The sequence below is a fragment of the Pygocentrus nattereri genome, chromosome 10, assembly GCF_015220715.1.
Source record: "Pygocentrus nattereri isolate fPygNat1 chromosome 10, fPygNat1.pri, whole genome shotgun sequence".
Taxonomy (NCBI): domain Eukaryota; kingdom Metazoa; phylum Chordata; class Actinopteri; order Characiformes; family Serrasalmidae; genus Pygocentrus; species Pygocentrus nattereri.
Window position 1 is genome coordinate 25,405,506 of NC_051220.1, and position 70,814 is coordinate 25,476,319.

Genomic DNA, 70,814 nt, shown 5'->3' on the forward strand with positions numbered 1-70,814 from the left:
GATAAAGGGAAAAAAATCAGACTCCACTCTTGCTTTAGTTTTTAAAAGATCCACTTGTTTTTTGTCCATCCTTCCACTGTGAAAATACATCTCAATGCTATGAGTCTGAAAGGATGAGGAGCTCTCAAGAAACCATTACTGAGACAAAGAAATCAAAATAAATTTGTAAATAAATCTGCTGGTGTTCTCAGAACTGACTGAACTGACTGGACTGACCACTCCAGAGTCCAGATCTCTAAATCACTGAATGTGTTTGGATCATGAAAAGCAGAAAATGGAGTCAACTTCTGAGACTGAACTTTAGAGGTGTGGAAAAATCCCTGCAGATTTCTTTGAAAAACTGAAGATTTTGTAAAGGGTGGGCACAATATATATGGAAAAATTATAGTTAAATACAATTTTATTATTTTGAGTTTTTTTTGCCTCCTTATTTTCTGGTAAATATAAGATTTAGGTTTACAGCACTATACATAAGTTTACACTTGTAATTTAAATGCACATAGGATAAAAACAAACAATATACACCTTTCACTCCTTGTCAGTCTTCAAAGTTGTGGTGCTTTTGTTTGTCAACTGAAACTTTAATCCAGGGGTGTCCAATCTTATCCACAAAGGGCCACTGTGGCTGCAGGTTTTCACTCAAAACAAGATGGATCTCATCTGATTTCAGGTGACCTGACCGGCCCTTTGTGAATAAGATTGGACACCCCTGCTTTAATCTAAAATATATGGCACTGTCATTTCAACATGTAACTTCAACTGCCCAATAGAAAGGTTACAAATTACTTGGATACATTAACTTATATTAAAACTTAAAAGTGATTTTCCTTGTCCTTTATCATTTACATTTTAGCAACACAAAGTTTTGTTATGACAGTGACAATACATAGCCTCTTTCAGATTTTAGAAGTTTTTTTAACTACTACGAAACCAATTATGGGAAAAATATTTGAAGTAAAACAACCTAAAGAATTAAGAATAAAAATAAAAATGCATGGTGTGTGTTCTGAGCAGGACTAGGTTAGATGATGTGTATGATTTCCTGATTTTTCCCTGCTCTTCTTAACTTAAAATAGTTAATAGTTTAGTAATGAAATAGTTGTCAAAAAAGTAACAGTCGTTCCTTATACATTCTGTATGTTGCTCTTTGATCTTTGGCTTTTCAGTGGAGTTTATTTAAAGACATACCAATTCTACTGTGGTTTTACAGAATTTTCTTTTAGATCAAAAATGCTTATTTCTGTGCTCCTTAAGACGGTCATAAAATTTTGACATTTTACAACAGCATATTTTAGTCTCAAAGGATCATGTTTCTCAAAAAAAATTAATGGGTATTCTTGCCTGTCTATATATAGTTACTCCTTTTTAGCTTTGTGTTGATATGACATAAAACTATGTTGCTCTGTACTAATTATGTTACCACATGCCAAATCAGGATTAACATTTGAAGAACACTCATATGGCATGCAGACTGGGTTCCTGTATATGTGGCAAAGAGGTGCTGTTGCCTTCTCACACAACATGATCAACACAACTTGGCAGCTTCATTGTTGTGTTGTGAGCTGTAGTAAAGATTTATTCTTTTCAGATTCAGCTCAGGTTGAACCAGCAGCAACACCCAAGACATTTTCATCTTTTTTGGGAGAGCGTTCTTTCAGCTTTTTGCTGTTGGCTTGATTCTTGTTGGGACTTTTTTGCTTAGGTTTAAGAGTCATAGATTTCTTTAGTGTCTCTTTTGTCTTTCGGGACCAAGTAGCTACCTTGCTGGGTCCTGTTACCTTGGGTTTTGAAGTCACAGGTTTCATCATCTTTTTAGTCTTCTGTGGCCTGACAGCTGATTTGTTGGTTGCTGTTTTTGTTGGTTTTATCGCTTTTGCTTGTTTTGTCGGTTTCATTTTTTGGCCTTTAGTTGAGGCTTTTGAAGAAACGTTGTGGGTTCCTGCATCCTTTTCAACATAGTTCTTGGTTTGTGATACGGTCTTCTGATGAGGAGTGGTTTTCTTTGGTGCTTCTTTGCTGCCATTTTTACTCTTTGGCTTCATTTTATACAACAATGTCATCTTTTTCTTTGTTTGTGATGCTTTTGTTGTAAATGTTCCATTCAAGGACTTTTGTTTTGTCCTAGCTGTGGTAGCCACTGTAGGTGGACTGGTGAGTGGTGGTTTGGTGGGACGTATGACCACTTTAAATGGTGGTCTTGTTGGTATTTCACTGGTGTCCAGGACGGTCACTAAAAATAAAAGCAACATTTTTTTTCACATTTCAAATACATATTTGACACATATTTCCCCTCAGTGCCCCAGTAACCTCCACTCTGCTTAAGCACATGTACAGTACATCAGCCTCAGGGCACACTATAATCCAGAACAAAATACAGTATTGATCCACTGTTTTTACAGGCACCTTAGTTTGGGTGCACAGCATGCTGCTTTTCTTAATAAGCACAAATGCTTATTCATTTAATCCTGTAAAGATAATGGTGTTTATGAAGATAGTGGTTAATCTATGACAACACAAATATTTCCTATAACCTCAAAATACTTCAGAAAAAACTAAACTTTCTTATTATAAAATTAATAAATAATAACTTTGCAGCCCAAAATATAACACCACGACCCTGTTTCAATTCTTTTTTTTTTTTTTTAATGTGCCCAATTTGAATAGCTCTTACCCTTGTCAAGTTAGCCTTTTCAATGCACAGTTTTTTGTTTTTTTTGATAAACTTTAGCATAATATACATAACATTTCTGAGTAATTGCTTTGTCTGGCTGTTTCACAGCGTGTTGTTTCACCATAGTGTAGGGACTCTCTTTTTGTTGTTGTTAGTGGGTAATCTTTACATTGCTAACTAGCCAGCTAGCTGAGTAAAGTGATGAAATCATACCATGCATGATATAGCTAAACTTGTGCAATTTAAAGGTGCAGTATGTAAGACTTAGTGTCATCTAGTGGTGATGTTGCAAATTGCCTTCCCTTTACAAGCATGTGGTAGAACCATTTTTTGCTTATAGTGCCCCATAAATCTTGTACACTGCACCTTTAAAACTCAGCAAATTGAATGGTATGGTTTTGAAGTGCTAAGCATTTAAAAGTAAAATATTTTCAGGTCTGAAAAAAGGCAAATATGTCAGGTTTCAATGCTTTCTGGGCAAGTTCTGCTGCCAAAGTTGACATTATTGTTTTTGACATTGGTCACCCCTCTGAAGGCGCATCTAACAGACTTTACTTCAGCTAATAGAGAAATGAAACAGCCGTTAAGGTGTCAGGGATTCATTCCTCGTTCAGAATAGCATGAAAGAAACTTCTCAATGAAGATGGGCAAAGATGCTCTGGCTTACATTCTTGGGGTATGAATGGCACTTTCTTTCCTTTCACTTTCACAGGAAGTGGCTTGCTTTTGCATTTCCCTGGAGGTGCTCTCCTGTAAGTAGATGACATTTCTTCTTTGCTTTATTTTGTACAGACATTATTTGAAAAGCCCCCAACAACTAGGAACCAATATATTATTACAGCATTTCAAGCACTGGACCACAAATATCTTTCATTTTCTGTCTCTGACATCTCTAAAGCTGACTTTTCTGCTCTATTAGTAGAGGACCTAGATGCCAAAAGGTGTTGCTGTCACACCATCTTCTAGCTCTAAGTAAGTGCCACACTGAATATTCCAGTGAAAGGTGAAGGTAATTCTAAGACGGGTGCTTCTGGACAGTCATGCCTAGGTCATCCCACTTGCTAGGGCTTTGAACTCTATTTTATGTCCAATAACTTTCTGCTGCCTTTAATGGCATCCAGTTCTTGATATTTCCACTGGTCTGTGAAAGTGTGTAAAGAGCTGAAGAGAGTTTTAGAATAAGGAACAGCTGGGACAGAAGTATGGTACAACGATTAGTAAGATTGATTTTGAATGTGCAGATAAGTTTGTGCAGATATTTCATTGGGCTGATAAGGTCAGAATCAACAGGACTACTTTTAGGGACACTTTTGAGGGGACATTAATTAGCAAACAATTTCCATTAACCATTATATTTTTTTAAGTGAATCAATCAGTGTCATATTTAAATCCTGTCTGTACAAGCAGAGTTATTATGTAGCATAGACCAAAATCAGTCTTGGTACTTGATATAATAGCTATTCTGGAACTGATCATGTGATTGATTGTACAATTAATAAGTTAAGATGTTTAAATTGTAAGTAGATCTGTCTACCGATGAGTGCACTCTAGCGCACGCTTTCCAAGAGACTGGAAAAAGGCCATTTGGCTCAAGCATGAGCTAAAGATTCAAGAATTCTGAGGAAAGAATGTGAAAGCACTCTTCCTGTAGTAAATGGTTTGCCTGTTCATGTGACGTCACACCTCAAAGGCAGTTTTAGCTGACAGTATTTATTCTTTCATGTGGATTAAATAGATATCAACAGAATTCATAAACAAGAATCAATTGTAGTGATTCCTAAATGTCTGTAATCAACATTATTTTAAGCATATTAAAGTACCACCTTAACAACAGTTTGTTTAGCTTCTAATTAGAGAATCTAGACATGGGGTGTATTGTCTGTGCTCTGCTGGGACAGAAAATATTAACATAATATATTCTTTTGTATACTAACATTCTTTGCCCTTTCATGTGAAGCATTTGTCCAAATTGTAATATTCAGCATACATTACCTAGATGGATCCACAAATTTATAGACAGTTCCGAAGGGGGATACTGAGCTTGGGTATGAAGTTGCCAGAAAATAAAGTTCACCTTCACGAAAGATGATAGAAAACATATGAATCAGTTTTGCATAAATGCCACTTGCGGCATTAAAGCTGTAATGATCAGTATTTCTTGGGGATTTTAAGTACTCTGGCAGGAACCCACCTGCTTCATCTTCTGCAAATGAGATGATAAACTTGTGATGGTGATTGATAAGGCCAGGAAATGAGCAGGTCTTAGCGTCACCCATGCACACATTCTTCTCCTTCCAGCTCTCGCTATTCCTATCCTCCTCTAGAGCCATCAGTCGTCTGGACGAAGTAAAAAGCAATCATCATTATCTTCTCAATGTTTCTTTGGATAAACTGAAATCCTAAACCATAGGTTTCCACTGAGATTTGAGCACCTATATATATGCACAAAGACCTCGGATTTAAGGTGAAAGACAATGAACAAGAGCTCTGGTTTCAGGCAAATTTCTATAGTGCCTTTTTTTTCTTACCCGCTCATAAAATCTCCAAAGAGGTAAAGACCATTGAGGTTGGGCGACTCGCATCCTCTGTAAATGTAGCCTCCAGTCACTGACTTTCCAATGTGGTGGCCATAGGCATAAATAGGAAGAATATCATCTGTAAAGATATATGTTCAGTTAGACTGTGGTTTATCTCCTTTTCTTTGGTATGCTAAGTGCTGCAGGTAGAACCGGATCATTAAAAGGGATTTAGAAGTTTAGCACGAGGGACATACAGTACTGTGCAAAAATCGCATTTCATGTATTAATTTCCAGTCCAAACGACATTACATATTTTTTTATTTTACAGAGTGAGAAAAAGAGGAAAATTACACATCATGCCCGCCGATTGCCTTTATTACAGTTTTCATTCTTTTTAGGAGACTTGCATTTAGATTTTCAAAGAAATAAGCAGGTATATTTTTCATAGCTGTAGAGTTTAGTCTTAGAAGTGCAATGCTTTTTCCACTATAAATTCATCTCATTAGTTCATAAACACTTTCTCTACATCTCATTTGTCTAGTTTTATTACAAACTTTTTTCAGCAGGTTTAGTGTTGTGTAGACTCCGTGTTGAGTTGTAGGTATTTTTCTACTTGTTGTATTTGTTTTAGGTCTCAATGCATAGATAACTTCAGGTAGCAATTTAGAGCAAAGCTCTTTAAAATTATGTCGACCTTTATTAACATGAGATATTCTGAAGTAATGACAAGCACTTTTGTAAGTCGCTCTGGATAAGAGCGTCTGCTAAATGCCATAAATGTAAATGTAAGTTTCAGTGTTCTAATTCAAAATCTTTTTGTCTCTTTCCTTCTGACAGTAATCCCTTCTCGATAGCTGCTATGAATTTTAGATTCATAGTGTTGAGATGTCTTCTCACAGTGGAAGCATGGACAGAAACACCTGTGGATTTTTTTTTCAAATCTGAAGCAAGCGTGGAGCCTGAGTTCCTCCTCTGTCTCAAAGATGAAAGCTTTAAGTACTGTTTATCTGAGTTTGGCAGTTTTGGTGGTCTACCTTGCATAGTTGTTAGTCCCATTGTCTTTTGATAATATTTTGCAGTCCAGTTTTGGAAAGTCCTGTTTTTTCACTAATTTTCCTTTGACTTTCCCTTTTTTGTATAAGGAGATTGTTTCATATCTGATCTCCTCTTATTTCAGTAAATGAAGGGTGGGCTCTATGAGGGCCATGCAAAGTCGCAAATTACTTAACAACAACCAGTAAGCTGTAATGTGATTGCAAATTGAATGTGTACAGTTTGGAATGTAAAGTAATGTAAGGTATTAACAAACGCTGAAGTCAAACAAATAACTTTGAGGTGTAAGTTTGCATGTGACTTCACCTTTAGACAATGCAGCTTAGCTCACCTAGAGAAGAGTTTTGACATAATTTAATGTCAAAGCACTCAAAGCCCTCCTTAGCCCTCCAGCCATAGTTTCCTCCTTTCACAATGATATCAATTTCTTCATAGCGATTTTGTCCAACATCACCACAGAAAATCCTCCCTCTGCCATAGTGGGTCACTGGGTCACCCCTGTCCACTGAGCAGCGCCACATGTTCCGTACACCGTAAGCATAGACCTCAGGCCTGGCATCTGGTTCATTGATGAAGGGGTTGTCTGGAGGAATCTTATAGGGTTTTCCATTATTACTGCTCCCATCTACATTGATGCGGAGTGCTTTTCCCAATAAAGCTGATCTGAGGTCAGAAAATAGCATACAGTGAACATAAAACATTAAAACCTGGCATAAAAAACAGGGCTTTAAAACCTGCATTAAAGAAGAAGAACGTGTTTAAGGTGCTGACTGGGATGACATTTATTATGGAGGTGCTTTTCCACCTTTAAACAAACAAAAAAAACTGGCATCAGTCATGCATTATTCTGGCCTATTTCAGATATGCTGATAAACCTCAGTTCCTATTTCCCCTGGAATCATAGTGGATCTCACTTGTTTTGGGAATTTCCAAACTTTCCAAATGGATCGCCTGCTTTTCCACCATCTCCAGTGAAGATATAAAGATATCCATCCAAGCCAAACAAAAGCTGTCCACCATTATGGTTTGCAGCGGGTTCCTCAATTTCAAGAAGCATCCTAAAATAAACCAAGAAGATCCTTTTACAAGACATAAACCAAATGTGCAACATACTAACCTGTTTGTCAGAGACTCCTCATAAATGATCCTCTATCCCATTTACCTCTCTGAGTAGGGATCTGCCACGTTCATGTCATGGGCTGAAACCTTCATTTCGCTGATGCGAATCTTCTCCAGCTTGCTGTTGACCAGAATGGAGTAGTAGATGAAGAAGCGCCCATTGTGCTTGTATTGTGGGTGGAATGCAAGACCCAGGAATCCCCTTTCATCACCCAGCCATGGTGTGGTCAATACGTCACCACTAATGTCCAGGAAAGGCTGCTCCAGACGGCTGCCATCCCTCAGAAAAACCCAAACGAAGCCCAGCTGCTCGGCCACGAACATGCGGTGGGTGCCATCACCGCTGTGGAGCATCAGTACAGGATTCCTCAGCCCGTTGGCCACCTCCTTCAAACACAGCTGCAAGCAACCTTTGGGGTCCTCCACCACTTTGCCTAAGTTACTGTACAGATCATTGTTCTGAAGCACATTGGGGTAGCAGTAGTCCTGGTCAGGCAAGTTGATCAGGTTGCAGAAATGTGAACGGTCTTTCTCACACGACTCCTGCAGTATCTTACTGTCCGACAAATACTTGACCACAGAGTGGCATTTAGTATGAAAGTTGATACAATAACTAAAGCACAGGCCTGGGAGGTGGCGCACTGGAGTGTACGGGTCTTCAGCATCATACAGATGTGCAGCATAAGGGGAGCACTCCTGTAAAACATTGTCAGCAACAGTGCAAATTCAAGATCTGAATGCAACATCTGAATTCCTTTGCATGCATTTGTATATTTTACTGCACACCTGGCCTGGCTCATGTATGGATTAGTGCAAGCAACCACTCACACTTTAAATGAGAAGAATAATAATGAATGACAAGGTGTGAACTTAGGGTGGATGATGTGATGACCTTTTATTGTTATTATGATAAATTGTGCTTTTCTGAGCATATTGTGAATATCATTAGTACTAAAAGAATACTAACTATGTTTCATTGCAAAGTCAGCACAATTAGGTCTATTTCACTGGATTTACTGCAGTGCAGTTTGTAAAACACTGAATAAAAAGCATTGCAGTTGTAGCTTTATTATTATTTTTTTTCTTCTTCTTCTTATTTTTATTAATATTATTATTATTATTATTATTATTATTATTATTATATGCGACACTGCCTGTTTTATTTTGTCTGGTCCAATTTATTAAATCTCAAAAACTAAATATCATGATGCATATTGTGCACCATGAAAAAAAGATAAAATATTGTGATATAATATTTATGCCTTATGTACTGTGCAAAGGTACCACAGTGGTTTCAAGGCCAATTTTTGTGTCTTAAAGTTCATATTTGTACCTTTTCATAATCTAATCTTTTAAAACAGAACAATACAATAAAAAGCCTGGAGATCAGACGGGGTGTGTGAAGTCAGTACAACTTAGAAAATATATTTTCAATGGATTATGGTACATCTGTATTCCCTGATTAAAGGTGCTGAGATGTATCCTTAAGGGTACCACCCCAGTGGCAAGAGGGGTACTGCCCCAGTTACAGTTTCGTACCTTTTTTTTCTACAAGTGTTGAATGCAGCATTTTTTCGCTCTCTAACATTCTTAGTTGCATTATTTTGAAAAAGTGCAAAACAACTAGATGAATTTAAAGGGAATTCATGCAAAACTACACTGATGTAACACAGCTCACTCTTCACAGGTACAGTAATCTGTATAGCTGTCCTAATGAACATGTTATAGTGTGTGGCTGTGAATCAAAGAGATTTCCAGAGCATTCCAAGCTGAGCATTGCCCACAGAAGGCTGTATCCATGTGCTAGGTGATGAATGTGCTTACCTGGCAGAGGATGTCTTTCACAAAATCACCGCACAGTTCATATCCCTCATCACCGAGCAGGTCCATTATGTCCCAGTACCTCTCCGCTATGAGATTGTCCGTTTTTTGATCACAGCAGCCAAACATCTCATAATAGTTGCAGAACTCCAGGTGATAAGGGGGCTTGAAGGGAGGCTGGTAGTCTAGACACTGAGGATGTAAGAGTGCTCGTCTCAGAGAAGCAAGGAGAATACAGATAAAGAAGATGCACAGACGAGGGTGTGAGGTGGACAGCCTGAAGTTCCATTGCCCCTTTGAACTGCTCCACTCCCCCTGAAGACCTCTCTCTCTCGGCATTTTTGCCGTGTGCTTGAGAGAGTGCCTGACTCTTTTCACTCAAGTGCGCGTATGTGCGCGTGTGTGTGTGTGTATGTGTGTGTGTGTGTGTGTGTGTGTATGTATGTATGTGTGTGTGAATGTGGATGTGTGTGTGTGTGTGTGTGTGTGTATGTATGTATGTGTGTGGGAATGTGGATGTGTGTGTGTGTGTGTGTAGGTGTGTGAAGGTGTGTGTGTGTGTGTGTCTGTGCGTGAATGAGTTTGTGTGGGTGTGGATGTGGGTGCATCTGTGTGTGTGTGTATGTGTGGATGTGTCTGTGTGTGTGTGTCTGTGTGTGTGTGTGTGTATGTGTGTGTGTGTGTGTGTGTGTGGATGAGTTTGTGTGGGTGTGGATGTGGTTGTGTGTGTGTGTGTGTGTGTGTATGTGTGTGTGTGTGTGTGTGTGGATGAGTTTGTGTGGGTGTGGATGTGGTTGTGTGTGTGTGTGTGTGTGTATGTGGTTGTGTGTACGTGCGTAAAGCGCACACGTGGTATCGCGTCTACGTTTACGCAGCAGCCTGGTTTGCGATAGAATTTAAACTTAAATATCTTCACCCGAACAAACTCTCTGTAACTGAGATTCTGAAAAGAATCATCACGATACCACTTTTATTATTTACACATCTGTAATTAGTATTTTATGAGAGCACACAGAGCTCCGACAACATTAATCTTCAGATGCAGTGATGATGACACAGATGTTGTTAAAGCTCTGAAGAAGTCTCGATGTTTTATTTGAAATTTGAAGACACCTGTAGGAATTTTTACAGTACATTTTGTCAAGGACATGATAATTATAGTCACATAAATTCGTTGTTACAGGCTTTGCACGAGCTTTAAGAACTCGCAAGTCACCACATGAATTCAGTCAAACTTAACCCTACTGAAAAAAAAAAAACAGAAAAAGTGTCACTGTTGTTTTCTGGTTCTGGTGGTTTTGTAATGTGTTCTGGCTTTTATGAAGGGGTTAAATCATAACGCGAAATGTTCTCATGGTTTAACAGGTGTTTTGGAGCTGATTCCAGGTGCATTTGATGGTTTCCTAAAGGCATCTGAAGGTGTTCTACAGAAAACTAGCGGACTCTATTGGAAACTATTAAGCCAATTCCCTTTAGAAAGCAAAGTCATCAGGTTTTCATCTTAATCATTTCTAAAGGTCCTTTTTCAGCAGGTAACTAGGCCAATATTTCTGACATGAAACTGAATTTCAGGAAAGTCATGGCTCCACGTACAAGATCTTAATGCACTCTCAGGAGTCTACATTTAAAGTGTAAAAACGTTTAAAAACATAATTTTGTATACCTGCGCCTAATATTGTACGAAGGTCCATGGGGTCACTTTAATAGCTTTGATATCTAGAATACAGCTTCACCACTTAAATGGAAAAACTGACGCTTATTTGCTTCTAACAAAAATGACTACAGGTAGGTAAAACTGCAGCACAGTGAACACTCGCTGGAATATGGCTATACAGTCCTGCGATTTACAGCTAAGATTTATAAAATAATTCATTGAGATAATCGAGAGTGCAATCGAGAGGTAGTACGAATTGTATGAACTAAAAGAAGTGTATAAAACTAAGTTATAAAGTTATAATATAATAATTTAATAGATTTAACGTTCATGTGACCAGAGGTGAACAACATTTCCACCTGATATTAACATTTAATCAGGATTTAATGGAAACTTCTTCATAAGCGATACCGAATATAAAACTCATGACGGATATAAAGAAACAATGCACAATTAAAACACTACAGGCCACATTCAGTTAATGTGTAAGCCAATACGGGAGAAAGTGGAGTGTTTGGGGATCATCTGCTTGAGGGGGTGTCTCTAAAAAGACAGCAGACCACGCTTATGGCGGTCTACACAGTGGTTCTCTGCTCCAGTACTGGAGAAGCGCTGTGCTGCACAGGTTCAGCTAATCTCTGCCTCAGCAGACCTGGTTCAGTGTGACATCGTCGGTAATAACCTGATGGAGCAGTGCGTCTCCAGGGCTGGAGTTGGGAATCTAGCACTGAGCAGAACGAGAAAAAAAAACACATTTTTGTTCCACCTGTGCCACCTAGTGTCCCACCACAAAAGCAAAGACCAAACTTTATTATGGAATGATTTAACCGATATAGCTCAGTTCATACTTTAATTCTGAATGTCACAACAGGCTGTGTTCCCACAAACACTGACTTTGAGTTATTTTGAACACGTGCTGTTCTGTTCCCATTTACTTTGCTGATGTATTTTGTTCTCGGGGACTCGAAGACTAACCGGCAGAAATCGGAAACGACATCTGGCGGAGTAATAACGCTACTCATCAGACAAAACAAATAAAGAAATTAGCCATTGCTACCACCCTCTGCTGCTTCACACGGCGTGAATGCAACCCCCTGCGCTGGAGGTGTTTTACAGCTAAAAAAGCATTTTCTGTGAAGTTTTACTAAGAGTTAAAGGGAAACGGCGAAACTAGCCAATCATAGGGCACGAGCCAGGAGCCAAGCCAATCATAGCCAACACGACGGGCCCCATAACCAATCAAACCCCAGCATGGGAGATCTTCTTAGCGAATCATAGCGCAGGGGCCAAAATTCTGGCCAATCATAGCGCAGGAAGGCGGAGCAAAAGCCACGCCGCCGCTGGTCTGTTTAACTGGGACAGAAAGGAGGACGAAAGAGAAACCCGAGCGAGTGAAGCTGTGACTGTGACAGTGGAAATTTATTATCTTTAAAACCACTTTTAAGAAATTAAATCCATTTTGGAATGTCTGAATTTTGTTGTTAGGCAATATTACAGCTCTTCATTGTACAGAGTACAGGTACAGGGCCAATGAAATGTAGTTAACATCTAACCAGAAGCGCAAAACACGTTATTTACATATAAAGTGTAAAAAGTGACCGACAGCTCGTAGTTACATTATGTACAAATGAAGACGGCAGAGTGGTAGAAAAATATATCTGTTGCAAGTATAAATATAATATACATATATACAGAGTGAGTGGAGAGAATACAACTGTAGGTAGTATATACTGTCAGAGGAGCCTGTCGTTGCTGTAGGAAGAAAACCTTGTATCTCCATTTTTGGCATTTTTCAGTTTTTGACGTACTTTGAAAGTATCTGTTACTCTTTACATTGTTTGTAAATTTTATGATGAATGGCCTAAAAGAAATGACCCAAAATGACATGGGAAAAAGTCTGATTCCATTGACTTACATTGAAAGTGAAGTATGTTTTTCCTTCTCCTGTAAAGTTACTATTTTGGAGATACAAGGTTTTCTTCTGAGAGCAGCGATATGTAAAATTATATGTGCAGTACAAAAAATGCACAGTTACTGTCTGTGCAAGTATGAATAGTTTCGTAATAGACTGTACAAATATGAGTGGGCAATAATGCTAGGACATGGTAACAGTACAGTGAGTGCAAAAAGGCAGTTAAAGTGGTGGTGTGGGATTTTGTAGGGTCAGAACCTCAGGGAAGAAGCTTTTCCTGAGCCCTCTGGTAACACCTGCCAGGTGAGGGTAGGGTAAAAACTTTATGGTAGTCTGCCCTATGCTTTTGGCCCTTGTGTGACCGCTCCACCTGCAGTACCAGTACACCACTGGTGGCTAATGATATAAAAATAAACATCCTCATTGAGAAGGAGAAAACATGTTTTATATTAACTACTACCAATTAATTGGATATCTTGAACGCTTGAAAGTGTTTTGCCTGTGCGGTGTGGCCGTACTGTCACGCCCTCTTGGAGGGTTACTCCATGTCTTCCAACTGTGAGAACCTAGAAGCGTCCTCTTTTAGTCTGGTATTGATGGCTTATTACAATACATGTTCCACCATATCTATCGTCTGACATCTATCAGGCTTCCCTTGCTGTGCCGCCCTACCATGTGTACCATGTGTTTAATGCTCTTACTTATTCACAGTCTAGTAATTTCTTCTGCTGTTTTGTGTCTCTTGCTTTACCTGGCCCAGTCTTCTTCTGAATGTTAAGCAGGTGCAATTCCTTCCCTTCATTCTCTCTCTGCTAATCATTACTCTCCACGTCATTTTTTCTTATAGATTTCTCAACCTCAGCTTTGTCCTTGTTTAGCTGTTTAATCAGCACTATCATTTCCCTCTGTTCTCTTATGTACTGAAACACAAATACATTGCACTTTTAAGTTCCTCCAACTGTGCACAAACTAACAAAATTTCCTTTCAAATATCCTGCTTGCGTAATGTTTGTCACTGTAGAGTTAAATATGGTCCATCTTACCCGTCTGTTATCCCTAATTCAGGGCCTACATACGCCAGACTGCTTATCTCTTGATCCATCTGTCTACCCAAGCACATATGCATCTCTGATAGTTTCACAACATGATTCTTCACTAATGTCTGTGCGTTATTTTTTCCTTTACTCTCTCTAAAAGTGTGAAATCAGTTTCAGGAGCACTTAGTAGCCACGGCAGGCTGGCAGATGTTACTACTGTTGTGTTTCTAGTTAATCCCATTTCTTCTGTCCACCCAAAACAAACTTTGTGTCTCTTCCAGCACTCCTGTGATACTTTACTTGAAAGATGACTATTATTATAGCCTTTCAGATTAGACCAGTAATTTCCTGTCAAATGCAGTCTTCTGTGGGATTTCCTCCATCTTTATTTGCAGTGGCTATGGAACGTCTAGATCACATGTTCACAACATGCTCTCAGAAAAGATTGTGCAGCTTTAAACTTAACGCTAAAACTCAATGTACAATTATATATATTTTTCCCCCAGCAAAACATTTCTCTGAATAGATTTTACACAACTGCAAAATTCCAAAAATAACTGAGATGTTTTACCCGAGCAGCCACATGCATTCAGTGTAATTAATTGCTGTGTTCAGTTTGGGAGCTGGCTAAGCGCAAAAATGTAAACCAGCTGGTGTGCCCCCAAGGTTGGTTTGAGAAATGTTAGTACAGAGATCACTGCAAAACCTGCTCCTCATTTTGAAGGAAACTTTGGTCCACAGGTTTGGAAGGATTGGCAGTTTTGCTGTGGATTTTTCCATCTGGTGCCCTTTATATACTGTAGGCTACTCAGGTTACAGCCATTTCTTGTTTGTCTAGTAATTACATTTAAGATACGCCTCCAGCTCCTAATTTCTCTCCTTACCAAATGAGCCAAACAAGTCTAATCCTGTTTCTAAGCCCATTTCCTGAACAGCTGTGTTCTGGATAATTCTGAATTTTGTCTAGATAACTTTAGAACCTTTCTGAGGTAGAACAACACAATTGGCCACTGCTATTATTTCTCATAACTAAAATGAATCATCCCATTCCTGCTTTTCTCAAAAAATTTATTTAACAGTATTTTACTGTAAATGACTTAAAAAGAATGGCTGCTTCCCTTGTATTTCCTTATGTGTGATATATTGGCAAACTATCTTTCCTGAGTGTCTCATATTCTCAGAGCACTGTGCAGTCTTAAAAAAGATGGAAAAGAAAATGTATAAATGTGTGTTCTGTATTAAACCAAGTACCATTAGCATGACTAAATGGTTCTTTTCATGGTGAACAGTTGCTTAAATTGATGGAAAATGTGTTACATACGGTTCTATATAGAATATTTTTAAAAAGACTTCTATATAGAACCAAAAAGGATTCTTCCATTGTTATGATGTCAGTCTTGTAAAAAAAGAAGTACTCTATTTGGTGCTATATAGAACCTTCTACAGCACATTCTCCATCAATCTGGAAAACCCTTTCATCATGCAAAGTTCCATTTACCATTTTCATACAAATAATTATTTGAGTGTTAATGGTTCTGTACAGAACCAGTATCTTTACAAAAAAAAATCTGTGTAGGTATCCTGCGTATTCAGCGAGCATGGATAAGTGTCACCTTGAATAGGCAAGATACACAACACATGGAATAATCTGCATAAAATAAATCTGAAGCAAACCCCTATTCTATAAACAAGGAAAAATGGCTGCTTTAAGCTTAGTTCAAGTTTTTGTTTACTCAGCCAAACACTGTAGATAAAAATGCTGAAATCTGCTTGATGTTTTAGGGTGTGACCTCATAGTTCAGTCAACTTTCAACTTTTTCACAAGGCTTCTTTTTCAAGTAACATAAGCTAGAAAATTTAAGCCACTGTCATAAAATCAAGATGAGGTAATTATAATACAGTCCTGTGAAAAAGTTTCAATACCCCCATCAAATAATGTTTTGATTTTCTGTGAAAATAAACTAAGGCATCCTCCAAAGTAAACCTAAGTTTGGCAAGTTCCTACAGATTTATTATTAACAAAAAAGTAAAACATACTAAATGTGCCATTATTTTTACACAGGCCACTGTATGTTTAATTTTTTCTGTATATGCTAAATAGCAAATAAACAGTAATTGTGCATTAAAATGTGCAAACGTGTGTTTTTTGTAGAGGTGTGTTAACTTGTTTTCATCTAGAAAATCAACAAAACTTGCAAATTAACCAGAGGTGTCCAAACTTTTGTATACAACAGTGTGTCTAATCCCTGTTAGAAAATAAGCAAACTCCAAAATTATTTAAGAAAAACTGTTTTTTAATCTGTTTTTTGATCATTTCTGGATGTATAGGATAGCAACAAATGTATTAACATATTGGTAAAACCTGATGCCCGGATTACACATCAAATATTTATAAATATGATTTAATGCAACCTTGATCAGTCTCAATCATCTCTAAATTAGAACAAGTACAGATTTCTGAGTGTGACTTAGTAGTAGTGTATTTCATGGTGTGTTTTGTGTAGCATTTCAAGGCTAGCTAGACAGAGTTAACCAATTAAAAGCATGACTCAGCTGTAATGCCTAAAGGCCATGTAAATTGTAATAATTTTCCCTTTGGTAACTGCTGTATTTTTGAGATTATGTAAGATTCACACTGAAACAGTTTGTTCAATGAATGCATAGTCTTTTCCCATGATCAAAGCATGAGAAATTACAAACATAACTCTTATTGCCTGTATTGCCCTGCTAGTGTTTTGTGTGCTCTATCTTTAATATCAGCCATTCTGTGAAATAAAAGGGCCTGTGTTAAATTAATTAATGCAATCATAAATGTGGAGTGCTGAAACACCTAATTACAGTAGTGAGAAAATTCATGGTGGATATCTACAGTATCAGCAGTCCTCTTCATCGCCCTCCACAAGAGGAATTTCTAGAGAAAAACAGTCAGACAACATATACATTAGACACCACAAACTCACAATACTTTGTGCATCAACAAATTGCAAGAAGAAAAGTCCTCTTACCATCTGCTATATCAATGCTGGGGCTTGTGGAGGCAGTCTCCTCCATCGAGGTGATCACGTTAGTCTTCTCAGACATGTTGTTAAGTCCTACAACATGTGAAGATGACGCATTTGTGGCCTGAAGACACTCAGATGTGTCTGAAATGCTGTCACAGGTCTCTCCCTCCCCAGTGTCCAGTGGAGCGCCATTCTGACTTTCTGTGTGCCCTGGATATGAGGGGGGATCTTGCTCCTCTGAGAGCTGTGCACTTCCTGGACCAGCAGGGGGCAGCATATGCGATGGCTGGTAATTGGTACTGCCAACTGCCTCCTCATAGGAAGGCAGGCACACAGCAACACCATCTACTACTAAAACATTTGGACCCCTGTTGTCCTCTTGCACGTCACTAAGAAAGATGTTATATATCAGTTTTTTTTATCCTACATAAACACATAGATACTGCTAATGTACCTTTATAGCTGTAACTCTAGAGTAGCCCTGCCCTGCTCACTCTTTCTCTTCTTTCAAACCTGCTCAGAATTGAAAGCAAGCAGGGAAAACACCTGTGCAGGGCAGAGCTACTCTGTGACCAAGGTAGGGAATCACTGCATTACTATACCTTGAGTTCTGGTGGGTTTTGCATTTGAAATGGAACACCTTTGCCATGATCACCACGAGTAGAGCTAACAGCACACTGGATGCCGTAAATGCCACCACTTTCCAAGTGGTCAGTAAGGAGTCCTGAAAGCCTGGATAGGTGGTCTCTGCAGGAATAAATCAAGGGTCCATTAGTTGTGGCTTCTACAAAGGATTGGCTCTCAATTCCTCTTGAACACCTAAATGGTTTTTGAATTGGGTGTATGGTTCTAAGAAAATCTTTTAAATGGTACAGGACTATTACACTATTAGGAGGTTCTTTAAACCTCTTAACACTAACATATCATTTACAAAAAGGATTCTTTAAAGTACCTATCTATTGAAAATTTCTTTAGGGAACCAAATATGTTTTTATGACATTGATCCGAAGATCTTTTTGCCATATTCCTTTTTAAGCATGTGGATGTCCTTTTCCCTGTAAAGTTTAGTGTTTTTTCCTGGTCAGAAGCATCAGATTCAAATGATCAGTTTTGTGAAATTAAACAAATGTGCTAGATTTGGAGAACACTAAACTGGAGTTGACAACTACTCATGCAATGTATTGTACTATTACTTTAAGTACAATGTTTATGCTTTAGTTCTTTGAAAAGATATTACTACACTAAGTTATATTTCCAGATCAATTACATAATCACTCTTGGATCACATATATGATAACGCCTTTTTATTTTACATCACATAACAGGACTTACCATCTTGAATGCAGTAGATCTGCATCTGAGGGAACCACTGCCCATACTGGCAGGTGATGTATTTGTAATCATCTGCTAGATGATAGCCAGGATCACAATAAAACTCTACCACAGTCCCATGGATATAGCGGTTACATGGGTGTGGATGGCATATGTAATCTCCGTGCTCCACCATTGGAGGTAATGGACATACTGTAAAGGGATGAGAATCTTAGATAAGGAAATTGATATAATGTGTTTAACTCAATATTTTTCCTATTTAACAGTGAATCAATTATTTCTGAGCATTCTGAAATAAGTACAGCAAAAATATTTATATACAAAGTATGTAAGTATATACAAATAAACCACCATAAATCTACTTATATTTGTATTTTTTGCAGCAGCAATGTCTCCAAGATATCCCAACAATATACAAAATACTACAAGCACAACTCTAGAAATTGAGTTTACTTTGTTCAGTGCTTGATTTTTTGTTCACTTGTGCAACCAGTATCTAATATTTATTCAAAATTAGGCATGGATTTAGTGATTCTGGGGCTCTAGGATAAAGATGGGAATGGGGCCCCCTGGAGGCACATTTCTGAGTTAGTTGAGATTCTCCAGCAGCCTAATAAACAATACAATTATAATAATAATAACAATAATAATAATGATAACATAATAATAATACAGTTATTATCAATCACCTTCAACGTCAAGGCACCGGGGTGGCACATCTGACCAGATGAGGTTGTACATGCATTCCAGTAATTCCGCGCCCTCTAGCTTGTAGCCAGGGTAGCACTGGTAATGTACTACTGTTCCAACGGGCACAGAAAACTCCGTCTCAGAGATGTTCATGTAACTGTGAGGAGAAATCAAAGGGCGCAGGCAGCCTGAGAACAAAAACAAACAAGATGTTTGTCAAACAGACAGAGAACTAATGTAAACTTTGTCTAACTCAATGTCACATTTTAAACTATGTTTTGCTGATTTTCATTGTTTACTGTTAATAACAATAAATCAAAGAGCCTACACGGTACAATGTTTTGCCCAGTTTTGACCCTGATTTGCCACTTGTGACAAATTTTCACAATCTGAAGTGATTTTCCAGAACTGGAGCTCAATCAGAAGTGACTGATGGTGCAGATTATCTGATAGTGTAAGACAAGAAACGAGTGTATTTTTAACCCATCGACTGAGCTCTAAAGTGACCAGAGGCCTTCCCATATTATCAAACACGTTTGATATTTATGGCTAAAAACAGTCCTGCATCCTGTAGTGTGAGAAGGTCAAAGATGTACTCAGTGAGCGATTCAAACAGCCAATCAGAGAGCTAGCAAAGTGGAGAAATGGGTGAAGAGATGTGCATGCTCACTGCCTAAACAGCAGAGAATAGAGACAAAGGAGCTGTGTGTAAAACACAGGCAAATAAAAGTCGTTATCATGTCTTTCATGTATGGATCCAGACATCAAGGCACAATTCCAAGTTATTTGCCAGTTTGTAGTGAAATATTATTCCAGCTCTCATTGTGATAAGCACACTCTGTTCTGGATAAATTTATCTTTGTGTCATGTGAAATCTGAGGAGATCTGGGAGTTTACTCATAGCTGAAACTCTTTATGTGTTATACTCACTCTTTGTCTTGTGGTCTAGTGTGAGCATCCACATGATACAAAGACAAGTGGCTTGATTCTGTGACAAGCTGACATTCAGTTTTTTATGAACCTCTACCATTTTAGAAATCTAATAAGATGTTAAACGCCATGCTCAGCCTTAGCAACACTGATTACCTTGCTGTTTCATTTTCCTGCTTTTGAGTAGGCCCTACAGTTAGGATAGAATGTATATATTTTGTTTGCTTTTAGGTTAGTTACTAGTGCAATTTTTTAATTAAAACTAAGTTTAATTTTCCTTTTTTGGCACAAGGCCTATATTTTTTGTAAAGCTATTGTTACTCTCTTGCATATATACTGCACAACTAACCATTTTAAATAATAAATAATCTCAGTCTGTCTCTTATTTTGATGTTTCAATCTTCTTTACTAAGTAACTCACTTTTTGAATGCATCACACATGGTTACAATCAGATTACATCATACCTTGACAGATAGGCTGATTGTCCCAGGTTCCATCCTCTTGGCAAACTGATTCCATGTTATCCATGTCAGGATAACGGATCTGAAATCCCTCATGACAGCTAATATCAAGGATATCCCCAGGCCTGTAGGTCTTATTAGCTACATCAGCATCCTCAATGTACGGAGGAAGACAATCTATGAAGGGAATAAGTGAGTGCAGACAATTAAATAGAAGCGCTAAACTCTGAAATGTTTAAGTAGTTTGGTTTACATCAATTACTGTGCAAAAAGAGTTATTGTAGAAGGTTACTGCATGTAGGTGTGTTAAGAGATCTAAGACACTTTTAAACTTTTTCACTAACATTACATTTTAAATTCAATTATCATACAATGACAGTCTACACAGGTTTTACACATATTAGCTCATATAACAATTTTTAATCAGTTAAGGATAAGAGCAAGAGACTTGGTTTGGTGAATGTGGCTTTGCTTAAGACTTTATTCAACAAAACTAACTTCACTCAACCCAACAGTTTTCTTCTGTAGTACTGCTGTCAAAAAACAGAAATCAATTAGATAAAACAGCTGGGGCCTTTAGCTCTGCCTCTGTGGCTGAAGAGACATCATATTACATATGTAAAGACCTAATCTCTTGTAAAAATAACTGAAATTGTTAACTAACTGACACAAGGCAATGGAGATTGAAATAAACCTTGTCAGTGCTTAGCTGTTTATGATTAGCATTTTCAGGTATTCAGTAACTAAAGAAGTAAAGCTGCACAAAACAAAAAATATTTAACCCTTTAAACCTCAACCCACACTTCAGTCCTCATTTTCATAACTACAAAACACACATTAGTATCACAGTGGTTACTGAGTACTTTATAGTAGCTACTGAACAGTAAATCTCAATACTGGTGACTGAACATAAGCCCAACGTTCAAGGGGTTAAATAATTACTAATAAAATGTTCACCCTAATTTGTTAAGGCAGAATATTACTCACTCTTGTCACCAGCAGCTAAAACTCAATCTGGTCCTGAACAGTCCCACATTATAGGATGCTTTTGAGGTTGACAAAGCAGATCAATCTTCAAAACAGCTTTCATTTACAAAGTATTGGCCATTAGTCTTTATATATAGCTCTGGCTATAAATATGAGGAGGGTTAGACGTGTAACACTGCTTACTCAGCCTGGCAAAATGATAGTGCCTTCAGTTCATTGTTCTTCAATCAAAGATTATAACTGCATGCATCATCCAGACCTTATGAAAAACAAAGAACTGAAATACAGTCAGTCAGATAGTGTCTTAACATAAAATATCCTACTTTTACTACTCAATACTGGTCCTGTAGTACATCTGTCCTACATATTTTGGTGTTTTCGTCCTCAAATACACCAACTTCATCTCAAGAAGGGCTTGTTAATTAGCTAACTGGTTTGAACATGAGTATAAACAGGGGAAACACCAAAATGTGCAGGGCTGGGTTAGCACTGCATGACAAACCACTGCCCTGGATGAATCTTCTGCTGTATATACCCACCTTCTGGAAGGCACAGTGGTTTAAGGCTTGGTCTCCAACCCACCGATCCATTTTGGAAGCGTGTGCATGTGATCTTTGCTGCTCCCTTTAGTCTGTACCCCTCTACGCAGGAGAATCTGGCCACTGAGTTCTCGAAGAACACACCGGTGACTGGGGTTCTGCGTCCATGCTCTGGAACACCTGGGTCTCTGCAAAACTGCCCTACTGGAAATTGCACACAATTGCTTCACTGAATGGTTCATGTTTTACAGCTGCTTCATGACCAAAGTTCAGACAAAAACCCAGCTTTTAGCTGAGGGTGGGCAGTATGGCAGCAGGTACAATGCTAGAGTAGAAGCTGAGGAGATATGTAGGAGTCTAAACATTTGTAGGGCTCAGCTAGTTGCAATTTGTCGTCTATGCTTCATCCTATCGTTACTGTACATAACTAAAACTCACACTACCAGACCTAACACATTTCTGAGACATGAACTGTTGTTCGAAAGTGTCTTTTACAGAGTCCAAAGCTTCTTACCTATTGTAGGGTCGGGGAAGGCGGTGACCGTCTGCTGAGGGGTGATGGTGGTGGTGAATATGATAAGGAACGGGCCGTAGACGGCAATGCGGACAAACCCAGATGTCTTAGCTTGCCTACCAGCATGGTGATACATCTTTTCATAGAGTCAAATTCATCGGGCGTCAGTGCTCTGAAATGAGGACGACGGCGAGAAGAGAAAAAGGGAGTGAAGCGTTAATGTCGTAGCCGTCCGGTGTGGTGGTTCAGCAGGCAGCTAGCATCTCCTCGCCACCGCGCAGGGGGTGATGGTGAAAACAGCGCCATGGAGAAAACACACAGCAGCGCCTCATAATCCTCCATACATTAATTCCAGTAAGAGTGGCTTAAACGGAAGGCCCAAACAGCTCGCTGCTGTCGCTCATCCTCTCCATTTAAGTCGCTCGGCGAAGAAAACTGCGTCACCTGCACGCCTGCTACCGCTGCTGCCACCGCTACCCAACTAACCTCTCTCGGCCGCTTCACTCCGAGCTCTAAAGCTCTAACCGAGGAAAAATAGCGCCGCTGCTCGCGGAGGCTTCTTCTACTTACCTCGAAGGACCATCTGCAAATCAGCTCCGTCTTCACGTCTTCCCTCTGCCCTGTTCACGTTCACTGATATTAATAAATGAGTTTTTAATGTTATCTCCTGCTGGCTTGAGCTGAAAATCGAAAACAAGGCGTTTCTCAGGTGCTAGGTGAGACCTCCTCGTGATTGTACATGCTGATTTGTACATGGTAGAGTGAAGGGCAAAGTACCATTCAGTTTACAGTGAAGTAGTAAACTACTGCGCATTTCACGCAGGGTGAGTTGTGTTTTATCAGTTGTCATTCACATGTGCAACAGACAGCCTTAAACCAAGTTCCAGGCTTAAAACCCGTGTAAAATAGCTTAGCAATGAACATGTCTATTATATTCGTGTTATAATGGTATACAGTAGTAGAATAGTATGAGTAAAAAGTGGAGCACGTCTGCTGGAAAGCATGTTTTATATAGTAATATGTGCTTATTTCAACAGTTGAGCTGGAGTTGCTTAGTATTTCATTATATGAAGTGTGGGCTTTGAAGTGATATATTACAGAAATGACAATGTAAATTTCATTTATCAAATCTTTCAACCAAATAATCATTCAAAACAAGAACTCCAAGTAAGTGAAAGGGAATTCAAACAGTCATTCAGGGTGGTTTGATAAGAAATGCTCTGTAATAGAGGAGCTTAGTGAGTCAGGATTGTTCACAGCGGTGGGAATCAGACATAGGCTAAATGCTGCATCACAGAAAGTTATTACATTCATTGATTACAAATCTGCTGAGGCATTGTTTTAGGAGTGGTTTGGTCTGTTAAAATCCATTCATGGTGGTACATGCAGGGTGTTGAAAAGCTGAATGGTAGCCAAAGTAAATTTTCATTTTCAGATTTACCACTACTGTACCATCATTAACATATAAAAACCCAGAGGACACAAGTAGTTTTAGTTGTTGTTTGAAGTGTCTGTTTAAAAAAAAACAACAGAAATAACCTGGGTCATCTGAAAATGAATCAAAATAAAAAAAATCATTTAAGATTCAGTTTATTGTCGCAACAAGTTATTTACGTTTGTCTCTTTGAATACAAAAATATGCATATATTTTCCTCTAGCTTTACAAAATATAGAGCAGTGGAGAAACCACTTTGTTAAAAATGACAGAGGATAACTTAAATGTAAACTTGTTTCACTGTAAATTAAACCTGATGCGCTGAGACAATCTCATGTTGAGAGAATCTCAGTTGTCTGAAAACAACCTTGATTACTGTGGATATTTTTCAGATGAAATATAATGTTCTACACCATATTCCAGTTTACATACCATTACAAAAAGTAGTCCTCCCCATTTACATAGCGCATGTTTTCATTCTGTCATCAAAATTTGAGGTCATGCCTTATTTATCAGGGCTGGAGTTTAGCACATTTCGTAATTGTAGAATTTGTACATTTGTAAGCACATGTCAGAGACTACCCTTCATTTCTTGAACTTCCAGTCAAAATGGACCTTTAGTACAAGTCATTTATTTATCAGCATAAATAAAAAAAAAACAACATAAAAACATATCTAACAAGAAATTAGCTTTAACAACTTGTGGCAGAGAAAGGTACAATCTTTTATTATAGATTACGGCCAGCACACAGTGTAACTAACTATGGAATCACATCAACCATTAATTTGGTCACAACTGCATCTCTCTGTGTATGTGTTTCTCCTGTCAAAGACATTCTTAAGAGAATACTATGTACAGCATCTCTGTGTGTGTGCACTTCTCTGGGCCCCAGCTTCTGGCACAATTTGTCTTTATTACAGCTTCCCTTCTTTTTGGAAGACTTTCCGCACCTCCAAAGTTCAGTCGTAGAAGTTGTTTCCATTTTCTGCTTCTCGTGATCCAAGTAATGATGTTGACGTCTGGGCTCCGGGGTGGTTGTTTTGAGAAGACCAGCCATAGACCAGCAGCTTCTTCTTTTTCTCTACTTTCTTTTCTCAGTAACAGTCTCCTGACATTTCTCAGCTACACATCCTTTCAGACCCATAGCATTCAACTGACTACTCACAGTGGAAGGATGGACAGATCTGTCTATCTTAGATCTGTTCTCAGAAATATCACCCGAAAAAAGAATAACTTGTTCTTGTTCAATATCAACACTTTGGTATAATTGAATGCAATGTTTAACTAATACACCAATAAATGTTTTCCCAGCCCATATACAGCTGTATGCAAAGGTTTAGGCACCAATGATCAAATAACATGTTTCTTCACTTATTTTACATAGAAAATAAACAAAATGTGTAACAGTGAGGTTACTTGAACTTTTGCATATGACTGTATATGCATGTATATCAATAAATGCAGCAGTGAAAAACTTAACATTAAGTAGAAATAAGAAAAGAAGGTTTAAAATACAAAAATAGACATTCCCACATACATTCGTAACTCGGTATAGCAACTTTAGACATTCAGAGATCGATCTTCAACAATCAGCAGAACGGTTGATGACTGGCGTGGTCATCGGTGCTCTGCCCCCAAGCTTAACCACGGCAGCAGACTCCTACAGTTCCTGCTGAGCGTCGTCCAGAACGGCACGGTCATCCTTCACTCCTCCCTCACGTTTCCGTTTACGCAAATAGCGTACAAGCAGTATGAGGCTGAAGAGCGCGGCCAAGATGGACACTGAAATTCCAACATATTCGCCTGGGCTGGCCACCCGCCGAGAGAGGTCATTCAGGGAAGAAGAAGCGTTGAACAAGCCTCTTGCAGTGGTTGGAGTGGTTTGCCCGTCATAAAAACCCAGTCTAAGAACACACGCATATCCATTTACAAGAGAATAGCCTTCCTCGCAAGAACATGCGTAACTTCCAATAGTGTTGAGGCAGATTTGCGCACAGTTGTGGTTGGACTCGCACTCGTTTATGTCCGCGCAATAATAAGCACCATCTTTGATGAAGCCTCGGGGACACGAGCACGTATGGGTGCCTTGCATACAATTCGCCTTGCACGTGACGTTTAAACAGTAGTACTCACAGACTTGAGGTCTTGTACGGCTCGGCCTGTGGTTCTTCGCGCAGCTGCACGTGTACCCTCTGCCCACTGGCTCGCACTGGAACTCACACGGAGCCTGACTGCAGCCGTTCTTATCTAAGATTATGACTTTTTCCGCCGAGCAGGTTGCGTCCCAGCGAACTCCGTCGCATAAGAATCCGTCGAGTTTGTCCGCGCATGATCTTTCTGTGAAGTTCTTACCTCTGGAAACCGACAGGCACATTTGCTTACACATGCCCGTGTCGATGGCATTACTTAAACAGGAGTCTTCTGTTGTCAGTCCGCTCCAGAAGTCTCCGCTCGTGTTAATGAGCAGAGTCTCGATGGCTTCGTTGGCGCGTGAAGACCCAGCTCGCAGTAATTCACCTCCCAGTTCTCTGCATTCGTCCCGGGCGCTTTGGAAGTCCGCCGGTGCTTCGTGGATGCTCGCGCACGCTTTCAAATCTGCCGTGCACGCGCAGCTCAGTGACCGTGCCTCATGGAGGAGAATTAAAAGGAGGAACAGGACGGTCTGTCCACAGGAGTCCATTCTTAACAGCCTGAACGCTCACCGTATGGAAAGCGTATGGCGGTCTGTCCTCACGTGCGAAGCAAGCTGCTTTAGCGTCCCGAACTCTGCACCCTGCCTCTAATAAAACATCGCTTCTGAGAGATGGAAGAGGAAAGCGAGGAAGGAAGCCCCTCCTATGGGGTCATTGTGGCATTTCTGTGTTATTAGCCATTCCCCAGAGGACACGCACGGTTCTGTACACTCTAAAAAGTGATGTTTTAAATAATAACAAACTTACTACTGTTACCTGTTTTAATTCTTTTTCTGATTTAACACTTTCTGAATTAAAAGTGACATAATGTGCTACCCATAAATGGGAATAGAAATATTTCAACACTTTTTGTGTTAAGAGTAACTTAAAATGTGCGTCTCGAACTAAACACACTGATGTGTCCAGTTAGGGGCAGAATGTGTTGTTGGTTTTTTTAACACATCTGATTTAAGAGTGTAGTCAGTGTCGCTGCTTTAGACAGTCTAGACTAGATCTTCTGGAATGCTTGTCTCGCCAGCCTTGAACACAATAAGGGTTGAAACTTTTATTACATTTGCTATATTCCCATGTGGTCACTTTTAAGTCTTTAACTGTAGGAGCCACGTGTTCTCCAGCTTTGCTTTAGAAGCTGGTATACCTTTTACAGTCCACCCATTTTTAGCACCTCAGCTATACTCAAAAGTCAGTCATCTGACTGAGTCTGTGCTCTGTGTAAGCTGTGACAGCCTCTTTCATGGGTAACCGAGTTTGAATGAAACAGCAGGTGCTACTGGATGTTTATATATGTTTTATAGTTTTCTTTTTTCAATAAAAAATAAGCTATATTAGACAGTAAAAAGTTTTCCTAGTGGGAAAAACATACAGTAATACAATTAATACATATAGTACAAGACAACATAAGTAAGTAAGGGGTTATACTATGGCATTTATACCTTTTTGATAACTTATTTATTTATTTCTTTTTCTTTATAAGAGCGTGGGATGGTTCTTCAAAGGTTTCTTTCAATAGATGGGGTTTTTAACAAAGAGGTTTTTTTAGAATGTAGGTACACCTAGACTTTCCAGGAAGGGCTGTTTAGTCAGTGACGCCAGTGACTTTTGAGCTTTCAGGATTAGGCTGAATGACTCAGGATATGAGCAATTCCGGGAGGAGGACAGGTATTCAAAGCTGTAATGTCCTGCTACTTAGCTCTTCTCATCAATTGGCTATGTTTAGATGCAAAGATTTTTGCCAATCCGATTATACATTCCGACTACAGATTCAGACTGAGGTGTTTATATACACACTCTATTCAACGATCTGATGGGAAATCTTTATTTACATGCTCACCGTATGGAAAGCGAATGGTGGTCACTCCTCACATGCAAAGTAAGGTGCTTGAGCATCCAAAACTCTGCCTCTAATAAAACATCACTTCTGAGAGAAGGAAGAGGAAAGTGAGGACGGAAGCCCCTCCTAAGGGCTCATTATGGCATTTCTGTGTTATTAGCCATTCCTCAGAGGACTCAGGAGTGACACATACAGTTCTGTACACTTTAAAAAGTGATGTGTTAAATAATAACAAACTTGCTATTGTTACCTGTTTTAATTTTTTTTTTATTTAACGCATTCTGAGTTAAAAGTAACATATAATGTATTACCTGTAAACAGGCATAGAAATATTTCAACACTTTTTGTGTTAAGAGTAACTCAAAATGTGTGTCTCAAACTAAGCACACTGATGTGTCCAGTTAGAGACAGAATGTGTTGTTTTTTTAACACGTTTTGTCTCTAGGAAGTTGTGGTAGCCGCTCATAATAGCAAGGCAATATAATGAGCCAAGTTGAAAATGTAATAAAAGTTACATTTGGTGGCCTGCCATTAGAGCAGAGATTAGAGATTAAAAGTTTGGGACAAACCAGCCGGAGGATTTCAGTCTGGAAAGGACATAAACTGCTTCTTCGATCCAGAGAAGTTCAAGAGAAAAACACGGCTAACTGTGAGTGCAGCTAAAAACACTCTTCTGCTTTCCTTGCCTGCTGTTTTATGCACTTGCTATGCTATCACTTGACTTCATTCATGGACTGGTGGACTTTGAGAGAAAGGTTTATGATGAGTTTGCCAAGATGAAAGATCATTGTGCATCTTTTCATTTCAAGCAGTGAACATCACTGGTGAGTTGTTTTGCATTATTACAAGGTATGTTATTCCTAAGGTATATGTACAAAGTTGTAATGTCCTGCTATTTTAGGTCTTCTCATTATTGAGCACACATAAAAACATAGCTTTAAATGTATGCATTCTACTTAAATATCTTAGCTGTCCTAAGAAAAACTCTAAATCCAAATCTCCAAAATGGCAGCTTTACAGGACAAGGCAAAACATTTTTATTTGGAATATAAGTTGATATCCATCCATCCATCCATCCATCCATCCATCCATCCATCCATCCATCCATCCATCCATTTTTGAATTTTGAAACATTTCTATTGGTCCCATCATCACCAATGTTTCACACAATGCAAAGGGCAGCTGATTATTTCAAATTATGCCAGAAATGGACAAAATGGGGATTTTTTTTGGAAGTGACACTATTTACATTAACAACAGTACACTAAGACCTACTGTGTTTTAAAAACATGACATTAAAGCAATTATGAAAGAATCCACTGGCAAATGCCCACAGAAAAAAACACTCCTTGCCATCAACCAACTGAAATCTGAGTACGAAGGTGGTGCCCAGTTGTGTAGATTACCACTTAATTTCAAGTTCAACACTGTTTAATATAGAGCAGATAAAACGGATAAAGTGGCCATTCTGGTGTGATGAGTATAAAATTGCATTGGGTTATGATACTCGAAAAGAATATTTAGACTGCAGGTTGATTTAAACTAAACATTCTAGTGCAATTACTATTATAATTACTATTAGCTTTGGTTTTATCCACAATCATTTGAACAATTTTTGTTGTATTGTGCTACAGTGGCCTTTAAACAAAATAACATTATGGCCACAAAAAGATAGGTTTTTGAATAAATATCATCAGGGTGATTTGTTCTGCTGTCAGGTGGGACAGTGATTTTTTGGTACTAGCCTAGCTGTGATGCAGAATCTTTCTGCCACAGTGTGACAGGATGTCTTAATCCTGCTTCTGGCAATCTTTGCAGGCTGTATAGATTCAACATAGATTCATCCAGCTCATCAACTTATTATGGAGCCATCAGGTGTGTTGGAGCAGGAAGTATTGAAACTTTTCAGTGCTGTGAATCACCAGAAACTTCACATTTATGCAATTTCCACTTACCCCAGATGTAGTAACTCAGCTGAGACAGGTTTGCTATTGTCGAAATTTTGCTTTGTTATTTTAGCACTGGAGCTATGAGGCCATCAGTGCTAACAAACAGAAGTCAACAGTCACCTGAATCTTTTCTGTAAATGCATCTTCAAAACATCTCTCAACCCACTGAAATCACATCCAGGTCTCCATTGAGGTAAATAGGTCAATATATCCCTCCATCCATCCATTTTCTAAGCCGCTTCTTCGTCAGGGTCACAGGGGGGTGCTGGAGCCTACGGAAGGCAGGATACACCCTGGACAGGTCGCCAGTCCATCACAGGGCAGACAGACAGACACAGACAGTCACTCCCACACTCACACCTAGGGGCAATTTAGTATGTCCAATTGGCCTGACTGCATGTCTTTGGACTGTGGGAGGAAACTGGAGAACCCGGAGGAAACCCATGCAGACACATGCAAACTCCACACAGAGAGGACCCTGGTCGCCCGGCTGGGGAATTGAACCCAGGCCCTCCTTGCTGTGAGGCCACAGCGCTACCCACCACGACACCTACATAGGTCAATATAGTTCCTTATAAAACAACATGTTGTTTCAATTGTCAGTTTAAAACAAAAATATTTATGGGCATAGGCAATGTGCAGAGTTAAAATTGATTTAACCATCAAGCTAATGATAGATAGTTGATAGATAGATAATAGTTTTGGTAAACACATTATTACATAGGTTTCCTGATGACATGACCTTGTTGAACTGGGGTTTTTTAGGGATGCACATTGCAATGTAAAATCTAAATCATATCAGTACCAGCAGGCATGTCCTGAAAAAATATTGTCTTCAGACAGATGTTTAGAATTGCTTCATATTTCAAACCAGGCTTTAATGTGAATATTTATTATACTCCAGAGTGTAGAATGCTTAGGGGACAATGTATCAGTGCACAAAATTATATTTTATTTATTCATGTAATGCATTTGTTAAAGCTAATCCAGGTGGACATAGTCCCAGTTTATACTTTTATAAATGTTAAAGGACTATTTTACTGAATTTGTTCAAATTGCAAAAAAAACCTTAGATATTAACAATATATATATATATATATATATATATATATATATATATATATATATATATATATATATATATATATGTGTGTGTGTGTGTGTGTGTGTGTGTGTGTGTGTGTGTGTGTTTGTGTGTGTGTGTGTGTGTGTGTGTTTAAAATGTTTTTTTGTTCTTTTTAAGTTGAAATATTTAGATGTGTAAAATGTTTTTTTTTAACTTTTACATTTTGACTAGAAAAACAGTATTTAAAAACAGTCTCACAGAAGTCCATAGGCAGACGCATATTTTAGCCATGCCTGTGTATTTTATAGCAGGAAGTGAGACTGCACCATTGTACTCCATGGCCACATGGTGAGCAATTAAATCCAATTGTTCTGGAGTGAATGTGTCCCAAATTAATACCATTTTGAACTTAATATATATGTCCCTTGGATGCCATTTGAAAAAAAAAAACAATATCTATAGTGAAAATATGCTGTTTGAGAAAACTAAAACAATGTCCTTTTCCTTTAAGACCAACAATTCAAGTGAGGAACTGAAGACTTATTGGTAATGTAAAAAAGATTTACTTACATCAGTAGTCAAATATATAACATTATCACAACAATAACATTAATGATAAAATTATAATGACACCCATCAGAATCAAACAACAGTGGAGTTTTTGCTGGGTTACAGGAATTCACATTAACATCAACCTGGTAGTCTTAAAAATAAAGGGTTTAAAACAGGTTCTCTGAAGCAATGCCATAGAACAACCACTTTTGGTCCCTTTAATGGCCCTTCAATAGATGTTTCCAGTCATTTTTTACATTAAGATGTGTGTGAAAACTTTATTAAAGAACTCCACATACTGCAAGGTTAACAGCACTAAATCGTACATCCAGGCCCAGAACCATTGGGAACCTTGCGTTTTAGAGTGTTAAATGGGAATTCCACTTTTTCAACAGTTCCACATAATTTAGTCGTTGAGATGTAAACGAAGTCTTTGGTGTGAAATGTTTCATTTTTGAGAAGTTCCCGAGTCAGAAGTATTCACAGTGGTGGTAATAGGAACTAGACATCCAAAGCATTTAATGCCTCTAAATTATTCCTCTTAGACAGTTATTACACAAAATAATAATGAATATGTTTCCAGATGCCATTGTTTTACAATAAACTTTTGAGATTCATTCACGGTGCAGAAGTTCATGCAGGTTGTTGTAAGGCAAAATAGTTCTCAAAGGAAAGGGGTGTTTTAAGATTTTCAATTACTTTCCTATTATCAACATTACATTCTCTTAAGAAAGAAGGTTCTTCAAGGGTCCTTCAGTAAAGAAAATGGTTCTACGTCGCACCAGTCTGCCATCGTTAGGATGTTGAGCTTGTAACAACAGAAGAACCTTTGTGGTGCCATACAGAACTCTATTCAAAAACACATCTTCCATCAGTCTGAAGAACCATTTCATCATGCAAATAACAGTGAATCATGAATCTGTGAATTTCTCTACAACGAATCATGAATCAGTGAATCACGTCAAACCACTCTGAATGACTTGTGCTGAATTATGGAAAAATCGTTGGGATTCCCCTTTAAGGAACTCAGCGCGGTTGAGTGTCTGGCTGAGCCTGGAAGCCGGAGGAGACCCAGCAGTAACTGTCCGCGGTGGCGCTTTTCTTCTTCGCGGCTTTGCGCGCGCGATTACAGCGAAGGACGGCGACGACAGTCGTGAGCGCGACTAGAAGCAGCAGAGGAATAACTGAGCCCAGCACCCACACCAGCACCGGCGACCTGGCCGAGCTCTCCATGCGCTCAGTGCCCGCTGACGCAGTACTGCTGTCCTCGCTGCTGAACAGTGGAGTGACCGTGATAGCCGCGGTTGACCGATCAAGTGCGTCATTTGAAGCTGTAGTGTGAGGGCTCGCTACGATGACCTGGACGCAGCTGATGCCGTTTTCAGACAGTCGGAAGTTCTCGCGACAAGAGCACTTGTAGCTGCCCTCCGTGTTCGTGCAGATATCCTCACACGGCCGGCTGACACACTCATCCACATCCACGCACTCCCCACTCTCTGCCTGCCGGAACCCCGCAGAGCAGTAGCACGAGAACGAGCCCTGCGAATTGAGGCACCCGGCGGGCTCTCTGCACGCGCTCTCCGCGCACTCGTCGATATCATGGCACGCGCCTGTGTCGTCCTTTCTGAACCCTTTCTTACACTCGCACTCGTAACTGCCCGGCTTGTTGCGGCACGTGTGGCCGCCGCAAACGCCCTGTTCACATTCATCCTCATCCACGCAACCAAACCAATTCTGCGCGAGCCGATAGCCTTTTCTGCACTTGCACGCGAAACTGGCTTCCTCGACCACGCACTCGTGCTCGCAGGGCGCGTTCTGGCACGCGTTCTTCGGAATGCACGTGAACTCGTCCTTGCCCAAGTGGTAGCCCTCCTTGCATGCGCAGCGAACGTCTCCAGCTCGGTCCTCCGAGCACACGTGGCTGCAGCCTCCGTTTTGGAACGCGCAACTGCGCTCGCCCGACTCGCAGAAAGGTTTCGCAGGGTACCAAGCGAAGCCCCCTCCCGCGGCTGCGTCGGTGCAGAATGAGTAATGCTTCTCCCCGGAGCTCGCGCAGCTGATGTCGGCGTGCGTGGAGTGGGGCAGCCTGTTCACGCTCTGGTTTAGAGGGACGTTCGAGAAATGGACAGTGTACGTGACCTCCCCGGGTCCCGCGAGTGTTAGCGGCTTGCACATGCCTTTGAACTGGAAGCGACAGGCGTAGAGCGCGCCCACCTTGCACGAGCCATCTATCCAGCGGAGGCGCTCAGAGCCGGCCGCGGCAGCTTGCAGCGACACGCACCGCTCCTCCGTGCACGTGCTATGCGGCTGGCGGCCCCAGTTAGTGAACGTGCCCGAGTCCGCCGTGTCCGGCACCCAGTGGAAACCGCGCAAAGGCTCTCCGTTCAGCACGCAGTTGCTCCTATTGAGCTTCAGGCCGATCCACAGCCTCTCTTCGCCGCTCGTGAACAGCCCAGCATCGTTGGCCAGCTCGAGCACGATCCTTACGTCCTCCGCCTCCTTCTCGTCTTTCATCGTAAGCAGGTAGCCGCCGTTTTTGTAGCAGACCGTGTAAGCGGCCTCGAACGGCGTCCTCTTGTCGTGCAGGGTGTAGCAGGCTCGCTCCGTGCACCAGATGGCCGCCTGGCCCGCCGCCTGCCACGCCGCCACAAGCGCGGAGAGCGCGAGGAGCAGCGCGCGCATCGTCCCGAACGCCCTTTCTCCTTTCGTCCTTTTTTCTCCGTCTAGCTATATAGATACAGAAACTATCAGTTCATCTTCTCAGTCTGAGCTGAGAAAATTCTTCTCAACTCTATAATCCAACAGGACAGTTTGTTCAAGCAGTCACTTCGCCTGGAACAAACAGTCGCATCCTGTTTGGTAGAGAAACCTAAGCGGGAACAAGAATTAGCGGCGGGCTTCTTGGTCTCTGCCTCAGAGTTCCTGTATTGACGCAAAAAAAAATCAACAAACAATTGTCCAGACCACCCTGTTTGGACTCCTGTGGCGGACGTCGCAGCCTATGGCTGTAGAAAACAAACGAGGGGGCGAGAGAATGCCCCCCCCCGTATACTGCAGCTGCAATCAGTTTACCTGAATGTAAAAATAACCAAGAAGTTTTGTCTTAGAGTGCACAAACAAATCCCTTTGAATTAATCTTATTCAACACTGAACGCCTACAATTAGAATGAATAAATAAATAAGGAAGCCTCTATAAAAATATCCTGCAATATATGTAATGCTTGTTATTAGTATAGACGCTGAACTGCCAGTAATATATCATTCAATACATAGTTCATGCCATATATAGGATCATGCCACCATATTGTCTCTGTTGAAACAAACCATTTAATATTTTTTACATAATTGGAAAGTTCTTTACATTGTGTGAATTTTTTTTATGATGAAAGGCCCAATGGAATCAAATTTAATTATGTGAACTTAAAGGAAAGGACATTTTTGCCTTCTCCTATAAAGATGTAATTTTGGAGAAAGAATTTTTTTGGACAGCAATGAAACATTTATATCATATTTATTGTTATATTATGTGGTTGGTGTATTGTAGTGGTTAACACCTCTGCCTTCTATGCTGTAGACTGGGGTCCAATCCCCCACCTGGGTAAGCACCCTACACTATACCAATAAGAGTCCTTGGGCAAGATTCCTAACACTACCTCACCTACTTGTGTAAAATGATCAAATTGTAAGTCGCTCTGGATAAGAGCGTCAGCCAAATGCCATTAATGTAAATGTAAATATTATGAGGCGAGATGTATATTCTATACACTCTCAGAAATTAAGGTACAAAACTGTCACTGGGGCAGTACCCCTCCTGTCACTGAGGTGGTCCCCTCAGGGATACATCTCAGTACCTTTAGCCAGGGAACGTAACTGTACCATAATCCATTGCAAGAATATTTTCTAAGTTGTATTGAATCCACACACCCCGTCTCGTTTTCAGCCTTTTTATTTTATTGTTCCGGTTTAAAACATTAAGTTATGAAAAGCTTACAAATATAGACTTTTCACCTGGGAAGAACTTATTTAAAGTACAAAATTGGACCTTTAAACCACTGTTGTAGCTTTAAGGATATATTTACATTGTTTGTACCTTGATTAATGAAAATGTACCAATCATTGTTCATGTTCTTGTCATCTTTAGCCCCTGACTTGACCTTTGCATTGTTTTTACTGCCTGCTGGCTGCAGATAAATCTGGCTGGACTTCATATCCTGTGTTTGTAAAGTGAGGCAGGCCTATCTTGTGATTTCAATGGCAGGAAACGGCCTAAGAGGCCCAGACGCTGTATAATAAACGCACTACCCTCACTGCAGTAGAGCTTCCTCACATTTTAACCGTGGTATGATCTTTCCCACCATTTTTTATAATATAAGAGAGAGCTTTGTGAATGCATAGTGTGGAAACAAAGAAGTAAGTATGAATAGACTGTCTGGAGAAGTGGGACATTATTTTTAACTTCTTGCAGTATGTTGGCTTGGTTTGTTAAGGATATATGTGGAGAGGAGCTTTCTTGTGGTCTTTTTCAAAGATATACATGTTCACTGCTGCAGAAACCCCCAAAGCCATGCAGCCCATTTAGATTATACACATGCAATTACTATGATTATACACAGCATTACTGATCATTAACAGTTTTCAACCTTAGCACTCTAAGGAAACATGTGGCTAATGTAAAAGAGGTCATATCCTCCACCCTTCCTGCCCTCTATATCCACCTTTTCCTCAAAACGCTGCAGTTATTCCGTGTGCTCCATACTGCCACACAGCAGAGCAGGCTGTGAGTGCTCTAATGCAAAATGTTAGTCTGCACAAACGTGTTTGCATACCGAACTAATGTGTATAACTTGTCACATCTCATTTATTACCATACTACTTATAGATAACATTTTACTTACATAAATAGGACACATTTGCAGCAATTACAAGAAAATCAAAGAACTGTTAAACTGAAAAATGCTTATTAGCTGTACTATTATTATCATTGCTAAAGAAGATGTTTCAACTGGTCATGCGCTACTACTCTAATGAAAGAATAGATCTTCTGTCTACTTAAGGTTGAGTTTGAAAAAAATACAGTGCAGTAATGAAACTGAATGGTGTTTGTCGTGTAAAAGAATGAATTACAGTAGACAGCAGATTTATACACCCCTCTAGTGGTGTTGCACAAAGAACCAATATAAGGGACATCTTATCAGCTAAAGATTACTGTAAATACATCCTGATCCTCATTCATTTGATCTAGTTCCACTTCCATCTACACCCTTAAAAAGGGTTTCATCAAAGGTTCTTTAGTAAAGATAACAGAATCTTTTTTTTCACCTCTATAAACTGCTGCCATCTTACTCAGTTATGAGCCAGTATTATTCAGTAATCTTAATCTCTTAAACCAGGGGTTATATATAAAACATTTGAGGGAACATTGTGAATACATAAACATTTTTTTTGCATGGTTAAATGTTTCTTTGCTATGGGCAAAAACCTGCTGTATATGGTTCTTCATGGTTCTAAAAGGTTCTATATTGCACCTAAGCAATTCTGCTGTTTGTTACAAGTAATAGAACCATTTTTTTTTACAATATATAACCCACTTTCCCGAAGGTTTCTTATTCAGTTCTCAAATTATAAAAGGGGGTTTCCTAAATAAGGACAGTTATGTCTCACTAACCTCAAACACCGTAAAACAATCCTAGCACATCTGTGATTGTTTTATATTCTTGCATCTTGGTAAAGGGGGAGACACAGGACAGTCCATGATTTCTGCAGAAGTGCTCTGTATTAGCACCAGCAGAAAAGACCCATGAATATGTGTTCACTTAAAGGGAGTCTCTAACACCTGCTATCCCGCTCTAACTGTCCCACAGCCCTACACATCTTTGCATCAGGTCTATCACTGGTGACTAAACTGATCTGGATGTTGGTCACATACAGTCCGTCTGATGTTGCTTTCTCAGTGTCTGTGAGCATGCCTGGTTGTAGTAGAGATTTTGATGAGCCCACGTTGACAAGAGTGAAGAGCTGTCTGCCATTTATACTGTACTTGACCAAAGGTCCTCCCAGCTAATTTCCCATTCCCTGCTGGCTAAAGTTTGCTGTGTTGTCTGCCACAGTGCCCTTCTTTCTGCTTAGGGACGGCGCGGCATGTATAAAATGCTGAAAGACAGCAGGTGTGTTCATTAACAGAAATGGCGTGACAAGGTACATGTGGTGGCCCAAGGGGCTTATGAATGCTGTCTTCCACTCATCAACCTGCCACACTCTAATGAGATTATATGCACTGTTCATGTTCTGCTTAGTATAGACTTGCCACAGTGCCTCAAAGACTCATAAGCAGCAGGGGGTAGTGGTTCTTGACTGTTGTTTTGTTGAGGCCCTGGTAATCTATGCAGGAATGTAGGCTGCCATCCTTCTTTCCCATAAAGAAAAACCCTGTTACAGCTAGTGAGGAAGCAGCATTTAGTCTTTTTGCTTACTGAAGACCGCCAACACATTATCATAGTCAGCCAGAACTTGAGAGAAATTGGTGTTGAGCGATGGAAATTTGATCTATTTGGAGAATATAGTGGGTCTCTTGATGCAGGACCCTCTACAATGGGGGCCCCAATGGAGTCAGCCCATCAAGGTGTGGATTGTGACATTATAAGCAGAGGAATCCCAAAGTCCCCTTCAGCTTGAGGGCTTAAAAAGGCAAGAAAGAAATCTGCTCCATGTGCTGGTGAGAGGCTGGGTCTGCTGAGTGTCCAGTCCCACACCTAGCCCTAACAGCATGGGCTGTTCCGAATACACAGGGGGACCCACAGAAAAAGAGGATGGGACACTGCATTAAGGGCACACAGTGTTATTCTATGCATGGGGATCAACCACTCCTATGCCGTCTAAGTGGTCAAATGTATGGTGCATCGCAGCCAGAAACAAGTGTGAAGAGGTGCATGTAACAGGCTCATTTTCCCAGATAAGGGGCCCAATCGGTGAGTAGCAAGATGATGTAAGCGAATGTGGAGCATTCCATGGGGAACCCCAAAGGCTGCTGCTTAAATGCAAGCACACATTGAAGGAGAAACCACCTAGGTCACCATCATACCACTCAGGAGCAAGCAAAAAGGGCTCTACTCATGGGCTTGAGGCAACGGGTTGAGGGGGCTTGGTAAGATGGGCCAGAGTGGGATGGTTTGGTCTGTTGGGTCTCTGCAAGGGCTTCTTCCTTCTGCAAGGGAATAGAACTGCCAATCTCTTAGTTGAAAGACCCGCATGCAAGCCAGCACGCCACTGATGAGGAGCTCTCTTCCTCCCTCTGGTGGCTGGGGGTGGCCTAGCAGGTGGCCAAGATGTTACATCTTGATCAAATATGGTACAAAAGGCATGGAAATATTTGTAAAGATCTGACGTTATTTTGAACTGATAAATAATTTATATATGTGATAGAAAAGTGAAGATTAAAAACAGTTAAATTCAATAAATTAACCTGTTCTGCAACTGTATTAAGATGAAACCACATCAAAGCAGACTTTACTGTTGCACTTCCTACTGTAATTCCTTAATATGTACTGTGACTCAAGGTTTGATCATTACTTTTTTTGCATTGTATTTGGGATATTAATTTGGTTTCAACTTACTTCTTTATGTTTTCACATTCAAGATGGAATCAGCTACAGCTCTGTTCATCATTCCAGACAAATGTAAGTACATTTTGCTTTATCAATCTCACTATTTGTTATTTTTACTTCTGCATTACTTATGAAATGTATAGTGTACCAACTGGAAGGTACAAGGAGAGCTAATAGTCTTTTAAGTTCTTTATTGTCACGATTGGCTCCTCCCACTCCATGTGCTTTTTATTTTGGTCTTCCATGTGTTTTTGGTTCAGCCCCCTTGTTTGTTGCCCCTGATTGTTTTCACCTATCCCTCATTATCCCTGTTTTATAAGTCCTGTGTTTGCCCCTTGTCTTTGTTTGAATCTCTGTCTGTGTTGTTTGTGTTATCTGCTGTGGTTTTTGTTCTGTTTAGCTTGTTCTGTTGAATTGTGGTGTCTGTCATGTCCGCCCCATGATTTCTCCGTATTTTCTACTTGAACCTGGACTGTTATGACTATGACCCTGGATTTGCCCATAATAAATCTCGCTTATCTCAGCACGTGCGTCCGCCTCCTCGCTCCCCATCACATTTATTTAGAAAGAAATATGCAGTCACAAACAAAGTGTAACTTTTATGAGAACAAACATCAAGTTTGGCCTTGTTTAGGTGAAGTTGGGGCAGTCTCGTCTTCAGAGCACAAATTTTTATCAGTTTCATACTACCGTGATTAGATGCTTTGATAGATGATTGACTGTATTTATCCCACTCTCATTTTTTATTGCCCATATTCACAATCAAAGTCATGCAGACAGCTGGCAAGGTAGCACATGCATGTACAAATTACATACAAGGACAGGCACAGATAATCTGTATAGAGGAAATATATGTTTCAAATGCACTACACAAAATTTATTTACAATTGAGTAACACAGATGACATACTTATTATGTCAGCAACTGTAATGCGATTATGAGAATTTAAACTGCAGTATGCTATAAGAAACATACTCTATTACAAGACAAATAATCACATTACTGTAGCGCTGTACTTGGTATTGCTTTTGATCGTTGTATCAAAAAAAACCCAATAACAGAAGGCTCTGAACATGTTTTTACAGGTTTGGCATCCCAGAGGAATACAACTGTGACTTACTTGGCTTATTATGTATTCAAATCTGATCGTAAGTTTAGAGGCTGTGTGTTTACAAGAATTGGTTTGGGCACTCATCCATCATGGGCTGGTTCTGCCTTCTAAGGAAACTTATGAGTCAACTGTTTTGGCGAAACTTGAGCAAACATTACAGAAAACACATGCTCACTTTATTTTGCTCTATCTCAGCCTTCCTTGATTCAGTGGCATTAGAGCCTTCTCAAACAGTTTTTATTGTTGCTTACATGTAGCATTTTGTGGGAATGACAAAAAGACACTGAAAGACTCCTGAATGGTACAAGCATCTACGTATTGGTCCTATCATCAGGAGATTGTGAGTTTGATCTATTATGTTGCTACAGCTATCCGTGGCCAGGAGACCAAGAACGCACAGTTGGCATTGCTGTCTCTAGGTGTGTAGGTTGGCCATCCTCTCCTCTCGTTTCTCAGTATGATGCTAGCCAGTGAAGGTGTCTGTTAGCTGATGTATCAGAACTGGTGGTGAGCATTCTCCTCCAAGTGCGTTCAGCTGTCTAATGGCACTGTGTTAGTGGTACTTCCAAAGGATGTGGTGACCGGCTTTACATGACATGGAGGAAGCTTGTGTTTGCCTTTGCTCTCATTGTGCTGGTGGTATTGTGTGACTGTGTGAGTCTTAACTAGTGGGTGGAATTGGATATGACTAAATTGGGGAAAAAATGGAAAAAAAAAATCCAAATAAATATTAAAAGAGACAGCTTTAGCCTAAAAGGGGAGGATAAAGATAACGTTTCTCTCATTTTTTGTAAATTTTGTAAAGTAACATGATGGTTGTTAAAAATACAGCTTATATTACTGAAATCTATATATGAAATCTGTATTGCATATTTTCAATTTCTTATGATTTTCTTTTATGTTGTTCATTTGGTGTTTTAATGTTGGCATATATAAGATTAAGTGACCCTTGTTAGTTCCACAACGGGGAAATTTCACCTCTGCATTTAACCCATCCGTGAAGTGAAACACCACATACACTCTAGTGAGCACACACACTAGGGGGCAGTGAGCACACTTGCCTGGAGCGGTGGGCAGCCCAATCCGCAGCACCCAGGGAGCAGTTGGGGGTTAGTTGTCTTACTCAAGGATACCTCAGTCATGTGCTGTCGGTTCTGGGGATGGAACCGGCGACCAGCCGGTCACAAGGCTGGTTCCCTAACCTCCAGCCCATGACTGCCCCCCAGGGTTAGATATCATGAGAATGTGGTAACTTTACGTACTTTGTTTACCTAGTTATATGCATGAAATCTGCCATTTTTATGCTGTGGCATCATAGCCTGCCAGTGTTAGCACCCCCCCCCCCCCCCCCCCCCCCAACAGAGACAAATTCGGCCCCAAGTGATTAAGCATACTGTACAGGGCTTGATACTAATAATTTAAATATAAGAAATATTTTTTATTTCCTAGGCTTTATGCCACAACAAAACCACTGCTGACCTCAGTGCATGAAAATTTAGGAGCAATTACATATAATTATTGTAAATTATAGCAATTAAGGTAAGTGTCCATCTGAAGAAAGAAAAAAACTTTTTCCAAGTGAGTCATAGTTAATGAGATGTGCATCAAAACATAAAACATTGTGAAGCATCCAATCATGACCAGTGTGGATCACTTTATACTATTTTATATTGAATAGTGAAATTACAGGATTTTTTTGTAGCACATACACTGGTTTGGCCCCTAAGGAAATACTTCCAGTGAACTTGCAGGTGGGTGTCATTTTTCAGTGAACTTTCAGGTGGGTGGAACCTTAAGAGTCAGAAAAGCTTTTTAAGTGTTTAAATGCTGGGATGCCTGAGGCAAAAGAGAATGTTGTAACAAGCAGAGAGGCTTCTGCTTCTTGGAGTGAACTCTCATTGCTGCCTGTTCATCTCATTGTAAAAGGTAAAGTGCTACCATTGATTTTTACGCTTCCAGTTCTGCAAACTGTTATGGCTGTCACAGACATGCAATCGTAGAGTACATATGGAATAGGCTGTTGTAATATTGTCTCATGTATGCATAAGGGAATCTCAGAGCGAACCATATAACAAAGGTAGTATGCAGGAGGTGCCACATTACTGTTGAGCCACTGCAGTCCAACTGTGGATGTTTACTTTTAAAACCTTTGCATGATTGACAGCTGTATCTCCTACATTTTCAGTGACAGGATCTGTATTAAGTAAAAAAATAAAAATATATAAATGTAGAGTTCATGTCTTGGTTGTGTGGTTCTAGGAATTTTTTTTTCATTGGTATATATTGGTTTGTTTGTGGTTTTCTGTGATAAGATAATGTGATATGTTTCTTTAAGCTTAAAAAAAGGTTCTTCACTCTCACACAACTATACTGATGAAATCTAATCTTCAACACTTGCTGTTCGTGCCTCTGAATGTTGCTTTTCTGTGCATCAGTGATGCCCAAAAAAACCCAGGTATCTCAAGTTTTTGAGATTTTTAGTGTTTTGCATAATTTGAGATTAGCAGCTGTCCTTTAAATTGTGTGAAAATTTCATGATGATTGGACCAACAGACATACTCGGAAATTGCTTTGATTAAAATCTGTCACATTAACATTGGAAGTAAAGTGTGTCTTTGCCCTCTCCTCTAAAGTTATCACTTTGGAGATACTTGTTTTTATTTGGACTGTGGCACTGTTGTTGGTTTGTGGAATGTTTAAAAGCGATCATGTAAATGTTTCGTGTTGTGAGCAGTACATGACTTCTCTTGAAGCCATTTTGTTTACTTTAAACAGAACACAATCATTCAAAAAAATGCCTCCTCCTGGTGTGTGCCTGGATATTATGAAGGAACGTCGGGAGAGTGATGGTGTGGGCTCACATACCAACCCGGAGAAGTTTCTGGACCAGGATTATGAGCTGTTGCACCAGTATTATCTTGTTCGAGGCAGGAGATTCATAGATAATATGTTCCCTCCAGACAACATGTCTATTGGTGAAAGGCTACTGTCTCCTGATGACATGGCCAGTGTGCAATGGATAAGGCCAACGGTAGGTCTATATCAGCAGAAGTTCTGTCCATGGCCTTGAGTTATATATTTTGATTAGAACTTATTTGCTATAAACTGTAATGTATTTTCAAGTTCTGAGAAAAAGTTAAATGTTCATAACTTTCAGTTTAAGTTAATGTAACAATTTCTTATTCTAGGTCATTTGGTACAATTTCTACTGGTGGGTTCATAGCGAAATCTGAACACAGTGTAAACAGTGGTTAGCATTGTCAAGTTAATTAAATAATAAGCCTCCTAAAATCACATGCTCATCATACTAAAACGTATTATTCAGTAACTACAGAGACTTCACTGAAAACTATCAAAGCTATTCTTAGGTTAATTAAATAACAATAATCATAAAAAGACCAAATCCGACAGTGACGATGTGTTGGTATAGCTTTACTCTTGTGCATCTATTGAAAGTTTAAAATCTGCTTAGTGTTGATTTTATTGTATAATTCCCACTTTTAAGAGGGATTTATTGTTTGTGCCTTTTTTTCAGAAATTGGTGTCAAATCCTCATCTTGTTGTTGATGGAATATCCAGATTTGACTTTGCCCAAGGAAATGTTGGTAAATTCAAGACAATGCGCTGACCAAACATGATAGTATACATTTTTAAACTTTTTCTCATCATTCTTATAGGCCCTAGACTTTATGTAGGATAAAGTCAATTTTATAAATCTGATGAAAATTCTAATATGGTTTGATGTTTAAAAATTAATATGGCACTTACATTTTTCATATAACTTGAGATAATCTTGACTGAAATACACATAATCTATTATACACAGGTGGAAAAATGTAAATCACTGTACCTGTTAAAAGTTTTAAAACATCATGCCAGTAATACCAACGGAATATGTGAAGCTCAGTGCACAATTGAGTGTGATTCTGGGATTTAGGAAACTGCTGGTTTTTGGCTGCACTTGGTGCTCTGACATTTCAGAAACACATCATGGAAAAGGTCTTTCCTTCTGGACAGTCATTTCACAAGGATTATGCAGGAATATTTCACTTCAGGGTAAGTATTTCAGCTCAGAAGCCTGTCCATACTTATTAAGATACACAATCATCCACTTGGATGTGTAGTATTACTGAATTAATAAACTTACAGTTTCAATTTGTTTAAGGCAAACATTACATTTGCTTTTTTTGTTTCTTTTTGGTTGTATGTTGATGAATTTCTTTTTCTCTCACAGTTCTGGAGGTTTGGGAAATGGGTTGATGTTGTAATTGATGACAAACTGCCCACCATCAATGGCCGACTCATTTTTGTACATCCTAAAAGTTCCAGAGATCCAATTGAGTTTTGGCCTGCTTTGATAGAGAAGGCATATGCCAAGTAAGTCCTAGTAACACCCTGACATGAATTTTACAACAGAATTGAAGTTTAAGGGGAGCACCACTCCTAAAACTCCCCACCTCCTACGTAACTTCCTATAAATTCCTATCTCTAGCATTGTCCCAAATGATGAGGGCACTTGAGGTCCTCTCCATGTTTGCATGTTGATGATGTCACTTACATGTGGTCTTGGTGGAGGACTGCAGAGCTTAGGGTGCTGTTTGGGACAGTGCTTCTTTTTTCCATTTCCTGATGATATTTTGAAAACCCATCTCCTCCCTGTTCTTCAGTCCTGTTTTTTTATGGGGACACCCAAAAAGATGCCCAAGAACTCCTGCCCAAATCCTTAGAGTACATAAACAACATTTGCGCATTCAAAATGTGTTCACTGTAAAGAATGTGCCAACTTATTTTCACTTAGTAAAATAACAAACTTACTTTGTACTTTAACCAGCAGCACCAAACTCTTGCATATCAATGCATGTTAAAGGTCTACTGTAATACATGTATTATACAGAAAATATAAATGCACAGAAAAACGTTACATTTATTTTTTTTCAGAGTTTGCGGCTCCTATGAGGACATGCAAAATGGTGCTGTGTCTGAAGCCCTGCTGGACTTTACTGGTGGTATTCACATGGCAGTCAGACCAAATAAGAGACCTCATGGGCTGTGGGACCTCATTCACCGAGCAGCCACAGCCAACTCTCTGATGGGTTGTGGAACGCATGGAAATGTAAATTCACTACTAACTGACTTTATACTTTATTATCAGCTGATACTACAACCATAAATATTGCTACTGTAAATGCATGTGCATTATAGTGAGCTGAATGAGTTGTAGTACCAATGCATCAATGCTGTAATAAAGCCCTCTCTCTCTGCAGTATGCACATTCACTCCAATTTCATAAAGGGCATAAATTCATAGCATCTTCATGCGACTCATTTTCAGGCAGAGTTGAACCGAAGGCTGGACAATGGCCTAGTGGAGGGTCATGCCTACACCGTGACAGGGGTCACTACGGTGGGTCTTGCTGTAATGAATCTGCATTGCATTATCAGCATACAGCCACATGCCTAGCTACTATTCTAGCCTTCCTGAAACAGTTCTGTTTGGGGCAGAGAGGGCAGGGCTATCTGCCATGTCTTTGCTGTTGTGTAAGATCCAACATTAGCTTCTACTCTCCATGCTAATACTGAACTCCATAACAGCAACAACAAAATGCTCATGGTTTTTAAGAGGCATTAAAGCATGCATGCATATGCATTTTCTGTTATCTTTCTTCTGTTATCTTTCTCAAGCAACATCTACTTTCTTTTATCTGATGGAAAAAGGCCTTGTGGAAACTTGCCAATTTCTCTCTAATGCTAGCTCTGTATGGGTGATGGGGAATTACACTGCTGGTATGCTACAATCACAGTTTTGATTCATGAGGAGCTGTTGAACCCAGTAGTAACTCCTTTTTTAGTAGGCCTAAAGCAAGCATACTTACTAGGCATGCAGTAAGCAACAAGAAATTGTTTCATGTCATTATCAACACGGAAGAGCTGGCACTGTACACATCTCACTGATAAAACACACCAGTGACACCAACTGTTGTCCTGTGTAGCATTTGTGTTTGTGTATATTATGTAAGTCAATGGTGCCAGTGCTGCAGATCTACCACCCTGGAGATTTCAGTCACTGCACACCTGGCTCTAATATTCAGATGCCCCTTAAGATGAAACCATATCGCTGTTGTCGGAAGAAAACCTTTCATCTCTAAAATGTTAACTTTACAGGAGAAGCAAAAACATACTTTACTTTTAATGTAAATCAATGAAATCAGATTTTTTCCAAGCAATTTTTGGCCATTTCTTTTGGACCATTCTTCATGGAATGTACAGACAATGTAAAGGGTAACGTGTTTTCAAATTATGTCAAAAACTGAAAAATTACAAAAATGGAGATATGAGGTTCTCTTCTGACAACAGCAATATATACATATAGTGTAGTGCAGTGTTGTGCAATAGAGTACAGTGTAGTACAAGACAGTACAGTGTATTTTAATACAGCACAGTATGGTGTTACAGCCAGTGTCTTTAAAAGAGTCTGGATGTGTTCCTTAGGTAACAAGCCAGGATAAGAAGGTTGAGCTGGTAAGGCTCTTCAACCCGTGGGGAGGCACAGAGTGGAAGGGAGACTGGAGTGACATGTAAGAACTGCTTCTGCTTTACATTTTTTCAACTTTCACAATTATAGAAACTTAAGTATTTATGTGCATCAAAAGTGGATAGAACAGCCTAAGCCTATACTCAAAAGAAAGAATGGCGACTTCAGTGAAAAAAATAGCTCAGGAATCAAAGAACAAAAGCAATTTAATTTGCGTACAATAGAATTACCGCCCTGGTCGTGGAACACTGGACCATCTCTTCACCCTCTCCAGGATTCTGGAGGGTTCATGGGAGTTTGCCCAACCAGTCCACATGTGCTTTGTGGATCTGGAGAAGGCATTCGACTGTGTTCCCCGGGGTATTCTGTGGGAGGTGCTTTGGGAGTACGGGGTACATGGCTCTTTGCTACGAGCCATTCAGGCCCTGTACAAACGAAGCTGGAGTTTGGTTCGCATAGCCGGCAGTAAGTCAGACTCGTTCCCAGTGAGAGTTGGACTCCGTCAGGGCTGCCCTTTGTCACCGATTCTATTCATAATTTTTATGGATAGAATTTCTAGGCGCAGTCAAGGGGTGGAGGGTGTCCGGTTTGGTGACCTCAGGGTCACATCACTGCTGTTTGCAGATGATGTGGTCCTATTGGGGACATCAGGCCGCGAACTTCAGCTTTCGCTGGATCGGTTTGCAGCTGAGTGTGAAGCGGCTGGGATGAGAATCAGTACCTCTAAATCCGAGACCATGGTTCTCAGGCGGAAAAGGGTGGAGAGCCCTCTCTGGGTCGGGGATAGGCTCTTGCCTCAAGTGGAGGAGTTCAAGTATCTCGGGGTCTTGTTCACGAGTGATGGTACAAGGGAGCGGGAGATTGACAGGCGGATTGGTGCTGGGTCAGCAGTGATGCGGGCTCTTTACCGGTCTGTTGTGGTAAAGAAAGAGCTGAGCCATAAGGCAAGGCTCTCGATTTACCGTTCGATCTACGTTCCCACCCTCACCTATGGTCATGAGCTTTGGGTAATGACCGAAAGAATAAGATCGCGAATACAAGCGGCCGAAATGAGTTTCCTCCGCAGGGTGTCTGGACTCTCCCTTAGAGATAGGGTGAGAAGTTCGGTCATCCGGGAGGGACTCGGAGTAGAGCCGCTGCTTCTTCACGTCGAGAGGAGCCAGCTGAGGTGGTTCGGGCATCTGGTTAGGATGCCTCCTGGACGCCTCCCTCGGGAGGTGTCACAGGCGAGTCCACCTGGGAGGAGACCCCGGGGAAGACCCAGGACACGCTGGCGCGACTATATCGCCCAGCTGGCCTGGGAGCGCCTCGGAATCCCCCTTGGAGAGCTGGTGGAAGTGGCTGGGGAAAGGGAGGTCTGGGCTTCATTGCTTAGGATGCTGCCCCCGCGACCCGAACCCCGGACAAGCGGAAGATAATGGATGGATGGATGGATGGACAATAGAATTACGAACTTTTTATTACATCAAGAATATCATCATCATATCAGTGTATCTTCAAAATAGTAAATTCACAAGAGAAGACAAAACATTCTTAACTTTTTTGGTGAGTTAATGTTTTTCGTTTTTTCTTTTTGGACTATTTCTTTTTGATTTTGGACTATTTCTATTGGTCTATTTATCATGATATTCTCACACTCAGTAAAGGGTGTTCAAAATATATAGATGAATGATGTAGAAAAATAAGTTCACAAAAGGGGTTGTACATGTTTTTTTGGACAGAGATGATACACTGTGTGGCCAAAAGCTTCAGACCTATGTAAGCTTGTTGGAAATCCCATTTCCAAAACTACTGGCATTAATCTGGATTTGACCACCCATTGTGGCCATAATAGCCTCCACTCTTCTTGGAAGGCTTTCTAGAAGACTTTTGACTGTGCCTGTGAATTTGTCAGTCGAAAAATCATTTATGAGGTCAGGCACTGATGTTCAAGGAGAAGACCTGAAATTCACACTTCAATACCTCCCAAAGGTATTCAATGGAGTTGATGTCAGGTTTCTGTGCAGGACACTGCCATTCCTCCTTCTGCTGCCGCAATGTTGGAAGCACATAATTGTCTAAAATGTCCTTGTATGCTACAACTCTAACATTACCCTTCACTGGAACTAAGAAGCTTAGCCCAAATCCTGAAAAAGCCTCTACCCAAATTTGTCCATTAGACTGCCAGTTGGTAAAACATGATTCATCACTCTAAAGAACACATTTCCACTTTACCAGAGTGCAGTGATGCATAGTAATTTTGGGCTTGTGTGCAGCCGCTCGGCCATGGTAACCCATTCTGGGATGCTCCCAATACACAGTTCTTATGCTGACTTTGCTTTGCTCTCGGCTGGCTGAACCCATCTGGGATGGGGCAGGCATAGTGCTGGGCAAGAAATGCCCAACCCTGTGCTCCCCCAACAGGTAACATAGGGAGGGGGTAACACAAGAGGACACAACACACATGGAGGATAGGCAAACTCACACACAGAGCACAACCTCCATGGACACAGTCTGCTTCACTAATAACATCACAAACAACAGCAACTACTACAACAAATGTCCTTCTTCAATGGGAGGATGGCCAAAACAGGACAAAATAAATTATAAAAATTCTAGTGAAATACCAGGTACCAGTTTATATAGATATATTTATTTGTGGCAAGGTGTGTATTATATATGCAGTTGGCTAGTTTCCATTTTAAAGTTATTAATTAAATATTGCTGCAACAGAAGATAGAAGTGGTTAGACAATAGTTTAACACAAAAGCGAGCACAGAAACCAACCATACAAGAAATAGAAACAGCAGAGGAGATGAGAGCTGACAGGAATGGACAGATGGAGAGAAAATAATGTATTATGCACATTACTGTTCTGATTATACAGCTGTACCAGATACAGATATACTTATTTTTAATCACTAGTAATATATATATATGCAGTGGATTCTTTATTTAGATAAATGTATTGCCATTTTTTTATTTTGAACTGGGAAATTGTTTTAATAGTCTACAGTGGTGGGGCACTGGAATCTAGAGGACATGCTCTGCGTGACCATGTAAAATAGGCCATGGACTTAGCCCTTGATGTTGGTACAGTCTAATCTCTAGTCTGCATTTTGCCATTACCTGCACGAACAACACTTTAATGTTCTCTGTCATTGATGGTTTGTAGTTTAATTGTTGCCTTTAGAATTCACAGTTCGCTTATGCATCACAGCATGAGCTATTTAAGTTGAAGATGGCAGTGCGTCATAGCTTTTCAACATGGCCTGCAGACACAGAGCCAAGATTAAAACCAGAATGATGTCTTAAATAGTTGTGCCATGATTTTATTTGCAGATAAGTCAGGTGTCTGAGCCCCTGACAAAGACATATCCTTTCGGTGTTGTATGCTGAGCATTTATCCAGAATAAAGCTGGTAACTATTAGGCCTGCTTGTCTTTTCTTAAAGAGGCATGTCTCTTCATGTGGGGCTTGTGACTTTTCATTTTTTCAAGCTACTGGAAATGCATCCAGTCACATGTTTCTCATATAGTCAGAGCAAGACCAGGTGTGAATAGTTGCGTAAGATAGCTTGTCCAAACAGGTATTTGCACTACATTTAGTTTTTTTTCCCTGTGTGGCTCAAGCACATTCTTACAATGCTCTGCTGTTTAACCCTTTCAGATCACTACTATGGAAAACAGTAAGTGCAGAAGAGCGTAAAAGGTACTTGAAGGCTGTCGACGATGGAGAATTCTGGTAAGAGTAGAACATTCTCTCCTTTTAATGAGTACAGATGTCTTTACTGTTGTAAGAACGCAGTATATCTCCAGCAAGGTTTTATTCCACATAACTTTGGACGGTTTCTATTGCTCTATTCATCATAAAATGTTTACATAAAACAAAGGGCAGCTGTTGTTTTCAAATTGTGTTAAACAAGGATCCTTTGGTCAACTACTGTCATTTAGAGTTTGGTCCTTCTCTGTCAGAAGCTACTTCTCTGTACCTGATTGGTCAGAAGCTTTGCCCTATTTTGTTCAAAAGCTGTTCATGATACAAAATCCTGAACCTAACCTGCTCTGGAGAAGGTTAGGTGTGCAGTATAATTTCACTTGGTGATGTAGTCTAGTAAAAAGTGACCCACTGTCTTGAGTTGTTAGATAGACAGTTAGGTCGTACTAAGCTTAAATTGAACTGGCTAAGCAAGAAATACTTCTTTGTGAGAAGCCTCTGGGTAGCAGAGTTAGGCACTCCTAGTGTAAACAAATAGAAAATGAATGTCCATATAATTCTGCATAACTTAAACCCCCCAATTACTCTAAAACTCTTTTATTGAGTGGTTAGTGTAGTGGATAACACAGATGCTCTCTATGTGGTTGACTGGGGTTAGATTTCCCACCTAGGCAAGCACACCCCTCTATACCAATTATAGTCCTTGGACAAGACTCCTAATGTTGTGTTTTGCTACATCTGTAACCTGATTAAAATCATTAGTCACATGGCACAAAAATGTTTGCCAAATAGCTTGTACTTTCAGCTTGCCTATGTGGACATTGTGTTATAAGGCTTTAATATTACAGCAACAATATGCAGGTTTATTTTGCTTTCAGGATGTCTATAGAGGATTTCTGCAAAACCTTTTCTGAGCTGGATATCTGCAGTCTCTGCCCTGATTTTCTGGATGGCTCCTCTAACTGCAGCTGGACCTCCACATTACACGAAGGCTGTTGGCTCGCTGGAACTTCAGCTGGGGGTTGCAAGGAATGTCAAGGTAGTTATCCTTTAGAGTGATTTTACTGCTAACTTAGTACATTTATAGTATTTGTTGACTGAACACATTATTCTCCAGCAGAGAATTGCACATTTATTTTTGATTTTGCTTTGAGCTATAGTAGCTTACTCTGTACTCAAAAGGAAGCTAGGTTTTGGGTTAGCAAACTAGTACTACAATTACTGCTGTGAATCTCAGTTGTGAGGAGCTTTCACAAACATCAGCAAATGGGACAAAACAATACTGATCTATTGGTTCTGTGAAACAGCAGACATAAGTTAATGATACCCACATGTCAAGCAAAAACAGAGCAGCCTCCTCATCCCTTTTTAGGCCTTTCAATCACAATATTTATTGCAGTATGCTAATTTTCAATATTAGTCTCTAGATGGTCCTTTTAAAAAACACTTTCACATTTACAAAATTACAAAGATTCTTAGAACTCATTGTAAGTCTTTGTTACCTGTGGTAGATACATTCTGGACAAACCCTCAGTTTCAAGTGAGGATCAATAAGATGAATAAGGCCTGTGAACAAACACAGGGGCCCAACATACTCGTGTCGCTCATGCAAAAACCTGACAAGAGGAACAGACACCTTATCAGAAAACTTTTCATTGGCTTCAGTATTTTTAAGGTTAGTGGCAGTTCTCCCAACACCAAACATTTTTAAACAATGGTTTCAAACAAAAATAAGGTTTTGTACTCTGTCTATGGCTTTTAAAGCTCTAGTCTCTTTCATTTTTCAGGTTCCATCAGAGGTAAGCTCAATCAACTGATTGCAAATGATGAGTAAAGATACTTGCTTAAGTTTAAAAGCTTTTTCATTGGTTAAAATACTTTTTAATATTTTGTAATACTTGCTCCTTTCTGCTGTAGATGAAAGGCTATAGAGGGAAGTTCACAGCTTCATTCTTTGACTCCAATCCTCCTGTGGCCTACACTGAGAAGTTGTATGATTCACGTGAAGTGATGGATTACTTCATGCTGGAATCAGGAGATTATCTCATCGTGCCCCACACTTACTATCCCAATCGATCGGCCTCCTTCATCTTGGGCATTCTCTCAAAGATGGAGACCCACACTGTGTATGAGTTTAAGGCAATGTAACACTATTACCCTGAAAGGTTGATAGTAAGCTGTTATCTTGATGTTGATCTGAAGATCTGTCGAAGGATAATGTTAAACTTCAAATGAAACTTCAAACAATTTAATAATCAGAAAGGTCATGAGATACGTTATGATAATGTTGCAATAGTGCTACCAATGTACTTAAAAAAGGGTTCTTTTGAATGATGCCACAGAAAATTTGTAAATCCAAAATGGCAGCTCTGTGGCACCACTCCAAATATGTATATAAAATGTACATTTTTTTTTTTTTTTTTTTACAGAGAGACCTCACATGTCATGGATAAGGTATGTCATTTTTTTGTTTTTTTAGTTACCAGGCTGCCTTAAAATTTTGAGTTAACTGAACTTCAAATAATTTTAAGAGCAAAGCATAAGGCACATATGAGACCTTAACTCATTTAATTACACATTCAGTCACTCTACTTCTCTTTCCTCACGTACATACAGTATAAGTATTAGCCAGCCTAGAAAACTATTGGCCATAAATGTGTTTCTGCCATTAAAAATAGTTCATTTATTACAATAAATACAAATACACATAATTTTGTTGCTACAAGTTGGTACATTTGTTTAGAAGAACACAGTTAAACATTGTGTTAGTTAGATGTATTTTTATTTGTATTCATTTTAATGTTAGTATTTTAATGTTAGTATTTTTCAAATTATAAATAGCTATACACATCATTTTGGCAGACGTCTAAGATGCTTACACAGCACTGGACATCTTTGCAAGATTTTGAGATTGTCCAAAACGTTCTGTTTAAATGTGATTTTTCTTGTTTAGATGAACTTTTCTGACAGCCAGAAGGTTCCCTTTTCCCGACAACTTTCTGATCAGGTAAATGTTCACCTTTTAACAAACAAATTCACTGAAATTCATTACAGTTATGGAAAATATCTGTTCTCAAACATCAGAGATGACTCATATTGAATTTAATCTTTGGAGCTAATACTTGTTCATACTCTCTTGTATTAGTATAAAGATATCAATGCAGAGCAGCTGCAGAAGCTTCTAAATGATGTGTTTGTGGGAGGTGAGTCCAATTATGTTTGGCTCTTTAACAGATAATAGACAGTGAGATATAGTTGGAGTTCAGGCTGCGGTCTGGAGCTTTTGTTTTATGAAGTGCTCTATTTCCAGGAGATGTACAAAACACAGGAGGCTTCAGCTTGGATGTTTGCCACAGTATCATTGCATTAATGGATGTATCCTTTACCCCATAGCCATTATTACAATCAAAATCCCAACAAAAATGTCCAGTAGATGTATGCATGCATACTTGTCATGACAAATGCATTATTTTCACTTAAGTTGGAAAATACACTCTTATTGCTGTACACAACCCCACAGGCAAGGAATCAAGGTGCTCCTTAACTGCTCCCCAACAGATGTCAGTTACTGGAACACTCGATGCTGCAGAACTGTCTCAGCTGTTGAATAAAGTCGATCTGTATAAGGTAAGCATGCAGTGGCTTTGGGTTTGGAATACAGGCTTTAAATCATCTACATATGTCTTTGCAGGTCTCCCTGATTTGCTTTAACCCTCAACTGTCTTCACAGAAAATGTTCTTCTGCATGGACAAAAACAGAGATGGCATTCTGTCACTGATTGAACTGCGGCATGCATTGGTTGGAATGGGTCAGTTTGATTTTAAGTTCCAGTACTGTTTTCCTGAGGTATCATATGCTTTTTCATTCAGAGTACTTACAAATGTGGATGGTTCAAATGATGGAGGTTATTACCCTGTGCTTGTTCAGGCTTGCATATCAGTGACAGCTTGCTGAAACTTATGACTTTTCGCTTCGGGGACTCCAGTGGACGAATCAGCATGGAGAACTTCATTGTTCTGGCTCTTCGGTTGAGCTGCATGGCCAGTAAGAAGAATGGAGATCAATTTGAATGTCTTATAGGCCTCCTATAAATTAAGTTGTTTATAAAAAACTACACAATCTTTCACTTCATCATCCTCTTTTCTCCTCTTCTTTTAAAAGAAACATTCAGAAAACTCACTGATGGGCATGAAATACACCTTAAAATGGAAGAGGTACTTTTCTAAACATCTTTTTATACCCTGTCTATGTTAGCTCTTTAAATTTAATCTGTGTTAGTCTAATTGTTTTTGTAAAGTTAAAGGATAATTTCTCAAATTCTCTGCCTAATTTAATGATTGAGATGTAAACTTAGTCATTCAGAGTGGTTTGAAATAATGCACAGTAATTAGTCGAGTAACCCTTGTTAGTAGAGTAAAAGTAGAGAAACTACCAACATACCAGGTTCACAATGTCTGTGACAGAAATAAAATCACATTATTTGCTCACTAAAATGACCAAATGAACCTCCATGTGTCTTCTGAATTTTTATATGTAACATTTATAATGAAAAAAATAATTCTCATATTAAATTTGAAAAAAAAAAAAGTTTTAATTAGGGACTATTTTGCCTAACAATGTCTTGCACATATTTATTTGCCATGAATGAGCTTCAAAGTTTTAGGCCTAAAGCTTATCTCAACAATTATTATGAAATATTGTCTCAAACAATGGGCAGTGGTTGCCTAAACATAACCACTTGTGCAATAATATTCACACTTTCATGTAGCTTTTTGACGCCTTAAACTCAGATTTCGGGTTACTGTCACCAGCACTGTGAATAATTCTGATTTTAGTTCTCTACAACAGCGCATTTCACACCAAACCACTCTAAATAATTCTGTTACCATTTTAAAGATTTAAAAATTTCAAATAAAACGAAATTCTCTAACCTGTTTCTGTATGTTTTTTAGTGGCTGCGCCTCACCATATACTCCTGAAGAAGTAGTAGAAGACATATTGGCAGCATTGGGACCACTCTTGCTGAGACAACACTTCAGTTAATGGGAAAGCCTTAGATTACTTTTGTAAGCTTTTGTTAATTGTACTTACTTACTGAAATAAGTAGAAATATATGTATTTGTCTATCATCTTCCATTAGGGGAATTTCTGACTAGCTCTCTTGCAAAAACAGAATTCAAAAGCTAGTTCATAGATAATAGCATGGTTAATGGTATGTTATATAAAATGAGTTATTGATTTTTAGACTCTTCTTTTGTTTAGTTTATCTGGCCAGTTGCTTTACTAGGTAAGTCTCTGTTCAACAGGTATTGCCAGAGCTGTGGTGCAACTGATTTAACACTGCACTGCACATCAGACTAGAACATATTGGCCTGTACCATAAGCTGGTTGAACGTGACTGTGTAGTGTCTACAGCAGGACTTGATTTTAAGAAAGGCAGTGAGGACACGACCTCATCTCCTGTATGAGTGTGCCATCTAGTGGCAGTAAACAAAAAAAACCTTCAGTGAATTTAATTGCAGTCATCAGCTGTGCTCCAACACACCTGTTCCAACTTATCAGTTTATTACAAGGTTCAGTTGTGTGTTAAATCACTGATGCTTTTAAGGGTCATAACTGTCTCTTCACCTTTTGGGTATTGAGATTTGAGTAGGACAAACTTTGGTACATTGAGCCTTTCTGTCCTCTCACCATAATGCATGTTCTATTTTTATTCAACAATGTAACAATTTATACAAATTGACAAGTAGTCATCAAGATAAAGACTAAAAGCTTACTAAGGCTATTTTTTACATTATAAGTGCACAAAACTAAATAAAGCTGGTTTTATTTTAGATCACAGTTGCTCAGTCATGGTGATCTACCATCCTGCAGAGTTTAGCTTGAACTCAAATCTAGCACGTGATCCATTTTATGAAGGCCTTCATAGGCATCTTAAAATTACCAGGTGAGTTGGATCTGAACTCCCCAGGACCAGAATCAGGCAACCCTGCTTCAGATCACCCAAGATAAATACAGATTTTGTTAGTATTAATCCTGATTTTGAGTATCAGTGTGGAGGCATAAAACTTGAGATACATTATAAGACCAAATGTTTGGCATCCAACATTTTTCTGAAAGCAGGCCTATTAACATGCTAAATTACCAAAAGGTGAGCGGTGGGGGATTTCCCTTTATTGCTGTACTGTTAGCTTTTACTGTTCTTACACCAGATGTTGGAACATAGCTGTGTTCCTGGTCTGGATCCCAAATTACACTCCAGCTCATCCGTAAGGTACTGGATGGACATGGATAGATTAAGGAGTAAGAATGCATTAAAAACTGAAATATCAACAAACTACTGCTTGAAATGTACACAGAAAACCACCATATCATTTCTGCATATTCCTTTACAGTTATTTAGTGTCTCATGTGCTGTTAGTTTGAGCATGAGTGTTTATTCTCCTCTTTCCCTGAACTGGCAAGATTACCAGTTCAGTGACACTTCTGGAAGAGCTACAGGAAACAAAACTTAAAACTGTACACAGTTCAAACAATTCATTCACTAAAAATACATCCATTTACAGTCAAATATAAAAAGAACAAACTATACAAAATGTAGGTCACAGGAATTTGTTACCCTTTGTGCTTAATTGTATAGAGACTAGGCAAGTTATCAGGGTCTATGCAGTCAAGTGTCACACAGTGCGGAAGAACAAAATGAACGTAGCTCTAGTCAACCACAATCAAACGAACAATGTAAAGCAATGAATTAATTACAAATACTGTTGTCCAGGACATCAACTGCTAACAGGGTAAGACAGTATAAACAGTATATGACAGTATAAACAAAATGACTTTGTTTGACCTGTTTAGCAAAGTTATGTTGCACATTCTTATCCACAGAAATGGAACTGCCCAAAGAGATAATGTCTCCATAATGTGACTGGTGTAAACGAACCGTATTATTCAACGCTCCATTAGCATGGGCTAATGCAGTGTTATTATCAGATTCTGTGGCTGTTCGGCAGAGACATATACTGAGGGTAGTAACAGACAAGACATAAAACAAAACAATAAATACACAAAAAATTTGCAGAAGTCCTTCGGTTTTAAAAATGGTGATTTGCATGCTGGGAAAATGACCTCAAAATGTTTAATTACTGAGTTAAGCAATAAATAAAGCTGTGTCATGTTAAAATACATTAGTCTGGCAGTGCCTATATGTCACACGACACCTACACACTGTCTATACACTGGTCTCTGTTAAAGGTGGGGCTGCAGTTGTTAAAGCAGTGGGCTCATGGGCTTCAGTCTGAGGGAGGCGGCGCAGATGCATCTCTTGCAGCAGCACCATGTTATTATCCTTCCACTGTCTGAATCTACTGGTGGTCAGGGAAGGGTCAGCCAGTACCTGATCCAGAGTTAGTACATCTGCTTCTTTAGCCTACAGCCAACACAAAGAACAACTATTATTTCAACAGAAAAGACAGACAATAAATGACTGGGCCACAGCTCAACTAAATTTGGCTCATACCTATTAGAAACACATATGGAATAAAAATGAAATGTTTGGTGAAAAAGACTGACCTTCAGTGTGCTGTTGAGGGTTCTGATGAGGTGCAGTTTCTCATTAACAGTATCATTTTTGCAGCGCTTTACGAAGGATGCTCTGAATTCCCGTTTAGATGATGGCCTCCGCTCACCAGTAGGAGACAGGCTAGCCCTTTTCAAATCTTTGTACAATTTCTCCATTTCATCAGCAGTGCTTTCCTCACCATCTAAACAAAAGAAAAAAAAACATTCAGGTTCATGGTGGCTTTACAATGAGTAGGGATCTATAGATGTTATTTCTGGGCCAGAAAGAAGAGCCAATATAAATGCTAATTTAGCTTTTTTGCATTTTAAACAAGGTTCACTGCACAGGCCTGACAAAAGTGACTTTAAGCAAAAATTATTCATTTGTCAGTGTCAGGAAAAGCAGAAAACTACAGAAAATTACACAATAGCCTCCAGCACTGAGCGTAATATCAAATCTTTTAGTATTTATCTGCTTTTTACTTTTAACTCTTCCATCCTTATAATCTTAAAACCAAGTTACACCTGTATCCTCCCAACATAGCTGTTCACAAAGCCTTTACTGACATTATGCTCCCCTTCAAAGTAAAACTAATATTTACACAAGTAGGTCTACTCCCATGAAAAAAATGGGCCAGAACATCAAGCTTTTAATGCTGTTAACATCATATATTAACATCATTAAAGAAATGAAAAGTAATTTAGTAAGGGTTATTTTTCCTTTTGTTTTCTTTAAATATTGAAGTATTTTAGGTAAACATGCAGACAACATGAAAAAAGCAATATTTTTTCACACAGAATAGATGGCTTCAAACAGTATCAAGTTAGTTTGTGTTTAATATGAGACCAAACATTCTACATAGGGTTCAAATCTGGTGTCAAACACTATAGATTCTTTTGCAACATGAATGTACCCAAACATACCGGACTCATAAATCTCTCACATGCACATCTAAAAGGGCTAGTGGTTATTTCTGAAGGCATTAGATCAAAGATACTCCACAAGAATTAGGACTAAGAAGGTCAAAGTTCCAAAACTGGAGAACAAAAAATATTAAAAGAAATAGAGAAAATGGGACTCCACACAAGATCTAGTAAACCACCAAAATTGTCAAGCTTTCATCTTTGATAAAGAAGAGAGAGGGCAAAAAAAAAAAAAAAAAAAAAAAAAAAAAAAAAAATCAAGCTCCACTCTTGCTTCAGCGTTGGAAAAACATCAGTTTAACCATCCTTCCAATGTGAAAAAAAACACTCCAGTATGGATCTGAAAGAACATATACACTATATTTACAAAAGTATTTAGTCGTCTGTCTTCACACGCATATGAACTTGAATGACATTCTTAATCCATAGGGTTTAATATGATGTTGGCCCATGCTTTGCGGCTATAACAGCTTCAACTCTTCTGGGACGGCTTTCCACAAGGTTTAGGAGTGTGTTTATGGGAATTTTTGACCATTCTTCCAGAAGCACATCTGTAAGGTCAGACACTGATGTTGGACGAGAAGGCCTGTCTTGCAGTCTCCGCTCTGATTCATCCCAAAGGTGTTCTATTGGGTTGAGGTCAGCAGTCATGTTGGAAGAGAAAGGGGCCATCCCCAAACTGTTCCCATAAAGTTGGGAAATGAAATGTCCAAAATCTCTTGGTCTGCTGAAGTATTAAGAGTTCCTTTCACTGGAACCAAGGAGCTGAGCCAAACTCCTGAAAAACAACCCCACACCATAATCCCCCCTCCACCAAACTTTACACTTGGCACAATGCAGTCAGACAGGTACCGTTCTCCTGGCAAACGCCAAACCAATACTCATCCATCGGATGGCCACATGGAGAAGCATGATTCGTCACTCCAGAGAACACATCTCCATTGCTCTAGAGCCCAGTGGCGGCGCTTTACACCACTGCATTCGACGCTTTGCTTTGTGCTTAGTGATGTAAGGCTTGGATGCAGCTGCTCAGCCATGAGCCATTCCATGAAGCTCTTTATGCACTGTTCTTGAGCTAATCTGAAGGCCACATGAAATTTGGAGGACTCTAGTGGTCACTATGTGCCTCAGCATCCGCTGACCCTGCTCTGTCATTTTATGTGGCCTACCACTCCGTTGCTGGGTTGTTGTCATTCCCAATTGCTGAGCTCCTGAGAGCGACCCATTCTTTCACAAATGTTTGTAGAAGCAGTCTGCATGCCTAGGTGCTTGGTTTCATACACCTGTGGCCATGGAAGTGATTGGAACCCCTGAATTCAATGATTTGGATGGGTGACTGAATACTTTTGGAAATATAATGTAGGTGTCAAGAAGCCATTACTAAGACTAAGAAATAGACCAAAAAATATTAAAAACTGCACTAGAATATTGAAACTGTACAACTGTGGAGTAGGATTTTCTGGAATAAAGAGTCTAAATTTGTAATTGGATCATGAGCAGCAGAAAATGTAACCAACTTCTAAGACTGAACTTTGGAGTTGTGGAAAAATATCCCTGCAGATATTCCTGCAAAAAAGAATAAAAGCTGTAATAAAGACAAAGGCTGGACGAACTAATTACTAAAAAATGATTGTTATATTTATTTGTTGATTAATATGTTTAGTTCGAGAGTTTTGTATAATTTTGTGTTAAATAAGTTTTCTGCTTTTTCCCTTGATGCTAAAATATATAACCTGTACTTGTCATTTTTATTGGAAATCAAATGAAATGCTGGTCTCTGACTGTTGCACAGTACTGTGTATATGTTGCCATTGAAACTAAATCTTGTATCTTCATTTTTACATTTTTTTTTATCTTTTATTTTGTTTGTTTTTACACTGTATGACAACACTAACTGCTGTTTACACTGCTAAAATTTCATGAGAGATAACGGTAGCTACCTTATATTCTTTAGGCCACACATATCTGCTGAAACTTTCTGGAAAGTTTCACACTGCTGATATTTTTGGTCAGCAGCATTGGTGTGCGACTACTCTGTCAATAAGTGTGCAAGCAAAAAAAAGACAGGAAGTTACTGTAACTCCAAAATTGAACTACTAATTACAAAACAATTTTGGCAAATAACATATCAGCCACTCATGTATTGTGCAGCCATATTGGAGCTATCCAATAAACACACAAAGAGGAACAGTCATCTCAAACTGAACTGTAAAGGAATGCGTGCTTTGATTTGTTAATGAAATATAGAGGTGCTGGAGAAAGCTGAACGGTTTTAGACACTTATGCATTCTTACTGGAGCCATTCGTAGTCAGACACTTATGCATTCTTACTGGAGCCATTCGTAGTCAGATTCACCCTTGACTGAAGCAGCACATTCTCTGTCGGCTGCATCCTGACTCTTGTAGCCAGAGGATCCTGAGATGGTGCTGCAGCCTCACTACACCGTGAGGCCTCCTTCACCGTTGACCGCTGAGTATGAACCTGAGCAGAGCACACCACAGTCTCTGCAGCAGCAGCAGCAGCAGGGCTGGCCTGAGAGACCAGGTCCAACCAAGACTGACGGTGCTTTGCCAGAGAGGAGACAGAGCTGTGGGAGGTCATAGTGCTGACTGGAGAGGATGGCGTGGCCTCACTGGGTACAGGAGATGAGTATGGAGGTGGAAGGCTCCCCTTGAAAAAAGGACAAACAGAGGGGTCTGAGTCACAGTAATTCAATAATTTGCCATCACATGTGCTCACAACTTTACAATACAATAAGAAAAATGTATTACAAAATAGTAATACATGTATTATAAAAGAACAAAAACAATAAATGTGTTAAAATTGTATTGAAATGGCAGTATTTTATGATAAGGTTGATAGAGTGTGTTATTGCAAATGCAGAAATTCAAGAGTGAGAGCAATCTTACAGAAGGGGAAATGGGTAAAGGATGATTTCACATCCCCTCCATGGATCACCACCTTATCATGGTGGAGGGGTTTGCGTGCTTGAATGATAATAGGAGCTATGTTGTCTGGAGCAAAAGCTTCTGGTAGGGTCTCCCAGGGCAAACTGGTCCTAGGTGACAGGTCAGACAAAGTGTGATCCATAATTACCCTTATGAAAACCAAACCAACTCAGGACTTGTGTACCCTGACCGGATCAGGGTTACCGGGGCCCCACCCTGGAGCCAGGCCTGGGGGAGGGGCTCGCCAGCGAGCATTTACTCATGGTGCCCGGCCGGGCCCAGCCCAAAGGAGTTACACAAGGCCCCCCCTCCCATTGACCCACCACCAATAGGATTGGCAGTAGTAGGGGTTCGGTGCTTTGTGGATCGGGCAATGTCCGAAGGCGTGGGCCTTTGGCGTTCTGATCCTCGGTTGCTGAAACTGGCTTTTGGAGCTTGGAATGTTACCTCACTGGTGGGGAAGGAGCCCAAGTTGGTGCACGAGGTTGAGAGAGAACGGCTAGATATAGTCGGGCTCACCAACACACAGCTTGGGCTCTGGGTCCAATCTCCTTGAGAGGGGCTGGACTTTATTCTTTTCTGGAGTTACCCATGTTTAGAGGCGGCGTGCAGGTGTGGGCTCTCTCATAGCCCCTCGACTCGGCGCCTGTATGTTAGGGTTTTCTCCGGTGGACAAGAGGGTAGCTTCCCTACGCCTTCGGGTTGGGGAATGGGTGCTGACTGTTGTCTGTGCTTATGCACCAAACAGCAGTTCAGAGTACCCAGCCTTCCTTGGGAAGGGTGCTTGAAAGTGCTCCTCCTGGAGACTCTATTGTTCTACTGGGGGACTTCAACGCTCACATGGGCAATGACAGTGAAACCTGGAGGGGTGTGATTGGGAGGAATGGACTCTCTGATCTGAACCCGAGTGGTGTTCAGTTTTTGGACTTCTGTGCAAACCAGTTTGTCCATCACACCATGTTTGAACACAAGGATGTCCATAGGTGCACATGGTGCCAGGACACTTTGGGCCGCAGTTCAATGATTGACTTTGTAGTTGTGTCATCAGATTTGTGGCCATGTGTTTTGGACACTCTGGTAAAGAGAGGAGCTGAGCTGTCAACTGATCACCACCTGGTGGTGAGTTGGATCAGGTGGTGGGGGAAGATGCTGGTCAGACCAGGCAAACCCAAACGTATAGTGAGGGTTTGCTGGGAACGTCTGGCAGAAGAACCTGTCAGATTGATCTTCAACTCACACCTCCGTCAGAACTTTGACCAGATATCGGGGAAGGTGAGGGACATTGACTCAGAATGGGCCATGTTCCGCTCCTCCATTGTTGAAGCGGCTGACTGTAGCTGTGGCTGCAAGGTAGTTGGTGCCTGTCAGGGAGGTAATCCTTGAACCCGGTGGTGGACACCCCAGGTGAGAGATGCCGTCAAGCTGAAGAAGGAGTCCTACCGGGCATGGTTGGCCTGTGGGACACCAGAGGCAGCTGGCAGGTATCAACACGCCAAGCGATCTGCGGCTTCACTCGTCGCCAAGGCAAAAACCCGGGTGTGGGAGGAGTTTGGTGAGGCCTTGGAAAGTGACCAAGTTGGCTCCGAAAAGATTCTGGCAAACTGTCAGGCGACTCAGAAGGGGAAAGCAGTGCACCACTAGCACTGTATATAGTGGAGATGGTGTGCTGCTGACATCGACTGAAGACGTCATTGGGCGGTGGAAGGAATACTTTGAGGACCTTCTCAATCCCACCGACACGTTCTCCAGTGAGGAGGCAGAGTCTGGGGATATGGGAATAGGCTTGTCCATTACTGAGGCTGAAGTAGCTAAGGTAGTTAAAAAGCTCCTTGGTGGCAAGGCTCCAGGGGTGGATGAGATCCGTCCTGAGTTCCTCAAGGCTCTGGATGTTGTGGGGCTGTCTTGGCTGACACGCCTTTTCAACATTGCATGGACATTGGGGGCGGTGCCACTGGATTGGCAGACTGGGGTGGTGGTGCCTCTTTTTAAAAAGAGGGACCGGGGAGGGGGTGGGTTCCAGCAACAGGGGAAATCACACTCCTCAGCCTCCCTGGTAAGGTATATGCAGGGGTACTGGAGAAGAGAGTCCGGCTTATAGTCGACCCTCGGATTCAGGAGGAGCAGTGCGGGTTCTGCCCTGGTCGTGGAACACTGGACCAACTCTTCACCCTCTCCAGGATTCTGGAGGGTGCATGGGTGTTTGCCCAACCAGTCCACATGTGCTTTGTGGAGTTGGAAAAGGCATTTGACTGTGTTCCCTGGGGTATTCTGTGGGAGATGCTTCGGGAGTACAGGGTACATGGCTCTTTGCTACGAGCCATTCAGGCCCTGTACGAACAAAGCAGGAGTTTGGTTCGCATGGCCGCATGAATCCCCCCCCCTTCTGCGTCTTCTGCATAAACGCGGTGTTTTAGGTCACGAAAACACAAAAAATCCTCACCAAGGTGAGGATTTTAAAAACTGTGTGTTTCCCATAGGACAAATGCTTTTTAAAACGTTGATGACAGGAGCATGTTCATTGCTGTTTCATGTGGTGAGTAAGCTTTAGGATACTGCTTGTCTAACATGGCATATTCTGTGTGATTATTATCAAGTCTGATATTCCAAATGTTATGAACAACACAAACTAATCAATTTATCTTTGCTATATTGTTGAGAAGAAATCATTTGAACAGCAATGAAAAGTTTCTGTAGCTATTATGGAGTAAAACTACCTCATAATAGCACTTTTGTCATGTAAAATTTATTTCTGCATTATTCATTTGTTATTTGTATGCATTCATACTGATCAAACAGATTACAGAAATAATCATTAAATCGCAGCTCAAGGTCTGACTCAAAGCAACAAATTTTGAATCTAAACTGGTTCACAGCCTCACAAAATTCTGTCCAAACCCAAAACGAACCTGGCCAGCAACAACCAGAGACTGTATACAACTCAACATTCCTAATGATCACGCCTGTTCAGTGTACACTGATAGCCATCAAAAACTTTTACACTAATCATAGAAGAATGAAAGAATAAGACAGTATGAAAACAAATTCAGAGTTAAGCACAGTCTAAACTCCATTATGGTTGTGAGAATGTGACATCTGAAGCCGAGTCTGATGAATATTTGAGAACCAATATCTGAACGCAACAGAACATGAAAACAATCCAGTCCTGTCTGGTTCAGACAAATATCTCAATCCAGAGCCAATGTTTTGTATGTTCTGGGAAATGTTTGCATTTGTCTCAAATTCATGTATCCTTTTGATTAGACAACAGTTACAAGTAGTGCAAGAAACAGGTCAGTCACACACACTGGAATGCACTCAACAAACAAGTCTACTCACTGAAAGTCCAGTGCCTGGTGGACTGCTCATAATCACTGAGCTGTGAGTCAGCTCCTCCGAGTAAGGGGGAGGGGGTGCTTCTGTTGTCTGAGCCTCTTCATGATCACTTGCCTCACTGTAGCATTCTGAAAAGTGCCCCCATATTCACACATACAATTTACCACCACTCCAGTGTGTACATAGCACGTAGAAATACATGGCCTAAATCACAGCCTTTTGATGTGAGACAATGTCACATGAGGACTCACCAGTTGGGTGATGGTTCTCTGTGGGGTCATACTGAATGGATGCAAGGCCAAGCTTATTCAACCATCTGAAACAGAAAGCAGCAGCAAAAGAAGCTCATGCATAAGCCATTACACTGTATTCCATTTACATATAGTGGAAGACAAATCTTACATGTTCATGTCCTCATTGCTCTCAGCAGCAAAGTAGAATATCATGACCTTTGGGTGACATGCTTTCATGGCACTGAAAAACATGAGCAGAACAAAGTCAGTCAGTGGAGCAGAGCACACTTTGTTCTATAGGTAAATTATTCATATAAATTATTATTTTATTTTATGCAGTAGGTTACAGATATACATGACCATCACAAAATTTAATTTGCAGTCAAACCACTCATTATATACAAGTTATTTAGGGGAAAGAAAAAGAAAAAAAAAAAAAAAAAAAAAAAAAAAAAAAAAAAAAAAAAAAAATCACCAGCACCAGAAAAAAAAGAATACACCACAAATTACACAGAAGCCTCAATAACTAAGCATAATATGTTTTTTTTTTATTTAATACATCTACCATTTGCTTCCATTCTTTTTGTAGACTTCCTTGAGGTTTTCAAAGAAAAAAATTCCAGGGATATTTTTCCACACCTCAAAAGTTCAGAAAGTGAAGTTAGTTAGACGTTGGTTGCATTTACTGCTGTAATGATCTAAATAACCCCAAGCACATTCAATGACGTTTAGGCTTGAACTCTGAGGTGGTGAGTCCACTGTTCTGAAAACACCAGCAGCTTTGTAAGGCTCTATATTTTCTTTTCTCATTAATAATTTGACAGCTACACATCCTTCACACCTATCGGGCTGGTCTGGGACTTTTGCACATTGCTCTTCCGACAGTATTAGCTTGGTTTTAGCAGGTCATTAGTTGCCACATCATCAGTCTACTTTAGTACCATGTCAAGTCAATCATGTGACTTTAAAAAAATTTAAACATGCATATGTTTAACAGTTCTCATTGATTACAAGTTTTTATCAATATGTCAAACACTTGCCCAACACAACCAAATGTCACTCACTATTTCTTCTTGCACTCCATTGCCCGGTCAATCAGAAAATCAGTCAAGTTAATGTAGCCCTCTGCTTTTTCAGCCTAAAAATCAGAAGACAGACCTTTTTAAATTCTTAATGTTTTGTACATGAAGGATGTAGAACAAAATGTGGAGAAACAACTAATAGAATTTCAGGGCCAAAAAAAGATCTTCTGTACCAAACATTAAATTGAATTATTTGTAGCCAAAATTACAGCAGAAAGGGAAATTCTTGTTCTACAGCTCTAAATTTGCACTGCCAGTAAGCCACGACACTGTAAAGACAGATGAACCTGTAATAGTTCAGGAAACATGACACAACGCTGGCCTTTCTCAAAGCTTATTCAGCTCTTTAGGTGATGATGCCGCACAGTGTCAGAATGAGTCACTCAATGAGTTCACTCACCATCTGGTTGGCGTACCAGTACAGTGAAGTCTTCTTCAGAACAAACCAATATTTCTTCCATTTAAAACCCAGAAAGCCTTTCCCTTCGTTCTTTCTATACAGCCAGCCCTGGTAGTCCACTGGGTCCAGCTCCTTCACTGAAACTCTCCTCCTGCTCATTGTTGCATTGCCTGTTCGAATAAATCATCTCTTCATGACATCCGCCATGTACTTATGTACTTCAAGACCACAACGTTCTGCAAGATTCTCTTTATGAATTGTGAGTGGCCTACCTCCTGGAGTTTTCTTCTTAGACTTGTGCCTGAGGGACACCTAGAGATGTATGGATGGACAGACAGAAAAAGAGGAGGGGCATCAGAAAGTGTGGAGGGTGATGGTTCATTCCAGATCACAGTAAGAGTGGGCAATTAGGGATGCATGATTGGAATCAGCCAATAGCAGAACTGGCAGATTTCTTTTCTCCAAATATGCAATCAGCTAACAGCAACTGTATTATTTTTCTTTGGAAAAATGCTGACATTTGCAAACACATGCTATCTTCCAAGTAACAGGAAACAAAACTGAATACAAAGAAAACAGTGGCATAACAGTCTGACATCCAATCAGCAGCCTGTTACTATGCAGTTTATCCAGTTACTACAAACTGGTTGTTGTTTACAGCCACTCTACAGCTGGTCTCTGAAATCTTTTACACTTATTTAGTCTTCTAGAAAATACTGTTTTCAAGAACACGACAACAATCATGAGAACATTTGATTTATTTTAGTTATTGTGCAATCAAAATTTATTTACTGTCAAGATTTTTCACAATAATGATAAATACTGTCAGTACAGATCTCTAAGAAAGCCCAGCATGCAGAATAAATGTATCTTAAAGTCAAATGAACAAATAATTCATCAGAAGTTTCATAAACAGTTAATCACATTCACCACCTCACTTTAGCCTCAGACAATGACTAAAAACTATACTGTTCTCTGCACTGAGACAATAATACTACAAATGATACATGAGAAATGGCACTCATGGTGCTGTACTTACTGGGTTGTATTCATCGGCAGCCTTTCTAGGGGCTAGTGAAATAGGGAAGGAGGCCTGAAACGAAAGCACATTAAAACAACGTTAAGCAGTGGTAACAAACTACCTGGCAAGAGACAGCCAACAAAACAGCTGAGTTGCAGAATTGAAGTGAATATGCATCAAACATGTGAAACTAAGCCGCAACCTCAAACATTCATCTCTCAGGGAAGTGGTGGGATATGACATCACAGGCTAGAGACTATAAGAACAGTTATGAGATTAAAATATATAAGCAAACAAGCTCTGCACAAATACAACACTAACACAGGAGCAGTTCACCCAATCATTGTTAAGTTACTGTAAGCTTAATTCAGCTTTGTCTGTGAATCAGCCTGTTGCGCCGATCATGTTAGGCGACATTAAAAGTATCAAATGTTTTTATAATCATCACATGTAGATCTACTTCCTGAGAGAGGGGTGTAACACTATATACGTAATCATGAATGATTTGACTAACAAAACTATATTTAACGGTGAGAACCAGCAGTGCAATGGGGAATTTTCATTGATGTATACAATGAGAAATGCAAGCTAAATGAAGCCAATGATTGCTCAATTTCCTCAACTTGTTCAAGTTTCCTCTTTCTACACGAGTGCAGAGTGAGTGCAGTTTCAGAACAGAATTAATAGATCATTTCCCACATGGAAACCACAAATAACCTCTGAGAATAAGGTCTAGACACAAACACTGCTGACCAAAACTCAGGCGTCATTTATAGACAATTCAATCAAGTGTACTTATTGAATAGCGTCATTCTATTACTAGTCTTCATTGTATTTAATGAGGGTCGACTACAAGATCAAAGCATTAAAACCAAGCACCTAAATGGATGAACAGTCTATATTTCTCATTAGGTCCCTAAAACACTCAAACATCACACATCACTGTCTGCTCAAACCCACCTCCTGGGCCCCTATTTATCCAGGGTATCAGAGAACACTGATCTAAGACCAGGTCTCATTATATGAAGTCATTATATGAAGTATACTCTGACATGCCGGTGAAAGTGAACTAATCCACCTCAAGCTCAATACGTCCTGGGCCATCTGATGTGGTCCTACCTGTCAGTCAGCCTCACTCGGGCAGGTAACACGGCAAACAAGTCCTCAGCGAACATCAATGCTCGTCAAACAGCTCAACGACGCGATTAAGAAAGGCGCACGGCTCATTTCTCAAAACTTCTCCTTCTGTGTTACGCAAAAAGCTGAAAGGCCGTGTCTTCACAGCTCTTCCGGGCCTGCATTTCCAGCGCCTCAGTGGAAAAGACCGCACACAGACATGACAACAATAGGCGACGGCGTTCTGTGTCCGAGCTTCAGTCATTCGACTGCTACAGGTGTGACTGAAATTAAAAACCCACTGACAAAGGAAACGGGAACTTACGACAGTCAGTTCAGCTTTAGTCGTGGCGTGTGGTTGAAAAAGAGCCTCACCACATTTCCAGCCACTTACACAAACAACCGGAACCCACTTAGCTAAGACAACCAATCCCATCCTAATCTTTCAGCCCCTTCCTCCATTATACAGGACCTCATTTTAGGTATTTATCATTTTCCCAGCCTACCTGAACATGGCGCTTCTTTAAGCGTATAGCTTTGACTGAAAACCTTCTTTTTTGGGGAGAAAAATATGATGTGCTCTATTAATAATTTTGAAGAGCATGGTGAAAAACTGGGCGAATGTCACAGGCCTTCGGAACACGAGCAGCGTGGCAAACTCGTGGTAAAAAAAGCAGGCTAACAAAAGAAAAAATGTCATTTTAACTTGACTTAGGCTAATGTAGCAGGGACGATATTACGGGGTGGGCAGTCTAAACTTCAGAGTCAGGGAACTCTCACAAAAATTGATCCCCTCTTCTCGAACGTCTCATCCGTTTTATGAATAACGCTTTGTCTTTTTAATTAAAAACGGTAAGAAGAAGATGCTCACATCATTACGCATGCGCAAACTGCTTTCTCTTCTCAAGGCCGCAGAAATACCATTCCCAAGAAACGGTCCGACCACCCCTTCAGTGAGGGGGCAATGCGGGAGGACATGACACAGAAGGAGACCCATCCAATCTACAAGACCCATCCCGCAGTGCACAACTGCACTAATATGCACACTACTCCAACACAACAACATCAACAATACGTGTCCTTTTTAACGTGCAAAGTGGAACATCCACTCTGCATGTTCACACCCACGCTAGGCTCCCCATGGCAGGTTAGTCCATCCATCCATCCTTCCTTCCATCCATTATCTTCCGCTTCTCCGGGTTTCGGGTCGCGGGGGCAGCATCCTAAGCAATGAGGCCCAGACCTCCCTTTCCCCAGCCACTTCCACTAGCTCTCCAAGGGGGATTCCTGGGTGCTCCCAGGCCAGCTGAGCGATATAGTCACGCCAGCATGTCCTGGGTCTTCCCCGGGGTCTCCTCCCATGTGGACTTGCCTGTGACACCTCCCGAGGGAGGCATCCAGGAGGCATTCTAACCAGATGCCCGAACCACCTCAGCTGGCTCCTCGAGACGTGAAGAAGCAGCGGCTCTACTCCGAGTCCCTCCCGGATGACCGAACTTCTCACCCTATCTCTAAGGGAGAGTCCAGACACCCTGCGGAGGAAACTCATTTCGGCCGCTTGTATTCGCGATCTTATTCTTTTGGTCATTACCCAAAGCTCATGACCATAGGTGAGGGTGGGAACGTAGATCGACCGGTAAATCGAAAGCCTTGCCTTATGGCTCAGCTCTTTCTTTACCACAACAGACTGGTAAAGAGCTCACATCACTGCTGACCCAGCACCAATCCACCTGTCAATCTCCTGGTCCCTTGTACCATCACTCGTGAACAAGACCCCAAGATACTTGAACTCCTCCACTTGAGGCAAGAACCTATTCCCGACCCAGAGAGGGCTCTCCACCATTTTCCGCCTGAGAACCATGGTCTCGGATTTAGAGGTACTGATTCTCATCCCGGCCGCTTCACACTCAGCTGCAAGCCGATCCAGCGAAAGCTGAAGTTCGCGGCCTGATGTCCCCAATAGGGCCACGTCATCTGCAAACAGCAGCAAT

At 40.2% G+C, this 70,814-nt stretch overlaps 5 protein-coding genes across 7 annotated transcripts; 1 reads left to right on the top strand and 4 right to left on the bottom strand.

Moving 5' to 3' along the window:
- Positions 1-1,595: 1,595 nt before the first annotated feature.
- hhipl2 (HHIP-like 2) lies at positions 1,596-9,522 on the bottom strand. Its single transcript, XM_017711763.1, has 9 exons — positions 9,187-9,522; positions 7,406-8,058; positions 7,158-7,301; positions 6,575-6,906; positions 5,200-5,326; positions 4,863-5,008; positions 4,664-4,745; positions 3,339-3,421; positions 1,596-2,230 (listed from the first exon to the last, which is right to left on the bottom strand). The coding sequence occupies exons 1-9, from the start codon at positions 9,520-9,522 to the stop codon at positions 1,596-1,598; spliced, it is 2,538 nt and encodes an 845-aa protein (XP_017567252.1).
- Positions 9,523-16,057: 6,535 nt separating this feature from the next.
- Positions 16,058-23,017, bottom strand: susd4 (sushi domain containing 4). Its single transcript, XM_017711859.2, has 9 exons — positions 22,813-23,017; positions 22,243-22,414; positions 21,729-21,932; positions 20,206-20,379; positions 18,810-18,998; positions 18,121-18,312; positions 17,391-17,535; positions 16,792-17,177; positions 16,058-16,697 (listed from the first exon to the last, which is right to left on the bottom strand). The coding sequence occupies exons 2-9, from the start codon at positions 22,376-22,378 to the stop codon at positions 16,660-16,662; spliced, it is 1,464 nt and encodes a 487-aa protein (XP_017567348.1). The 5' UTR covers positions 22,379-22,414; positions 22,813-23,017; the 3' UTR covers positions 16,058-16,659.
- An 8,242-nt stretch (positions 23,018-31,259) lies between these two features.
- Positions 31,260-34,237, bottom strand: LOC108435793 (complement component C1q receptor). Its single transcript, XM_017711861.2, has one exon. It carries the CDS (start codon positions 33,948-33,950, stop codon positions 32,295-32,297), a length of 1,656 nt encoding a protein of 551 aa, XP_017567350.1. The 5' UTR covers positions 33,951-34,237; the 3' UTR covers positions 31,260-32,294.
- Positions 34,238-41,819: 7,582 nt separating this feature from the next.
- LOC108435795 (calpain-1 catalytic subunit-like) lies at positions 41,820-57,390 on the top strand. Of its 2 annotated transcripts, none has more exons than XM_017711866.1 (22): positions 41,820-41,906; positions 42,756-43,011; positions 43,516-43,585; positions 43,918-44,036; positions 44,215-44,357; positions 44,919-45,093; positions 45,312-45,383; positions 46,469-46,554; positions 50,160-50,234; positions 51,086-51,246; positions 51,719-51,882; positions 51,995-52,006; positions 52,125-52,333; positions 52,637-52,661; positions 53,161-53,214; positions 53,353-53,410; positions 53,518-53,582; positions 53,766-53,834; positions 53,938-54,016; positions 54,136-54,252; positions 54,370-54,422; positions 55,161-57,390. In XM_017711866.1, the coding sequence occupies exons 2-22, from the start codon at positions 42,775-42,777 to the stop codon at positions 55,185-55,187; spliced, it is 2,070 nt and encodes a 689-aa protein (XP_017567355.1). In that variant the 5' UTR covers positions 41,820-41,906; positions 42,756-42,774; the 3' UTR covers positions 55,188-57,390. The 2 variants fall into 2 exon arrangements, with proteins under 2 accessions (XP_017567355.1, XP_017567356.1); XM_017711867.2 differs by lacking the exon at positions 41,820-41,906 and adding an exon at positions 42,303-42,435.
- Positions 56,626-69,264, bottom strand: LOC119264159 (interactor protein for cytohesin exchange factors 1-like). 2 transcript variants are annotated; one of them, XM_037541992.1, is made up of 11 exons: positions 69,149-69,264; positions 67,726-67,779; positions 66,959-66,998; positions 66,687-66,856; positions 66,269-66,342; positions 65,374-65,445; positions 65,223-65,287; positions 64,975-65,099; positions 61,021-61,360; positions 57,778-57,968; positions 56,626-57,634 (listed from the first exon to the last, which is right to left on the bottom strand). In XM_037541992.1, the coding sequence occupies exons 1-11, from the start codon at positions 69,257-69,259 to the stop codon at positions 57,437-57,439; spliced, it is 1,440 nt and encodes a 479-aa protein (XP_037397889.1). In that variant the 5' UTR covers positions 69,260-69,264; the 3' UTR covers positions 56,626-57,436. The 2 variants fall into 2 exon arrangements, with proteins under 2 accessions (XP_037397889.1, XP_037397890.1); XM_037541993.1 differs by lacking the exon at positions 69,149-69,264 and adding an exon at positions 68,827-69,124.
- Between the last annotated feature and the right edge of the window lie 1,550 nt (positions 69,265-70,814).

Coding starts and splice junctions, on each gene's coding strand:
- LOC108435793 (XM_017711861.2), bottom strand. CDS start 33,950: ATGCGCGCGCTGCTCCTCGCGCTCTCCGCGCTTGTGGCGGCGTGGCAG.
- hhipl2 (XM_017711763.1), bottom strand. CDS start 9,522: ATGCCGAGAGAGAGAGGTCTTCAGGGGGAGTGGAGCAGTTCAAAGGGG. Junction 5,327..6,574: donor ATGTCAAAACTCTTCTCTAG/GTGAGCTAAGCT, acceptor ATATCTTTACAG/ATGATATTCTTCCTATTTAT. Junction 4,746..4,862: donor ATTTGCAGAAGATGAAGCAG/GTGGGTTCCTGC, acceptor TCTTTCGTGAAG/GTGAACTTTATTTTCTGGCA.
- susd4 (XM_017711859.2), bottom strand. CDS start 22,378: ATGTATCACCATGCTGGTAGGCAAGCTAAGACATCTGGGTTTGTCCGC. Junction 20,380..21,728: donor ACCACTGTGCCTTCCAGAAG/GTGGGTATATAC, acceptor TTCCCTTCATAG/ATTGTCTTCCTCCGTACATT. Junction 18,999..20,205: donor CAATCAGCCTATCTGTCAAG/GTATGATGTAAT, acceptor TTTTGTTCTCAG/GCTGCCTGCGCCCTTTGATT.
- LOC119264159 (XM_037541992.1), bottom strand. CDS start 69,259: ATGGGATTGGTTGTCTTAGCTAAGTGGGTTCCGGTTGTTTGTGTAAGT. Junction 65,446..66,268: donor ATGGAGTGCAAGAAGAAATA/GTGAGTGACATT, acceptor CATGTTTTTCAG/TGCCATGAAAGCATGTCACC. Junction 65,100..65,222: donor AGAGAACCATCACCCAACTG/GTGAGTCCTCAT, acceptor GGCACTTTTCAG/AATGCTACAGTGAGGCAAGT.
- LOC108435795 (XM_017711866.1), top strand. CDS start 42,775: ATGCCTCCTCCTGGTGTGTGCCTGGATATTATGAAGGAACGTCGGGAG. Junction 45,384..46,468: donor CCGTGACAGGGGTCACTACG/GTGGGTCTTGCT, acceptor TGTGTTCCTTAG/GTAACAAGCCAGGATAAGAA. Junction 52,662..53,160: donor CCTCACATGTCATGGATAAG/GTATGTCATTTT, acceptor TTTCTTGTTTAG/ATGAACTTTTCTGACAGCCA.